Raw genomic sequence first — 72,089 nt, forward strand, 5'->3', positions numbered from 1 at the left:
ACAGACACCGAAACGGCCCGTCTGAAGTAAGCTCATTCTGGGACTGGCTTGTAGTGGCTATAATTCTGCACCGAGGCTGAATTTTTGGAAAGAGATTTCAGATACAGTACTAAGGACCACTAAGGACTATATTAAAGCCTACAAAAAGTAGCATGTCATGGGACCTTTAAGTTACACATCAATATCAAGAAAAACAGGCAACAGAAAATAAAAGACCATTAAGTTATCACTCATGCACAGATGCACAAGGGGAAAAGAAGTGAAACTTGTGACAACCTGGTGAAAGCAGGAGAAAGAGGAAAAAGCTGTAATAATAGATGAAATCATTATCAGAGGAATGACAGTGCATTAGTTCATAGAGCGGACATACCCATAAAACAACACTTATTGGAGAAAGAGTGCAAGAGATTAGTTAAAGGTCGACACTGAACACTGTTCTGTAAGAAACGCAACAAATAAACGCAGAGAAATGTTGCCCTGCAATAGAGGAGAGTGGGGTAAGATGTGCCAGTTTTGTTTTGCTCAACTGAAACAACTTTTTTTCTAAAATGAATATTTATGTGGCATCTTTAACACAGGGCCATATATGTCCAGTAGCAGCTTGCCCCAAACCATGATGTCGAAGGTTAAGTTGATCCATCTTGGGTTAACTGACCAATTTATTTTTTAAGTAATAAACAAAACATAATTGGCCAATTTGCAAAGCTCCATCCCTTTTGGTTCATCAGACAAGCTTTGAAGAATATCCCACAGGAATGAAAACGGAAATGGAGATTTTTGTAAACAAAGTAGTTTTCAGTAAATGTCCTCTTAAAATGTGCTGGAAAAAAAAACTGATTGAATATTATTCTTATGTGCAAATAATACTGTAAATATGATATTGTGGAGATGCCTGCACTAATACTAAACACAAATAATGATAAAGATATGGTTTATGGTTATGGTTGACAAGATATGGCCTTTTTAAATATATAGCAACATACAATTGTGCCTACTTAACAAGAGGTGGTTCTTCCACTGACACATCCATGAAACAAGTGAGACATAATAATAATAATACAAATGTCTTAGGTGAAGTTATTTATGGGGCACTTTTGTATCTATATTGACAAATCATTTATGAATTATGAATTGAAGGTGTTACATTCTGAACTTGCAATCCACATTGAAACTTTACAGTAGACTGTACACCAGATATCAAGCGAAGCCAGTGTTTTATGTTTGCTATATTATTCTAGTAAAGTGTATTAACAGTAGCCTATATTTAAAAGTTGCCCACTGTATGTATGTCATCTTGAATGTTCAGCTATTAAATTTTATTATTTTAAGTTTAGAGAATACAATTCAAATAAAGCATTCGGGGTGCTCTCATTGTGTGGTAGGGCAGGATGGGGTAAGATGGGTTAGTGGATAAGCTGTCACCTCCTCGTCTGTCTATCTATCTAGAGCCCTGAGCTGAGATTCACATTAGAAAAGTGACAGTTTTTTTGTTTTTTTTTCAGAGTATTTGCTACACCGCAGGTAGAATTCATTTTGTGATGAAGTATATTATAATAATTATGGGTTATGATAAAAATCAAGCTGGCATTTATGTGTATTCAATCAAAGTCAAAGGGTAATCTAATAATGTGGTCTAAGTTTAAATGTTAGAAAAAGAAATCAATTTTAAGACATCTTGCCATACCAAAAGTGGACGTTTCTGTATAATGACCCTTATATTTTAAATGTATATCAAGTTCAACTAATAGGCTAAGCTTTGCCTCTAATTACAGGAAATATTAGCCTTCAAATAACTTTAAAATAACTTTTAAAAAAATAAATTAAAGAAGACTTAGGAATGGGGTTAGTTTAATTTTTTTATTTTTAAAACAGTTAGTTTTAGCCAGAATACTGTACTACTGCTGTAGATGTCACTGTTTACCTCAGTGTTAGCACACGTCTGTCACATTTGACCATTTATAACACAGACAAGTGAAACACGTGTGATTTGAGCACATGAGATTTGCACATAAACTTCAAATAGTGCAGTATGAAACCAACAAAATCACTTCGCTGCTAGTTTACACTCAATTTTCCGTTGGCGAAACTTTGAATGGTGTTTTTTATTCAAACTTTGAATACATTTCTTACATTTTCCATTACAAAATCTAATTTAGCCGATTGTTTTGCTCTTCATCGTCTAGGTTAAGACGTTCTTTTGATATATCGCAAGCACAGGAATAAGATGCCGTAAAAACGCTCCCGTGATGGAACGTTTTCCAGAAAGATACCAAAAACCACATTTCTATTACGCCTCAGGGCTAAATCACTCCAGCGCCAGAGACTAGCTACAAAACTAATTGCTGTCACGACGAGCCATAAACAAGTGACCCCATCCTGTGAAAATTAGCAGGAAAACATCTCCGTTTAAATAAATCTCAACTGGACGTTTGTATGGTGATTGTGAAATCGATTGAGTGAGACCCAGGGCAGTAGACGACCGAGAGAAACTGGGGTGGGCGGGAGTGCGCAGAAGTCACACGATAAAAAGGCTTTGCTCTTGGGAAAAAAACTCTTGATTCTTTCCGCAGCCTTCCGTTCTCCATCGTGCGGTATGAAGCGTCTACCTGGATACTTACCATCATTACGCAAATTTAGGTGACTTTCTTTCCCTCCCGACTTGGATTCTACTTTATGATGATTTTGGATATGTACCTTTGGGATGAAGAAAACCCTTTCCCTGCCCGCCGAAGTAAGATAAAATAGGGTTTCGCTGACATTGGAGTTACTCCTCTCGTTCCATATGAAGAAGTCAAACGTAAGTGAACGGCTTTTGCTTTAACGCGAGTAATTTAGCGTGAATCACATGTGATTTGCATTTGTTTTTCGGTCCGTTGCGCTTGCAAAACTGCGCTGTCTGCAGAAGATAACTGGAGGAAATGTAAATGAACACAATAGCATGTTTATATTACAACACATTAAAGCGATAGTCTTCGTCTTGTCAGACTTTCTTGCATCGAATTTTAAGTCCGCATTTAATTGCCACAATCTATTTAGTAATTTCTACTCAATAGCCTATGAATTTTCAGAGTTTGAGCAAATGGTCGAAAGTGCAATTAAATGATCACCTTCAAATTGTTTGAAACATTTAAGGCAGGAAATAAGCTTAAGTTTTCGATTTCATTGGGATAAACTGTTTTACAATGGTGCGATCTTATCAAACGTTCGCCCTGAAAAAAATTAATCAGCTTTTTATTGACGTTCAGTTTGCTATATTATGTCCTCGACAATATGTGGTGTCCTCTTGACGATGTAGCTTATCTGAATAATATGACAATTAAAACATGACAAAATGAGCGATAGATATAAAGTCCTCGAAAACGGAGATAAGAGCAAAATAACAATGATCAAACGGAACGACCTTTAGACATAGGCCTACACAAGTGCTATACATTAACATATTTTGTGAAAACTAGATTTTCCTGATACGTTGATCGCTATCTTAGACATGTTGTACAACGAGAACTAAAGCCAGTGGAAATGGTTTTCATTGACTGGGGGATATTTAGTCGAAATGCATCATGTCTACCAGCATCAACGCTTTCCCTCCTTTCTTTGAAGTGAACTATGTCAAGCTTTGCGCTTGTCTTTTATTTAGCCTACTGTACATTATGAGCATTCACCTGAAAAACATTTGCCATGCTGTAAAGGATATTTCTACTCTCACATCAAGGCGTCTTAATCTATAGTGATGTATGAAGAGCTGACAGAAGTCATTCTCCTTGCTCCTTTGCCATGCTTTGAATTTGCATTACCTCTATCTGGGAGTAAGGCAGTTTTAAGATGATACATTGGCATGAAATGTTGGAACATTCACTTGCTTCAATAAAACACTTAGCCTACCATATACTTAATTTCAACTTCAGCAGTTTTCATCTGCACTCGTAAAAATAAAGTAAAAAAAAAAAAAATTATTGAAGAACGCTTAGCATCCATGGATCCTTTCCATTGCACAAAATGTTCATTATAGTGGAAAAAGGTTTAGATTATTAAAATCTTCTTCTTCAAAAAAAAAGGTTATTTCAAGGAACCTTCAAGGTTCTTTAAGGGAAACCAAAATGTTGGTTCTTTGGCATCGCTGCGAAACCCCCCTTTAGAAACTTTATTTTTAAGAGTGTTCCACTATATTTGAATATCATTGCTTTCTTGTTGCCATTATCACCTGTAACATTATTACACAAAATAAAGTTAATCATTGGCAAACATAATCACAGGGAAGCGCTCTCATACTGTACACGTGACAGTTTTGATTTCTGATCAAGATTGAGACATTTCATCTTGTGGTTATTCTATTAGAAAGAATTCGGTGTATGGGGAAAGTGTGTGCAGCTCCGTTTCAGTATACAGTATTCTGTGGCTGCAGTTAAAAACCTAACCTAGAATGTGGATAATCCTTGAACTCATTTTTTTTTCCATCACCCTTGACATACATCGGCCCCTTTGCCAAAACTTATGCACAATTATGTGCAACATCTAGCATGAAAGCAACATCTAGCATGAAAGCAAACACCTTCGATCATGTGTCAAGCCCAAAGGCAAAAGCAAGTGACAGTTTGCAATGTGACTATGAGGAAGTATGCCATGCATCGAAAACTAGCAATCTTGAAGGAGGTGAAGATTGGGAATTTTGCATTATTGAATTTCCTTCTCTTGAGTAACTAATACCAGATTTCTGTCTGGTATGTTCTTCACACGTCCACATGAAGCGCACATACACCAGTGCTTCTTCCTGGAAGACTCCATTGTAGAAAAATTTTGAAATGTGCAGGTATTTTGACTGTTGACATTCTTGAGTATGGACTGTATTATATGTACAAATGTGATTTGTGTGTTTAACCTCTGAAATTAGACATGGAAAAAGGTATATTAGCACCTCATTGCAAATGAAATGAGCTATTCAGTATTGTTGGCGTAACTTATGTTGTATAGCATAGCATACCAGTTTCCATTCATAATCTTTAAAACTGGTTTTAATGACAACAAATCTTTTAAGACACGGCTAGCACGAACCACAAGATTTTTTTTTAAGCAATGGCATATGCTTGTGTATAAGTCATAAGTACTTTTTTTTATTTAGTAATTTCAACTTTAAAAAAAAAGCACATTTAGTTTGCAAATCCCTGGAAGGTCCTGTTACTGTGCAAAAGTCTTAGTAATATGTTATAAGTAATAAGTCTACCATATGTTAGTTAATATGGGATGTTGCAGCATTACTGCAATAAATACATAGGTAATGTGTTCTGAAAATATATTTAAAAACACACAGATGGCCTGCATTATTTGCAGTGCTTTATAGGATGTGTTGTCCATCAATTCTCTCATAAATTGGCTCTCATATTATCGTTGTCTTTTCCCATAATTTAAATACTTTTACTTCAAATCAAATGTTGTAGATAACCATTTATTGAATAATTATTTTAAATGATTGTTGTAGTCTACTAAAGCCATAAGCCATTTTCCTCCCTAAAATCACTGTAACGTATATAGCATAATGTTGTTGTTTTTTTAAACTGCAGCAATAGCACTATAACATATGAAGACAATGTTTAATAAAGAGTTATTATTGATGGGCATTTTGGGGTATATGGTGGAAGGATCTTGGTAAGAACAGATTTTCTGGATTTTGCTGGAAATGTTTTTGTGATGCAGTGAAGTCATTTTGATTGGGCTGTAGATGAACGATACTGTGTTGTTGTGTCTACGTTTAAGAAAGTTTATGGACCGTAAATCTGATTTTGTCATATCAGATGATTCGACTGTAAACATCACTGATGAAGGGAAGGTTTTTATATAGTGTAAAGTAAGAAGCAGAAGTCTACTAGGCACTAAATTAACCACTAACCCAAACACACAATGAGCAGAGTCAGTGTTCAGACAAAAAAAAAAAATTGGCACATTAATAAGTTAATACATAAATATGTGGTTTAAAATAAGAAATTACCATTTGTGTTGTGGGTTGAACCAAAATTTAATGGAGCATTATCGCCAACATCATTAAAGCCATTCCATGAAGGCTGTTCACCTATTTACTTTGTTTCCATATCCTTTTAGTCCTTATATTTACCTGGCTTTGACACTGGTTAAGCCTAGTCCAAATAAAAAGGTTTTCAATAGCGGATGGCCATTTACAATAAAGGGTGAAACTTCATCCGTGTTTGGAAAGAGCTTAATTGTATAATGGACTCTTTAAAGTGAATTGAACCCAATGATAGAAATGAAATCACTGGACCGGCAAATAAATCTCTTGCTTTCATTGGCACACTTTGTAAACTGAATGTCAAGAAAATTAAACTCCGAGCATATAATATGATCCTCATCATTTTTTTTATTATTTCTGTATTATGTGTTCCATTTGTCTGTTGTTTTACAGCAGAAATTGGTATACCCCAAGTAGCTTTTCAATGCCATGCCAGCGTCATTTCATGGCTCAAATAAAAAGTAATTTCACGTTAATATCGTTGCATTTCTTTTCTCTTAGAACTGATTTTCTCAGTGTTCTCCTCAAAGCTTTGGGTGGGTTCCATTAGCATAACTACTTTTCTTGGTTAGTTCCTGAACAAGGCCTCCTCCCTCCAGGACAGGCTATTGCCCAGGCTATTGTTATTTTTGCTCCCACCCAGTCATAGAGTCCCTCTAAATTAGCTATCAAATAGGCAGATCACATTTCATTGGACTCCTGTGGCCTGCTGCCCTCTATTTAAACACTCATAAGGGGACAGTGTAATTGATGCTGCCCCAGCTAGTGTAAATCCACTATGTCTTTTCCAATTGTTTCATTTGGTTTAAGATGTTTAGCAGCACCCAATGACTTTGACTTAACTGACTAACCCCATTGACAAAACAATAAATACGAAGCACAGAAGTGTAGAGTCATGGGTGGTGAGGAAGAATTTGACATTCTTCTGTCTTGGCAACATGAGAAAGCACATATATTCTTTGGGACATGTGATAGCATCTTTAGCTAGTGTTTATTCAGTTAGCCAGAGGTTTGTAAAGTGCACCTGAATGGACACAGGCAGTCTGAGTGCAATTTGTTGAAGCAAATTTGATTTGTGTAGTTTTTGAGTGGATACTGGTCGCTGACTATTCAACAGAGGCTGAAACGATTATGCTAGTTTTCCGGCCACTGATGTTTGTCCTCTTGCTATCCTGGCCTGCGTAAGTTGATCACATGGTTTTACAAAGCTGTCTTCCGGACTCACTTCTGGTCACTTTTTTAATCAAAATTAAGAGACTGTATGTTCAAAATCTTTCATCTTTTTCCTTGTAGCATGAATTGTTAGCATTTGTGGCATTGCTAATATGCAGCTAGCTGATATCAGTCATTGGGATTCTGCTTGTTTTGAAGTGTTAGACTGATGTACACCATGAGATATATAAGTAATGACTGTGAAAAGATGAAAAGAAGGAAGATAGATGGTGACTAGACATTTTTCTGGGCACCATGTGTTACACAGGGCTCTGTTCTCACTAATAAGATTATGTAGTGAATGGTACATTGTTCAGAATGAGCTTGTACGTCTGGGGAGCTTGCAAAGTTAATAAACCCTTGCGATCAAAGTGTCTGGTCAGCATGACTCTGGTGATTATCTTATTCTCTAGCCGACAGAGTTACTATGACATGATGTTCAAAAGGAAGGGTTGAGTTGTTGCTCTCTTTTTTTGTCACTGCCCCGGTGTTTATATCAGCTCATGGTCAGCCATAATGAGATATTGTTCTCCTTTGTCCAGCTAAGTGAAAGTCACCTCTTTCATTTAATGTGTTGTAGCTAACACTTTCAAGATGTTTTTTTTTTTTTTTTATCATTCAGGGGTCTGTACTATATCCTATCAAAAGCCTGTTTATTTAGACCAAGAGTTTAAAAGAAATGCGCACTTGTGAGTCACATTGCAGTCACATTGCAGGATATGACTTATCTATTATGAGGGGGAAAATGCAATTGCAATATAGTGTCCGATTTCACAATGTGACTACATCTTGCAATTGTAACTTTATTGTAACTCAATTGTAACTTTAATGAAAAACAAAAATTCAATTGAGATATAAAGTCATGTTGTATACTTTTGCAATTATAAAGAAAAAAAGTTGCAAAAGAGTCACATTGTGAAATAACGTCACACAATTACAAGAAACAAAGTCGCAATTAATTTGTGAGATATAAAGTCACGTTGTTGGATATAAAGTAATTGAGGGGAAATTCACAATCCAAAGTCACATTGTGAGTTATAATATTACAATTATGAGAAACTAATTTGCAACTGGGATAAATAGAGTCACATTGTGAGAAATAGGCCTAATACTTTTATTTTGTCAATAAGCTACTTATAGAGTAGAATAACCCTATTTTGGATCAAATAATTTTTCTTTATATACAGAGCTCTTTGTAATGAATTTTGTTTTATCTTGGAATAATTTGTATCTGTTATATTTATATGTTGTTCAGTTGATCCTGTCAGCGGTTCACTTTGCTTGCACTATATTGATTTATGACAGTCAGCGTTGAATTTGATCACAAGTGAGTTTGAATGGTTCGCATTTAAATGGGAGACAGAGGAGGATTTGTTGTTGTGTCCAAAGTACTTGCTGAAATCGTAGTTCTTTCAATGAAGGCTCTTTAAAATCTTGGAGGAAGTCAAATATTGGATGATTTAACCAATAAAACATCTGGGCTTCCATATGTTGCTTCAGTCACCAAATTTCAACAAATCCTCCTCATCTGGTTCACGACACGCAAGAGCCCTTTACAGTCTCCGATGATGCCGTCTGAAAGACTTGCTACGGATAAACTGCTTGTTCGAGTGCGTACTAAGTTCCAGATGCTGTGTACTAGCTTTGTTTACTTGGTTTGCAGTCCAATAATTCAAAGCAAGACCTAAGCATTTACATATGGTTAGTCTTATTTATAGTTCGATGCAAATAAACATGCCCTATTTAACCAGGTAGAACATTTTAGGAGAGTTAGTTGGAAAGGAGATATATTTTTGTCTTTGAATAGAAACTTACGATTATTGCATCGTTTTTATCTTATAAATTTGTAGATTTGCTTAAAAAGCCCATGACCTGCCTAACAGTATCAATGTATGTCAATTTAATGTGAAATCATTGATGCCATGATGTAATCGGTGATGAAACAAGGTTCTTCCTTATGACTGTAGGTAGGACTTATTTACTTTTCATGTCAACAGCTGAGACCTTCCAAACATGCTCTTCAAGAAAAAACTGGTAGCATGGAATTGGAGATAGGCCTAGTTTAAACTTGTTATCTAGTGTTAGAGAGGTAGACTAGTTTATCAAAATGTTCTTATATTTAATATACTTTAATTTGCAATCAGGAAGGAATCCGGATATCTAATGAGAAAAAGTGTAGAGGTGGATTTTATTTTATTTTATTTTGAACAATGAAAAGTATACATTACGTACGTTTACGTAAAACACCAGCTAATTAAAATGTTAGTTTGCTAAAACTGTTACTAAATAAAATGCTAGTTTTCTTAAAAAAGGCTAAATAGAATGCTAGTTTGATTAAACATAAGCTAGTTTGTTAAAAAAAGACAATGAAATGCTAGTTTGATAAAACAATGGCTTAATAGAATGCTATTCTTTTGCTATAAATAAGACAAATATAATGCTAGTTTGTTAAAACAACAGCTAAATAGAATGCTAGTTTGTTAAATTAATGCCTAAATGGAATGTTAGTTTAATTAAACAACTACTAAATACAATGCTAGTTTTTTTGCTATAAAAAGACCAATAGAATGCTAGTTTGTTAAAACAATAGCTAAGTGGAATCCTAGTTTGCTAACAAAAGACAAATAGAATCTTTGTCTAAAGTTAACAATGGCTAAATACAATGTTAGTTTGATAAACCAAAGGCTAAATAGAATGCTAGTTCGCGAAATAAAAAAGACTAATTGCTAGTTTGCTATTAAAAAAATGGCTAAATTGAATGCTAGTTTGTTAAAACAATGGCTAAATGGAATGCTAGTTTGCTACAAAAAAAGTCAAATCGAATGTTTGCTAAAACAATGGCTAAATACAATGTTAGTTTGATAAACCAAAGGCTAAATAGAATGCTAGTTCGCGAAATAAAAAAGACTAATTGCTAGTTTGCAATTTAAAAAATGGCTAAATTGAATGCTAGTTTGTTAAAACAATGGCTAAATGGAATGCTAGTTTGCTACAAAAAAAGTCAAATCGAATGTTTGCTAAAACAATGGCTAAATACAATGTTAGTTTGATGAACCAAAGGCTAAATAGAATGCTAGTTTGCAAAAAAAAGAAAAGAAAAGACAAATAGAAGCTAGTTTGTTAAAAAAAGGCTAAATTGAATGATAGTTTGCTAAAAAAACAAAAATAGAATACTGCTTGCTTAAATAAAAGACTAATAAAATGTTACTTCGCTAAAACAACAGCTTAATGGAATGCTAGTTTGGCTAAATTGGTTAACATTATCCAATACCCTGCACAGCCTTAGTGATGTCAGTAAAAAAGGAAAGTTGTTTCAGAGGAAAATGATTGCATGTTAATGTAAAAATTAACTTTGGAATAGCATGACTCATTCACAATAAGACAAGAAACATGAATTAAGAAAGTAAATATGGTCATTTTTGATTCATCCACTTTACACAAGACCCCTGCATTGTGCTCTAGCTGTTTTTGAACTTTTTTTAAATGCAAATGCCTTCTGAGAAATGCATTCGATCAGGTCACGTGATCCCAAAACCAAACTCATTTTCTAAAATACGTAATTGCAGAGCATCAATTTTGTAATTGTGCAATTACATACATTACATAGCATCTCGCAGCCTGACAGCCTGTCCTCTAATGATTCGGCTCTTCACCTCTGTCGGCTCCCTCTCAGAGCAAAGCTGAAACTCTTTCTTTTACTGGCCCGTTTCTCCTGACAAGGCTCATGCATTGTTTGTCTGGGATCACACTTGTAATCAGGGTTAAGAGCAAATCTGCCTCTTGTTATGCAACAAGCTCAAATCGCAGGTCTGGAAAGAGTAGAGCAAAAGCTTTAAGCTCTAAGCCACCATGGGACAACCAGCTTTATAGCGGCGGAAGGGAAGGAGAGTTTGCTAGACAAAAACGTTCATTTATTCTAGTGAACCTGACCCGGATATTCTTAAAATAGCAGTGTAAACATTTTCCGTTTTGCCTAACACTCCTCTAAACAATGAGATTATAAATTAGGACACAGATCTGTATTATTAAAAGATTTCAGATATGATCTATTAGTCTCAGACTGATCTTTTAATTCTTGTTTTTTCAGATTTGGATATGCACCTGTGTCCATTTATTGCTGTACATTACAGTTGCTGCCTATTCCAGTGAAATAGGAAATCCCATTACAGATGACATCAGGAAAATTTCTTTGTTGGTAAGAGCTTGGACATTCTTATCTCTCCAGTGCCGTGTTTTTTCTTTTTTTCTTTTTTTTTGAGCTTATTTTTTGAAAGACAACAGCAAAGGCTGATTTATCGATGCTCAAGGGAAAAGAGCTGAAATTTATTTCATGTGTGTTGGAATGAAAGCTGCAGACATATGGTTCAAAGTATGATAATGGAGTCGTATACATGAAAAAAAAATGCTTTTCTGCAGACAGCCTCTTTAGAAACATCAAAAATCATTGGCCTGTTGAAAGTATTATTGAGTTTATCGCTATGTTAGAACTTGTGAGTTGTTTAATGGTATTCTTTTTCCTTTAGCAAAATATTTATGATGCCAAATCACTGGCGTGCCATTTGCTGAAAGGTTGATGACCTGAGATTAAAATTTTTATCTTTTAAAGTAAATATGTGACATATGTTGGTGGTTTTCATTTCTGTACTTAAGCCAAGGTTATAAAGCAAATTACAGTAATTCCTTGTTTATTTTGTGGTTACTTAATAGTAAATTTTCCGTTTTGCATCTTTATTGATGATCAAATGACCATGTGCAGTGTAGTCTTTGGCACTTAGAATTGGCTTTTTATGATTTATTTCTCTCCCATTAGAAACAGAATATTCCAAAAGACTACAAGATTACAGTACGTTATATACCTAAAGAAGTGGTGAGTTGTTGTTATTCAATCTTCATTGAATCATTCACAGCAATAAAAGCGAGCAGGCTGATAATGAAGTAATGTCTTTCATTTTTTTTTCAAGAGTGGTATGTGCTGGGTGAAGCTAAATGTATTTCACTTGGAGGTGAGCTTAAAAGGCCTGGCGCAGAAGTTTGGGAACATATCCTCCAATAAAGATAATATAGGCACTTTTGTCCAAATACTGCAAGAGATGCGGTATCACATTGGACATGGCTTGGTAAGTTACCTTAACCAAGTGATAACAATAAACAACTGTTTTTCATTCAGCAATTTTGTATATCGGTGAAATTTCTTGTATGTTTTATTATTTTGATATATTTGTCTTTTCAGCAATAGTTTCCCAAAAAAATTTGGTAGCACTTTATTTTACAGTTCTGTTCCCCATGTACATACTATGTGCTTATTATAGTAATTAAAATAACTGGGCAATAACTTGGTACTAACCCTGAACCAACCCCTAAACCTAACCTTAATTAGGTGTATAATCCATGTAGTTATATTACCCAGTACTTTCTGTACTATAAAATAAAATGCAACCAAAAAAAAAAAAAAAATTGGTAACCAATGACCAACTTTTGTAAAATGAATAATTTTGTGAATAATTTGTTTTATTGTTTATATTACTATTTAAATTTCTATTTCTAGAATTTATTTCTATATCTTTAAAACCAATTTTTTTTTTTTTTTTTTTTTTAAAACGTAAATCAACAATTTTTTTCTGTACCTTTAGGAGGATTCAATGCTAGAATTCGAGTGTCATTATCTAGAGGAGATGTGGCTTACGGCAAAGTATTTTGAATATGTGGAGGACTTTTTCAACACTGCCAATTCGTCGAGAGAGGCAGAGGATTGCGAGCCCCCGCCATGTCCCACGACGTCCACAAAAACAACAGTAACGACAACTACAACGGTGTCGACAACGTCAGTGCAACATAGTACAAATGGTGAGGCGCATGTTATAACCAGTCTTTAAGGCCTTTGTATGAAGGCATGGACACCATGTTGTCTGTGTCACTTTTTAATGAAGCTATTGAGAAACTGCAGAATGTCGTTTGTGGAAGACCGCCCATTTGCAACTGAGGTTTTAGATGTTAACACCCGCTTTTAAATCATATCTCTTGTGGCAGCTATGGTTGCAATTTTGTGCATGTTGCGTGCGTGCGTGGGTGTATGTGTGTGTGTTCCATGCCTTTTCAAACGAAGCCGCTGGACAAAACAAGAGAAGGCAACATGTTTTTGTCAGCCCTATTATGACAGAGTCTCAGCTGAGTTTCAAAACCAAGAGATGCTCCCTAGTGAACGGCATGAAAGGGAGAACAGAATCGAAGTCCAATTGTCACCATGTTGATTACAGAGCAATCTTCAGATCTTCCCAAGCGCAAGCTCTTTCTTTCTAAAAGCGGACAGATCAGATCTTTCATGGGGCGGAGAGAAAAGGAGATTGTGTCCGACTTTTTAAGCATCTAACAATGAACGGTTTCTATCTGAGACTTTTAATGCTTCTCTGTTTCTGGCTTTCTCTAGAGAAACGTAACGGTTTGCCTGATGACCCCGAAAAAGGTGAGATATCACATAAATGTCTTCAGTCATCACTATTGTACGCTTCCAAGGGATAGTTGATCCAGAAATGAAGAAAAAAAACATTTACTTATCCTCATGTTGTTCCAAACCTACATGACTTTCTCTCTTCCCTGGGACACAAGAAGAGATACATCTATTTTCCAAATGATAAAATTGAATAGGGAATAAGGCTGTTTTTATGTTTTGTGAGGGAATCCAGGAACAACATGGAGTTGAGTAAATGATGACAGAAATCGTATATAATTTTTTAAAGGGAAAACTTTGTAACTTTTGGCTCTCTAGCGGTTAAAAAAACAAAACTGCATTGCAACTGGCTTAAGAGATGTAAGCAGTTTAGATGGAAAGGATCTCAATCTGACTAGCTGAAGACATTACTGTAGCTATACCCATTAATAGACATGGTACTTCCTTGAAAATAAATTCCAGCACTGCGCTACAATAGCCCATAGTGAAATGATCCTTCACAATAGATAATGCTTTAAAATAAACTCTGTTAGAGAGCTATTATCTGTTCATTTCCAATCCCTCAGTTCTTGGCATCTCCAACCAGTGTTGGTTCTTGTTTTATTACGAGCTCTGTCGCATTCTTTTTTTGACAGCAGTCTCTCCTCCGTTCTTTAAAATGGTTCGAGATATAGCTGCTCCATGTAAACCTTTCTCACTTGTTGTGACAACTAACATATGCCACTCCCACACCATACATGCGGCACGTCGGTAAATTAAGGAATGAACTTGCGCTCCCGGGTGCGGTTCAGCGAAAAGAGGAGGCGTGTTCCGGCGCAAACGTTCCCTGATGCTATTTTGCAGGTTTAGAAAACAATTCCGCCACTGACCAGGAAAAACCTAGTCTAAAGTCAGTGGCGCGTTGCGCATGTTATTCAAATGCTATTTTGAGGGCGCATGCTTGGCCATAATGTAGCGTGTGCACAACGCGCATACACTTTGATTCTCTCATCTACACAGAAGCAGCAGTTTTCATTTTTGCAAATCATACATTATTACAAGGAAAAATATTAACACACGAGGGAAATCATTGTTGTGTCCATGGTTTGATTGGTTTATTTCACGTTACGCCCAAACCACACCTATGAATAATGAAGCTACTTCAGACCAACCCATTTTAGATTTGCGTCGGGCGTAAGAGTCATTTATCCCGCCAGTATAATAGCAACAGCGCCCAAGACCCGCCCACAAAGTTACTTGCGTTTCGCGTTTGATACTTGCATTTCAGATCGTTAAAATAGGGCCCATAATTGGCTTAGCATAGTAAAAAAACACGTTTTGGAAGAAGGATTAATGTTTAGACTCATTATTTAAATTTAGTTAATTTTTAACAAAAAAAGTCCATAGTGTAAGGCCTACCATTAAAACATTTTATTTTATTTTTCATTTTATTTTATTTTATTTTTGGTGATCTATTTCTTTAACATTTGTTTAAAGAAGACACTATCTATTGAGGAAACAAGGAATGACATGAGGTCAATGAGATGAGGTCAAATTTTATTTTATCTATCGAGGAAACAGATAACATGATGTTGAGTAAATCATGACAGAATTTCTATTTTATTGTTTATTGTTTATTTTATTTTATTTTTGATTTTATTTTGTTTGATCCATTCCTTTAAGATTTATTTGAAGAAAACTGTCCAACTATGTAAGTCAGGTCAATTACTAATAACATACAGATGTACTCTGTAAGGATCAAAGGTTATCTTGCTATCTGTCACTGTCTAAAGAAGTGCATATTTGTAAACCATAATAAAACCAGTCTAATTTGTCTCTAGGGGCATTCCTTCCGAAAGTTGTGGAGAGCAGTCTTATGTCGCTCCTCGCCATCCCGTTCATCGCAGTGGTGTTTTTGTTGGTGTGGAAGGTACGTGCGGTGGCATGTCCTGCTGAGCCTTCAAGATCACAGCATTTTCACTTTATGTTCTGATTGGGATTGTTTTTTGTCCGTTTGTGGTGCAGATTAAATCTAGAAGAAACGCCCCCGAAACTGAACGGAGTCCAGAAGAAGGTCCTGCCCTTTTCTCAGGAGAGGAAGCCAGTGTACCCCCATTAGATGTGGAGATATCTGAAAAGTAATGTTTGCAACAGTCAAATCTGCATAGTGTGCTGTTTTTTACACTTTCATTGACCCTTAAAATATTTGGATACTTAAGTTATACTTCAGATTGGGCACTGCCTAAATATAAATCACATTACATGTCACTATATAGTGTTTTATCCATTTATATATAAATAAACATTCTTACATTTATACATTTTAAGTGTGGCTTAAGTGGCAAACATTTTTGGAATTTAGTTTTGTACTCAATTGTGTGATTGATTTTTTTTTCCAGAAACAGATTAAATATTATCATGGCAGTGTAAATCCCGCCCCATCTTAACCAACGCAGGTGAATAATGATTTAATAAGTTCTTAAAATAGTATTAACTTAACCTACTTTAACACAATCTGTTACTGATGGATCAAATTTTACAGTCACTGCTTCAGACGGCACAGGAACAAACAATCACCACCTCCGAAAGATTCTCTTACTGAACTTCTAGCTGTGAAGGACACATACAGGCCTGAAACTGCTCTTTGAGAACTGATGCCCTATTATCAACCACTGCTGAACCCATTGGGGTAGATACGGTTGCTCCTTCTGAGAACTTCTGAGAGTCACACTTCATGCTCTTTAACACTTCCTTCTCCTCTCGGAGACCGCAAGGAGACTGTGCAGGAGGAATTAGATGAAAAACAGAACAAAAGCAACACGGCATTGGATTCAGCCGGAGATGTCAAATAGCCAAGCGCATTTTTTCGAGCGCAGGATCCGCAGTTCAGAAGGAGGGCAGCCATATTATTGCTTGAGAGCAGATGGCTATCGAAAAGGAGTTAAAGCAGAATCGACTACCTCCAGCTGCTCTGGTCCATCTCCTTCTTTCTTTCTTAATCCTTGTTCTCTCTCTTTCTTTTGGTCTGGGCGTCCAAATAGACGCCTTTTCAGTTTTTTTTTTGAGTGCTTGAATCAGTAAAGTCATTTTCAGATTGTATCATCTAATTTGTGAATTGTTTTTATTATCACTATAGACTGGTGGTGTGGACTTAATTTATTTATTTTCTGAATATGACATGACACCTGCATGGCATCAAATATCCAATGAGATGAACAATACACAATCATCTCTACCTTAAAAAATATCTCGCAATCCTTAATCGCTTGTGTACAGTAAACCCTACATTCATACTAGCTACAACCTTGTAAGTACCATTATAGCTCCTCATCTGATAGACGCTGTTACGTGAATGACTTTTTAATGCTATATATCATATATTAAAGTCTTTTCAGTACACCCGCGATTAATGCACTTAGTTCCGCATTACAGCTTTTTATAAAGTCTGTTGCAGTGTTTTTGAAGTCATTCTGGTGGCTGCTAATTTTATAGACGACTCCGCTTTTGTCAATGGTCATGAGAGTTTTATAGCTTGTAGATTTTGATTTAGAATAAAAATCAGATTTTCCTGCCATTCCAGAAGCAAATTTATTCAAATGCATCAGTCAGACTTAAGATCAAAACAAACTCAAGTAGCGTTACGTCAAACAAAACGGTACACCACAAACAACAACAAAAACAACTTATTCGAATACAGAAATTCATTGGTCCTTTGACGCTGTCGGAAGATCTCGCTAACAGTACAAACAAGTAACTATAATAGAAAAATGTATGCTTCTACTCAAATTTTTGTGCCTTTTCATAGCATGGCTCTCCCTGTAAAGATTATTTTTGGATAACCAGCCATATATTTATTACGGAAAAAAATTATGTAATAATGTTATTGCACTAGTCATATATATATAATTAAAAAAAAATCCTCGAGGACATTTCAGATGACTTTCCAAGAAAAGCATAACACAATCCGGTTCCGGCTTCGGTCTTCTGCTGAGTAGGAAATCAATTTATGCATGTTGACATCTGACGTCTTGGCGCTTAATCTGTACATACTGATTTATGATAGCTACAACTCATATAGACTAGTGCTAATGACTTTGAGACGAAACTCAGTGGAGATCAGATTTGATTTTATACCCTGCTTTCTCAAACTGGTTGTAATGATCTATATCCTGTGTTGTGGGGAATAACCTGTTGTCTGCCCAGTCTTTGTTTTTTTAGTTAGAGCACGACAGTTTTTAAGATACAGCATGTAATGTGAAGTTGACATTTGGTAAATAATATCTTGTACCGTTTAAGGTGGATGTTTACAGAGACTCGTATTAACATTGGCAGCGATGGAAACGTCTCTCATTGTAGTGTTCTAACAGTTTTCATGCAGTTATTCCGACAATCTGAGTCATTTTAAAGCTCTCGATGGGACATGTCAGTGAAAACTATTGACTTTTTCCATCAGAGATTTTCTGTAAACTGCTTTAGATCGTCTCAGTGTAGTTCAGGGCAGTGCTGGTAATGTTACAGCGTGAGGTCACAGATGATAAACATGCAAGATTCATTTTTATGCTTTGAGTTCTCAGTCTGTTTACAGGGTGATGACGCTTCTTTTGGCGTCTTTGTTGGTGCCCTGATAAGGAGTCGATAAGTAATAGTGACAGATATGCTGCACCAACTTCAAAAGTGGGAACATTCCTACATGTTTTATGATTTTTTTGTGTGCATATGGCATCGCGCCCAGTCTTAAGACCCCCTCAATCACAAACCATGAACCATATGAGCCAGCCCGTGAAATTCCCACCACTGCCCTGTTGGCGAAGTGTCGGAAAACACTGTTGCTCCGTTTTGTGATGCTGAGATCTGAGGAACGTACAAGGGAACCATTTTTTTTCTTTCAGATTTGGCACGTCCCAACTGCCGCAATTGGATCCTGCATCATATTTGTAAGACTGCAGAACACAGCTAGTCAGGAAGCCAGTCAGGGTGCCAAAAGTAAACAAGGAATTGTGGCCCAGTCATTGTCTGGGTGACAGTCTACTGTATTCTGTATTTTATATGAATATATGCAAATATATGTATGAGATGTGAATAAAGTACATTTATCCACCATTGCTGAGGCTTGGGTGGGCTTACTTCTCATTATGACTAATAAAACCATCATAATGACAGTTGTGCTGTCTGCTTTAATTTTGCTTTTTAATATTGTTGATAGTTTCCTGTTTTTTACTTTGTTTTAAAAATGTACGTAAAATTCATATGGCGAGACGGTTCACTAATTTTCTCACGCTCATGTTGTTCCAAACACATTACTTTCTTTCTGCAGAAGGAAGTATTCACTTAACTTCCTTGTCATCCATTGTAGGTCATGAAAGTTCATCAGAGAAGTGGCGGATAATTTTTTTGAGCCACATCTTTTCCACAAATTAATTGATCTTGAATCCTAAATTATTCAGTCAATTGGAGTAGAGTTTAACTATCTGACTCCGTGATCAGGTTGCAATGAATTGAGAAATGAGTAAAAAAAATTTAGCGCACAAAACAATTGTATGACTTCAAAAGACTTGCAATATAGATGTTGATTCATATTGACCACTTTTATGATGTTTTGATTGATCCAAAACTGATCCACATTTTCTTTACACTCTTGAAAAATTTGGTTCCCATTTTGTATATATCGTCAAAATTTCTTCTTTTGTGTCTCATGGAAGAAAAGAAAGAAAAACATGTAGGTTTGCAATGACATGAGGGTGAAATAACAGAATGTGGATTTCTGGCTGAACTCTTCCGTGTAAGAGTGTGTGAACTTTTTTTTTGATCTTTGATGTTTACTAGGAAATAACATGTCATTATCACACAGTAATCCGGTTTGGGATTCAAATTTCATTCAAATAAAACTTTCCTCTTTCCAGTTAAATTGAACAATACATTTGCTATGTAAGTATCGTGAGGCTTTTTACAAAAGGCATTCCAAAGAAGATTCATAAAATCTGCTGGCAATATTTTTAAATAGCGTTTTAAATTATTTTGTATTTCAGAGCCATTTAAAAGTCCTGTCACCATTCCACAAGAACAACTGTTTAAACACAGAAACTGAAGGAAAAGAAAATACCTAAAGAATTTTTTTATTTTTTTTAAAGCACTTGATGTGGCATATAAATGTTTTTAAAGTGACATCACCCAAAATTGAAAAATCTGTCATAATTTACTCACTCTCATGTCGGTCCAAACTTTGGATGAATCAAACTTGTGATTTTTTTTATTTTATGTAGCTTATTGTTTTGTCCATATAATAAAAGGCACTAATGTTGTTTTGGACCCCATTGACTTCAACTGTATGGACAAAAAATGTGGACACACTGGTTGAGAATGACACTTTGGCCAAACTATCCCTTTAAAAGACTTTCGTTAATCTTCGGAACACAAATTAAGATATTTTTGATGAAATCTGAGAGCTGTCTCACTCCTCCTTAGGCTTCTATGTTATGGAAACTTGCTGGGCCAGAAAAGTTAGTAAAGACAATGTTGACTACATTGTCAACACAGTATACAACCCAGAAGCACTGCGCTGTTACACTACGTGAACTCACCAGAGGCCCACATTGAAGAAAATGAATTGTTGAATAAAGTCGTTATTTTTGTTTGTTTTTTACGTACAAAAAGTATTACCGTCGCTTGATAAACTTATGGTTGAGCCACTGTAGTCACTTGGACTATTTTAAAAATTGTCTTTACTAACTTTTCTGGGCCAGCAAGTTTCAATAACATAGAAGCCTATGGAGGAGTGAGACAGCTCTCAGATTTCATCAAAAATATCTTCATTTGTGTTCCGAAGATTAACGAAAGTCTTACGGGGTTGGAACAACATGAGGGCGAGTAATTACTGACAGAATTTTCATTTTTGGATGAACTAACCCTTTAAGTGCTTTAACTCTAAATCCCAATTTATGGGCCCAATTACAAGCCTGTGGGGTGAAACTGCACTATACTTAAGATAAATGATCACATACCATCAGAGATTCATTGTAAAAGTTAGGCCCAAGCTAACAAGAAGGTCGAGGCAATGAAGCTGTTTTCAGTTTACCAGCCATCGCTTCCTATGGTTATCTGGATGGTGCCTAATATAAACCTGCTGCATGCAAATCCTCCAGCCCCTTTTACTGTTCCCTTGTTTACTTCCCTTGTTAATTTTGCTCACTCCTGAAGTTTATAACCTTAGCAGTAAGAAGGAACGAGCAGCGAGTGTTGTAGAGGGGTGTAAGTAAGAAATAGCATAAAAGTTTAAGTCATTCGATCTTGTTTATTTGTGCAAGTAAAGGATATATGGACAGTCATCTCTCCCTCCCATGCATGTGTGGGCAGCGGCGCCCCGCTGCGCAAATATGCAGGCGCTTCAGCACGCTACAATAAACTCTGCCGTCTCTTGAATCTTGAACCCAGATTGCAGAAAGCATAATATAAAAGATAAAAATGGAAGCGATTTTGCATAACAGTCTACGGCTCGGTCTCCTCTGCCCTGCTCGGCGGCCCCCTCGGCTCTCTCGCGCCGCATTAGCGTGGGTTGGTACGCTGGTTGAGAGCCCAGGCAGATGACACTATAAGCCTGTCCCCCTGAATGCCAGCCTCTCCTGTGACAGTACGTACATTAACAAAAAAAGAGCTTTTGAATGTGTGACAAAGGTCTTTATGAATTTAAATTGTGTGCGTTTTTTCTCTGCGGTGGGAATCGGCACAGGACCTTAGTCACAGGTCATGTGGTTTAGGGTTACTAAAAGCCTCTACCAATAGAGTTGTGTTGCGCGCTTTTTGCCCTTTTACAAAGCCCTTTCTGCAGCCGCGAGAGAAAGCACTCACCCCCAGGTGGGGAGCGGAGACGGACGAGTCAGGTCCCTGGAGGCCGTAACCGGAGGCTTATCAGAGCCCGACGTTGTTCTGTAATACTCCTGTGAAAGGCCTTCTCCGCCACCTCCCAATAGCCGCGTCTCTGGGCAGAAGGCTGTAATGGAGATCTCCGTGGCCCCTCGGTAAGCAACCAAGGAGCGAAAGGGGGGTCTGTCTCAGGATGAGGCGTCCCACTCCAAAGCAGAGCGGGGACGGCTGGAGAGATGACACGTAGGCGTGACAGAAGAGAGGAGAGGTCCAGTGAGTCAGAGGAGAAAGGCTCGGGTTCTCCTCAGGGGTCCCCAGCCACGAAGCATCACCTCACGGGGGCGCAGGTGGACACGCCCGGCATTCGAACGCCACCGCGTTTCTCACAGGCTCCCCAAGGAGTGCTTGTGTCATGGCTCAAAAGGATTGGATAAAGACCGGGAAGGTTTACACCAGTTCAATGACATTCAGATTTAAACCAAGGCCTCGCCAATTCAGCCGAGATGAGTAACCTGAGATTTGCTGATATGACTATGGCGAATATCCTACATGGTCGGATAAAGATAAATGCAGTGTTATCATGTAACTATGAGTCATGCCAACGGAGGAGCATTGCTCACTGCTTCTTGGCTGTTATGCAGATTGAAATCCTAAAAGTTGTTTAGGCTTGATTTTTGCCAACTGAGACAACCGGCGTCGTACCATAGCGGCCTGAAAGGCTTTGTGAAAACAAGTTCAAGGGAAACTAGAGTGCCTAAAGAAGTGTAACTGATTTGAGAGTTCAAGCTGACTCATTTATCACACAGAAGCTTTTAAAATGTGGTTATCTGTCCTTCTACGCTAGAATAATATAATGCAATTCGTAATTCAATTCAATTATCATTAATGGGTCAGCTTTATTTACAATGTATAATGTAAAATGCATTTTTAGTTTATTTGGTTCCTTAAAAGTCAGCCACTTCAGAGAGATTAATTCATTTCAAAATTCATTATATAACCCCACACACCGTTTTGATTCCCAGGAGAAAAAAGGGTGTGTAAAAGGAGGTGTTTCATTTTATCAACAATGAGCACTGTTGGGTGTTTATATTGTTTGCTGCTCTTTGAAATGCTGATTCTTTTCACACTATTTCATTTAATTATTTCAAAAGAGTAACTTGATAACATTGAGGGTTTAGCTGCCCGTCTAAAACATAGGCTATTCCTGGTAAGGCATTTCCCCCTGGAGATTTTCGTAAAATGAAATGAAAGGCATCTATTTCATACATATATGATGTCATATGGGATATAGCGAGTGCAATCTTGTATTTGAACAATAGGGACCAAATTAATGTCAATATTTCAAATTGTGGATCATTATTTTTGATTATCTCAAATGCATAAATGTTTATATCAATTCTAATGTAGTTTATGCAACAGTTCATTCTGGTTCTCAAATCTGATTGTCTGAAAGCCTTTTTTTTTCAGCCATGCAATATTCTATCAGGATTACCACAGGAACCGTTTCACGGTTTGTATCACTCTGCTTTCAGTAACTATTTCAGCGAGTGTCATGGCAGATGAGCAACCTCACCATCATTTTACAAATACTCATATTTTTGTGTCACAGAATGTAGGTGAGAATAAACAGCGCCTATTTGACCATTTGTTTAAAGTGCCCCTATTATGCTATTTTAAAGTTTCCTAATGTTGTTTTGGAGTCTCCTACAACAGGTTTACATGCATCAAAAGTAAAAAAAAAAAAACTGTTTAATATCCTCATAATATACATTTGCACATCAACACATTTTCAATGATTCTCAAACGACTCGTCAAATGAATCAATCTCTCTCAATCCTGCCTTTTTTCCCGCGAGCTACTCTGCTCTGATTGGCCAGACAGCTCAGTCTGTTGTGATTGGTTTACCGCGTACAGCGCGCGCGTCGAAAACAAAAACGCCCATTGCCATATAACGTCAGCTGAGCTGTCCCGTAGTAGTAACGAACAATGACGTCGATTTTACACTGGAAGAACTAACAGTTAACTTAGTTATTCAACCCGAACCTCCATCGCAAGGACGACTCGAGCAGGACGTTTCTCAGTGATACATTAGTCAGTTTGAGGTACATTATGAGATGTCGCAACTGTAATTCCTCGCCATCAGCATTAACAAGTGCATGTCCATCAACAAACCGATTATTTTACTTGTAACGTTACTCATTTATTTACCGAGTATTTTTGAAATATATTGCAGTGAACACGTGGAAACTGTATCAATAACAGTGCATACATGCAATGTATAACGTTACATTAGCCGAGCTCTAGCGTGAATGACTGGTGTAACATAAACGTTGGTAAAACAAATATTGCTCCATGCTTAATCTTTCCTCAAAGTAGTGAGAATGATAGACACTCTGCATTAATAAACACAGTTATAGGTAATAGTGGCCCACATACTGATTAGCAGAAGTATTTAAGACAGTGATAAAGTGAGTTAGCCAGTTAACAGGAGACCTACACAATATAAAACTCAAAACTGTAAGTATTTTGAACATCTTTCAAGAGCAAGCGGTTTGCGAATCCTGCATTGAACTCTGAGATTTGAGAAGCCGTCGTCAGTGAAATACAGGGAACACAGCAAAAGTTTAAGATTATACTGCTGTGATACCATGGTAAAGATGAATTTTAACCACTGATTCTTCACATTCTCGTCCTTGGGCAGTGAAAAAAAAAAAAAAAAAAAAAAAAACTGGCTTTACCTTCACATTATTATAGAGCACAGTGTCTTCTCGACATGATGCTATCCAGTATCCACAGGAATCAGGAATAACGTTTCAAGTCAATATCACGTGTTGCATTCCTATGCATTCGTCCTCATTAATCATTTACTCATTATCTGGGTTACAGTTTTCTCTGACGGTGAACCATTATTTATAATTATTAGCAGGTCTTATGTGTATCCGTTTAATGTCAACATATGCTATTAATTATCATGGGTTACTGCCAGTAACTTACATAACTTAGTAACTTTTTGGCACATAGTTTAAGGAAAAGATGTTGAAAGTTCACCTAAACATTTTCATCATTAACTCTTGGTCGGCCGCCAAAATACAGTAGGCCCATTACAACAGAGTGTGTCCACAGTGAATGTGACACCATAGAGAGTATGATAAATGAAGCATATCACTAGAGGTTACGCGTTTAATTAAATATGGAGAAACCTTGTGAACCCGACTATTTTTGACTGTCAAAATGCCGGTGGACACAGCTACAGTCAGTAAGTTGTTCAAAATCTTTCTTTTTAGTAAACTCTGTGTACACAAACAATGTTCTCAATGCTCGAGTTCATGTGAAGAGCCCCTGGTGATAATTCGAGCAAAGTTTCATGTTGTGTCGAGCCTTCTTAGTGTTTTAAAAATAGCGATTTTTGATGCTATCATAGAAGTGCCCCATGCACTCCCATTCAAAAGGCATTTTGGACCGGTCAAAATACGGTCAAACTTAAAAGTGCCGTTTCCATTCTAATTATGCTTTTAAATGAAAGTTTGCCTAGGGTAGATTAACAAAAAGACTGCATTTTGGCGAGAGTTACCCTTTAAAGTTTATCTAAACACAGAACCCCTGCCAGACTGTCAAAATGAAGAATCACTAGTATTAAAACTGGAACATTTATCTCATATATGAGGAAGCAACAGTTGAGTAATAAAAAAATTAAATTTAAAAAAGCCTCACAAAAAAGGACATTAATGTCATGGTTTCACTCAGATGCTTCCTTTTTCAACCTTATCTTAGGGATATAAACACCTAATGTGCAACTGGGTCAAGGCTTATGTTATCACTGCTATGGACCTTGGGAGACACATGTTATATCCTTCATCACGGGGGATGTTAATGCTAATTTTGTGCGAATTCCATTCACGTGGTATTGCAGTTGGTTTCACAAGAAACATCTGATACATTCTCTACTAAAAACGTTATGGTCATGTGCAATGTATGAGGTCTTTGTCAAAAGTTCCACATAAACTACACGTTAAAAAAAATCGGTATAATTTAATTGAACATCAAGGCTAAAGTGACTAGTTCCTCTTGTAAAGAAAAATCATTAAACAAGCTTTAAAAAAAAGAAGAAGAAAAAAAGCAGTTCACATGTGCTTTAAATCTGTTAAATTGTTTTTGGGGTGTGGATTTGGCCAAATCAGCTAATGCCAGCACAAATTTGTGATATATATACTGTACATAACCCCAGATAAACACAATTTGTAATTAAATTTAATAACAGAGCAACTTATTGCTGCACATTCCCGTGCCCAATCTTTTATGATAAAAAAAAGTGGAAAACAGCTCTGCGCAACTTATTTGTTTGAAACTGTATTACTTCTTTTTCTTGGCAATGAAAACTTTGACAAAGTCATACATAGCACTCTTGATTGGCATTTTGTGGGTTTGTTAAATTTCTACCGCACCCTAACGCATGCACTTGCAAGTATCATATCTTTTCATATTTTCTTAATGCATGTCTGACAGATAGTTTAAACTATTTGACATAAGCAGAATGCATTGCAACACATATGCAGGTATAATTAAATAATCTTTCTTATGAGCATATATATATATATTTCTAAGCACTGACAGATCCAGTAAAACAACTTCCCTGCAAAAGCATGAATGTCCAAGCATACCTCCTAGAATGTTCAAGACATTGGCTGCTTGAGTTGTACTGGGAATGTTGTGCAGCTGTAATGGCAAATTTCTTGTTTGTTTTTTTAGAGCTACAGGAAAAGGCTGTGGTTTCCTGTGATTATCATACCTGGATATAAGGATATCAAATCAAATGTGAATTGATCATAAAGAAATCAAAGCATTTCTATGCATTATTAGACATCATTTTTAATTTAATTTAATTATATTTTTATATTTATTTGTAGCATTTTTAGCACCATGAAAAAAAGAGGCTTTGACATTTTTGATGATAATCCTTTTTGTATTCCACAGGGGAAAAAGTCATCAGTTTGTAGCATCATGAGGGTGAATAGTATCAGAGCAAATGTAACATTTTATTATCAAAGATAACTCAGTCAAGAAGTTGCATTCAAATGTGTGAGGGGACACAGTTTAAATGGCAGTGCATTTGTGATTTTTCAAATAGGGTTTTCATTGGAATCGCAGTGACCGCACAAGATGCACAAGCTGCCTTTTATCCAAATTTAAAGAAATTAGGCTTTTATAAGAGAAACACAAAACCAAATAAATTCTGATTGTTAAATGCTCCCCATGGATGGAATAGTTCCCACTTTCTCTTTGATGAACATGACTCATGTATCATATGCTCTAGGCGGTCTTATGTAATTAAATTACTGAAGCATTTATTTATTTTTATATATATTTTATTTGCACTACTGCTTATTTGTAGTGCTAAGGCATTTGATTACATATATGTGTCTAATAGGGTCAGTTTCAGTGCAAAAAGAATAACTGTCAAATGGAATTCCCTCCCTTTCAGCACTTCGGTAATAAACCATAAAATATGATAGGTTCAGTAAACTTTGTCATAAATGTAATGATGTAACAGCTTTGCACCAGCTGCACTGCATGCCTGATAAACTCTTTTAATTGTATGCAAACGATCTTCAAAGATTTTGTGGCCGGCAAGCAATAACACCTTTACGGCCCTTCATGCAGACTCGAGTGTCTTTTTGATCTTCAAGCTAATGATCCGACCTGACAGAAAATTGACTTTGTTTCCTTTGTTAGCATTTTTGAAAGGGCGGTGATAAGTCTGAAATGTAGCACATCAACATGTGGGAGCTGAAGCCTCAGGCCAGTCACCCTCCAGGATTTTAACTAGCTTGAACTCAACATGCATCCACATAACAGATGTATTTTCTGTTAGATATTAAGCAATGTTTACCCACATTACAGCAGCGGCACTGGAAAGCCCGTAAGTCAATCACTAGTAAGATCCGATGTAGAATTTTGGCCTTTAATGTAGAATGATGAAATAAACAAAAACAATCACATAAGGACATTGAACTCCCTCTCTGATGGATCTGTATTGCTGTAGAAGTGCTCACAAAAGCAAACAACTGAACTAAAATCTGAGTAATGACCTTCTGAAATTCTATTACTATATTAGCCCTAATCTTCATGATCTTGTGGAGTAAAATATAAGGCGTTATATGTTTCCAATTTAATTTCTCCTGAGGAAATAAACTTTTTAATTATATCTCCAATTTAGGAGAAACATCTGCAATGAAACTGATTCTTCAAGCTGCGTGCGAACTCCTGAGATCATGGGGTGAAAGATTCTGGAAACTCAAGAGGTAAGTGTCGTGATCAATAAGAAACGAGTTACAGTGATGAAATCAATACCTTACGTATTTAAATAACACTTTCATAATCCAAATGTGAAGATATTCTGGTTAACATCAGAATATTATTTTGCATGTAAACCCAGTCAGGCTGACATATGATGCAATCATGGGAATGACTAACACACGGACACACATACACAGTGATTACGTTTTATGTATTTGATCAAATTTGATTTGTCATTTTGTATTAAAAGGGATTAAAAATCAAACAATTGTTGGAGTGAACGAGTGCTATGATGTATGTTTGACATAAAAAATGTATAGAAACAAAGTAAATATGATGACCACAAGAAATCATGCAAAAAATTGAAACTGATGTCCATGTTTTCTATTAGGTAGTGGGTAGGTAGTAAGAATGCCACTCTTTGTACTTGACTTTTTACTAATTGACATAGTTAATAGAGAAGTAGTACATTTAATATGTACCAGATACGACCATTAAATCAAAGTTTGTGACGAATAACGAAAAAAAAAAAAAAGAACCCCCCCCCAGCATGTTACGACACTCCCCAGTCTACTTTATTCTGAACTTCTTCAGCAAACCCCTCGCCGATTACTGATCTTCAAAGAACACATTTAGAATTATGTGATTGTTTTAACTGTCATTATTAACTTAGCATGACAGGAATAATACTATCTGCAAACTAGGAGTATTACTGTGTAAATAATAAGACTAGACTGTCAAAACCTCTTCCGCCTGCCAGACAATAGTTGAGTAAATTGAAATGTCAACGAGAGAACATTCATAAATGCCTTCTCTCCAGACATTTTGGTGCCTGCTTGTCTGTGGAATGAAATCACATGAAGCCGATATCAAGTGCACATCATTCGTGGAAAACCAATTTATTTATTTTTGCCCAGCCACCAAGCGGAAGCAGTCTTATGTGGAGTACAATACATTCTGAAGATGAATTAATTATTATTTTTAACCTGTGCAGGACAGAATATTGTATTTTTTCAGCATTTAAAGGGACAGCTTGAAAGAATGTTTATGTCTTATAATATGGGATGTGTGGTGACCAATTTTCACTTTTTACAGTTCCTGAAAAAATGCCCTATTAAAGTTTTAGAGCAACAGCTGTAAATAATGTTAGCTTAACAACCAGATGGCTTTAAAGTTAGTTTACCCTCCATATGTGTTGTCAACCATGTTAAAATAGTGGGACATAAAAGGAATCAGTGGATTTAAATGTACACATGTTAGCCGGTTGACCGTGACTTATCTATTAGCACTTCCACTATAAGAAAGTACATCAATAGTAGCTATAGCAACAAACTTTTGTGCTGTTTTCAAAACTGTTTATTTTGGTGCTCATATGTCTCTGCCTGTAAAAAATAAATGAGAACTTAAAGGGATAGTTAATCCATTAATGAAAATTCCAACATCATTTACTCACCATCATCATTTAGTCATTTAGGACTTTCTTTCTTCCTTGCAGTACAAAAAAGATGTTTAGCAGAATGTTCATGCTGCTCTTTTTCACACATAATTTTTCCAAGTGTGTTCCAAGTAGGAAAGTCACAAAGGTTTCTTACCACCCCTTCCCTCTTGTTCTTGCACTTTCTTTTCCTTCTCACTGAGGATTATTCAGCGTCTGAGATTAAAGCAGGTCACTTTGACTTCCTATCACCCAAGTGTCTGCAGGACCTTTTTAACATCCTCAAACAGACAAGGGCTGTCGAATGGCTTCTCACCCCTGACCCCTTTGATGATGCCTGACAGCATCTTATTTTAGAGATAGCAAGCTCATGTTAAACTGCTGCTGTCTTATCCACAGGCTTCAGGAATGCATAGGCATAGAGCTTGTATTTTCCTGGCAACTGTACCCTGTCTGAAATGTGAGTCTTCATCAGGAATAAATTCACTTTAATGCATTTGGTAGATGTTTTTTTCCAAAGTGACTTACAGTACATTGTATTCAAGCCATATATTATTATACTATTATCAATGCATTCCCTGGGAATCTTTCCATTTTTAGCATCATGCTCCACTGCTTGAGTTACAGGAATTCTAGGTTGGGGCAAGTTGTCACCTACTGTATGTTTTGAAAGTTGTAAGATTATACAATAAAATAACAATATATGTTTTCCAAAACAGTGGTTTGATATATCACTAATTTACTAATCAGATTTCAGAATGAGCATGGCTCAGAAACAGATCTGTTTTGCTTGTGTTCTGTGTATTAACAGATTGTTAAACTAACAATATATTATAAAGCGGAAACACACGCTGGCCATTTAGAGTTTTTATTACCCACCCATGCAAACAAAATAGTGACAAAACAGATGTTCGGGAGGATGTGCTACAGCTATAGATGCACCCAAACATGTTTGAACCTTAAGCCCCTTGTTAGATTAAATTTGATTAAATCAAAACAATCCTAAATGGATTAGCATTAGCAATAGGACTAACACTTATAGAAGCTTCTGAATTGGCTTATAAAGGTGCTCATTTGCTTGCACCGGTTGAATTTAAGAGGTGCCTCCTCAAGAGTATCTTAGTTATTTCAGAGTTTCACAAGTTATAAGATTGTATGAACATGAAGTGTGTCCTTGTTCGTTGAAGACACACCCACCCCCAAACTTGTTTACCCCACATGACCTTTTTTTCCCCAACCCAGTCTGTCCTTGTGAAAAATGTTCCCAGATTCTTTGGGAAATTAGGTCCTCATGGAGAAATAATACTTTGCAGAGTTCGACAAGGCCCTCACATCTGTGCTCTTTCGCACTAAGAACGTGCAAGAGGTCATTTAGTCGATGTGCTAACCAATTTGTATGGTTTGACGCAGTCCCTTATGTGCATACTTGTCAGCAACAATAAGATACTCATTGTAAGATATACTCAATCAAAAAACAGGCTGATGACTTGTTAATTGGATTTAAAAAAATCCAGTTCTGGAATAAAAGCCTCTTCTTGTTTGAAATTAAGGAATGAATTTGAAACTTATTTCATGCTTGCATGTTTAGAGCAAGTCATAGGAATCTCCCTGTTCTTTTGCTACGCGAGTCATATAATCTGTTGGTGTATTTTTTGTGAAATACACAAATCAGCATAAAACAATGATATATAAACAATAAATAGAAAGTAATACACAATGTAATGGTTATACAATTGAAAGTGAACCATGGGTATTAAGACTTGTATGGCTTAATATAAAGTAAATTATGTCTCTTACTGAAATATGTTGTAGAAAGATTTAATTTATTTAAAAAATCCACATCATTTTATACATATTTTGGACAATGTGGGGCACCCTTTTTTTAGGTGTGCAGTGCATTCTGCGTTGATGACGTCAAATAGTTGCACTTGCACTCAGTGAGCTACTGGCTTATATTGTTGATATTTTTACTGCAACACAACTAGGAAAATAAAATACTGATACGATGCTACATTGTACGGAGCCCCTAAAGGGACATGGTGGTGGGAAAAAATTTAGGATGGAAGAAAAGAAAAAATTCCCCAAGAAACGTTTTTTCCCCCCAAAAAATTGCGTTCCCTTGCAAAAACTGCGGTGAGCTCAGACACTTTAATGTTTAATGTCCCACTGGCAGTGTTTCAAACAGCTCTGTACGTTAACAATGGAGTGTTTCATAGTGTTTGAACTTGGACTCAAATATAAAGAAATGCGGTCAGTGAGTACTTAATTTAAGGAGTTCAGTAAAGTTGGCATTATATTCACAGATAAAACTCAAATGACACCTATTTACAATCATAGTAACATAGACAACGAGCTACAACCCAATTTTCCTCAAAACGACCTAAGCAGAAGGCAAGTCCGAATAAGGGACCGTCTGCAAATTGCAAAACCCAAAACCCTTTTGCACATTTTATATTATGAAGAATATTCAGTAACTTCACTGTAACACACTTTACTGTCACCAAATTCACACATCACTGCTCCCCTGCTGGTTATACTTCAACACGTTCATAATATGTGTAGGATCTGAGGGCGAACCAAACACAAATTAATCTTCCAGGTGATTCGTTCAAACATAATTCCACACAGAACTCAACCCTCCAGACCCCAAATCAACAGTCTAAACTAGGGCCATAAATGGAGTGGGCTCTACCCAGTCTGAGCTAACCAACGAAAAACCCCAGCTAAGAACGTTGAGCCCAAGAGATGAGCCCAACTAAAGGAAGAACGTTAGATAGTTTGGAAAAGACTGAATGGGGTTACACTTTATTTGAAGGTGTCGTTGTTACAGTGTAATTATATATTTAAGTACTGAGTAATATTAAGCAACTACATGTACTTACTATAGGGTTAGGGTAGGATTAGGATTTGGTTGAGGGTTAGTTGCATGTAATTATGTATAATTTACTGTTATTACTATGGTAAGTACATGAAACATATGTAACAAGGACACTGTAAAATAAAGTGTTACCCTGAATGGTTCAGAGATGGCACAGCTCGGGGCCCGACCAAGATTCCGGCAGAGGTTGTTTGTTCCCATGACAGATATACAAAATAGATCTTCTTCTTCAGGTCCTCTGAACACCCCCAGGGTTGAAATCTCTAAAAACTTAGAAAGACTGAGACTTTACATATCAAAATACAATAATTCATCCCAAAACAATTCTTGACTGACTTATAATCAAACATCGCTCAACTACATAATTGTATGTCTATGACCTATGTTTCTATTATGCTTAGATCACATATAAGTCATGTAATTGTTATAACTATTAGATTTTTTAATGAAAGTGTGTCTTGTTTCCTATCAGTACGATCATATGTTCTTAATTCAGAAGATGTCTTGATTGAAATCTGTTTAAAATGTTTCGTATTCTTATAATAGGAATCATGTCTAAACTGTACCCTCTGTACTCTCTGCTAGAGCTGGAGAGTAAAGAGATCTCATTTGAGTTTAAAATCTTAGGACACAAACAAAGCATACTTAGAGCAGCCATGGAGTAGCTTTACAGACGAAGGAGTAGCCATGAAGACGAGTAGACCAAATCAAGATCAGAAGAACACTGGTTAAACAGCTTAATTCAAGGCATTCAAGTCTCGCTTTTATTTCTCTTACTTAGTTTATTTTATTTTCCGTTGAGAGTCTCCATTGTTAACATTGTAACACTGTTAACATCTCCAACCGCTCCATTGTTAACGTACAGAGCTCCCTGAAACACTGCAGCAGGACATTAAACAGGAAGTATTTGTCGGAGCTCACAACATGTTTTGCAAGGGAACGCAAAAGTTTTGCGATGGAATGCTAAGTTTCTCCGGGGAACGCAAAAGTTTTGTGAGGGAATGCAAAAGATTTGAAAAATAGTTTTGCCACCACCATGTCCCTTTAGGGGCTCCGTGACATTGTGCAGTTTATGGTTGTAATTTTCAGTCGAAGGGCAACAAGAGAAGCAATGCAAGTCTTCACTACTTTCCTAGCTATAAGAAGAGGAGAAAAGAATGATAGGATGCCTGTGGATGAATAAAAATTCCTTAAGACCCGCGTCTTGGTTCTCTCCACTTTAAGCCAGATGGCTTTTAATAGACGACAGCTACTGAAAGAGCTTACGGGAGGCGATGGATATAAGCGTAGGCTTAAACCAAATGCCGTACCTGCCGTGGAGACTGACGAGGGCAGCCCATAACACATCTGGATTGAGGCAGATTGTTTCAAAGCTTGTGTATGCTGTGATGCATGAGATATCTGTGATAGCTTAAAAAGCATCTTCTTAGCATGTTTCACTGTGTGTAATGCATTCAGGTGACATATCAGACGATTTTTACACGTCAATCATACAATAGTAGTTCGATCCATTAGCAATAGCCACAGAGACGTTGAACATCTTCAATGTTTTCATCCTCACTAATTTTGCGCTCTGGCTCAAATTGAAAAGGCTGAACGGGTTTTAAAGGGGTGGTATAATGCGCTTTTCACAAGATGTAAAATAAATCTCTGATGTCCCCAGAGTGGGTATGTGAAGTTTTAGCTCAAAATACCCCACAGATATTTTTTATATAGCATGTTAAAGTTGTCACTTTTTAAAGGTGAGCAAAAATGCCTTGTTTTGTGTCTGTCCCTTTAAATGCAAATGAGCTGCTGCTCCCAGCACAGGGTGCGGAGCTTCAAGAGCTCTTGTCCATATGGTGCGTTCAAGTCATCTCGTATAGATAGTATTTACTTGTTGAATGCACATGAACGCCACCACAATGTCGTAAATACCAGTGGGGAGCTCTGGGTTTTCTTTAAGCCCCGATCTTTATGAGTTGTGGACGTGTCACTGAGAAACATGGCGGAATACCACAATACTTAAAGGTATTTATTTAGCAGTGATATTGTCAGGCTTTTCTATTTACAGCACAGTAAGCCAATTGCCTGCACAGAATACGATAGCATTATAATATAACAATGCAACATGTAACAATAAAGTTGGCAGTGGCTTCATAAATTAATTAAAAACATAAAAAAAATAAAAAAAGTACACCTGATGCACATTTCTTTGTTCTTTATTTTCTAGTTTAAGAACCTTACTGTATTTTTGTGTAATTAATTAAGAGAGAGTACTCATCTTACTCCGACGAAAGTGACTTGAACGCACCTGCCCCCGTAAACACGACTTCCCACCTCGTACGTACGAACTTCCCATGAGGACTTGAACGCACCATTAGCAGCTTCGATTACCTCACACAGACATGAACTGAAAATTTCAAAAACCTTTAGCCTTTTATGTTCAAACCGGAGTCAGAAAGATGGAGAGACTCAAGAAGAAGTGACAACATGTAGACAACATTTCTGAATGGTTAGTTGATGAATTTATGTAGCTTATGTGTTGTTATCTTCTAGTCATTGATTAGCATATTCTCTCTATATAATCTATAAATTGTGTTCATGGGGTGGGGTTTATGTAAATATTGGGGTTGGTGATGTCACTAACCCGGGAGGAATGTTGTGTAGTTCCTACCAGCTGTTTGTTGTAGTCCTTAGAAAGCAATTTCTTTAAAAGAAAATATCTCCCTTTGCTTTAAACTTTGAGCGTCGTAACTCTGCAGATGTTGTTTATGCTCAAACAGCAACATTACACACTAACTCAAGTTAGAAAAGTGAAATCATATTCAACCACCCCTTTAAAAGGAATTTTATGCCTTACTAGATAACCGTTTCCCCAAAGTATACAGAGGAAAAGTATCAAAGGCATCAGGGCTAAAGTGGAGAGAACAGAGACGTGGGTCTTTAGGAAGTTTTATTATTTTATTGCGATTTTCCTGTTTCCCGATTTTTCCCTGTTTTCCATCACCTCATTTGTTTCTTATCTAAACAGCATAAAAAAAAAACTCCAAACTGGTTCCAATAGAGGGTACTTAGGTGGGATCCAATTCTTTCATAAATTAATTTATGGTACAGCTTCTCCCGAGATAATCAACACGTAGACCTCCCTCCTTATCAAAGGTATTCAAAGAACTCAACCTACCCGCCCGGACACCAGAAAACCCATAACTCTGGACATTCTGTCTAAGTGTATCTCCACCCTTCACTTAGGCTATCTCTCTACACCATCACACTCAACGCAATGTTCATCTTTGCTTTCTCAGGTGCTCTGAACTCACCATCACCTCCAATGTCAGCCTAAAAGTCCTACAATTTCAGATCTATCAGTTTTAGATGGCGAAACAATTTCTTATTTCATTAAAGAAAGCAAAACAGATCAAATCAAAAAAGGTAATTTCATTTATATCTTCAATCTCCTGTCACCTGTTCAGCTTTTCCAGGTTCTCTTATCTTATCTTTTCTTCAGAAACTCACAAGCCAAATCCAAATCCGACCCACTTTTTGTGGATGACGCCAGCCACTTTGTCACTTGTTTTTGGTTCCAAAAACACTCAAATCAATTCTGATTCAATCTGGCATTTCACCTGACATTTTTTGCAGCCCCTCATTTCGTATAGGGGCAGCAACCACTATGGCCCAAAAAGGTCTCTCTCAGCAGCAGATTCAAGCGCTCAGTCGATGATCATCAAAAGCTTTTACGAGCTATATCAGGTCCAATTGCTTTCATATCATTTAACTGACGGACAGGGCTCGCCCATCCGATGTTGCAAGCTCCCGTCGGACGGCGTGTGTGAGCCCTCCTGGTCGAGTGGTTGGAATCATGTACACTCCCGTTCGACCTGGCAGGCAGGACTTACCTGTCCGATGCCATGAGCTGCAGGCGTCGGTGGCTATGTGGGCATCCCGGTCCGGAGACCAGACCTGAAAAAACGGGGTTGTCTTATATTCAGGGTCTAGACTTTTACGTCAGTAATACACCATCAACAATAGATGGCACTAAATATGCGTAAAATGAGTGTGCCAAGAAATACGGTGTCGGAGTGTATTGTTAGAAGATCGCGAGCACAAAAAGACAGTTTATTTTTATGTGATTGTTGGTACATTTTACCAGTATTTACCATACTTTCAATACAAAAAATTAAATATGAAAAATATGCAGTATGAAAATTATTTTCAAATAAAAGCATTGAAAAAAAGGGGGGGTCGTCATCTTATAATCAGTGTGATCTTATCTATAGACACCACTACCACTATAATATTATTCCTATGACAGTAATAGCCATATATTGTAAAACAAATGCACTAAAAAATAAATAAAACTTTCATAATTAGTTTTGTCCTAATTTCTATACCTGTGAGCTTTTATAACTGCAGTCAAGCTTTTATTTGGCAGAAAAAAAAAGTTTACAAATGTGTATTACATTGTCTAGTGAAATGCTGTAACTGAAAATAATGTGTTTAATGCGCTACATTCCCAAATCCACGCTAAACAGCACATACACAGATGGAGTTCACTGCATTAATTCACTGTGAACCGGTATTGAGAATCAAACCCAGCTGATCATGTGCTGATAGAGCAAACTGACAGTCTTTTGATAAGGACAAAAAGCCTTATCGTGCTTTCGGTTTTAGTTGGTTTGCAGTGGCGGTTCTAGACCACAGTAACTGGGGAGGGCCAGGCAGGGGCCACTTGTGCTTTTAGGGGGCAAACCTTTAACATTCATCTTAACCTATTTTCAGTATTATTTCAAGTAATGTATGACTGCAATCTCTAGAAAAAGCTAATAAATTATTTTAGCTAAGCTAATAAAACAATTTCAATTCAAATGAATGTTTCATTATGTTTAATTGTAGTGTGATAGATGCTAAAAATGTGTTATTATTGATCATTATAAGCACATCTAGGCACTTTTTTACACCTGGGGTGGGCGATTTGGCAATAATATCATATCACGATTTTTTTTTTTTTTCAGGAAAATCACGATTTTATCACGATTCTTTTTTCATGTTGGTTTTACTATTTTTCAAGTGACTGAGCATTACAGCCAAACTAATTTCCTTATTTTAAAAACAAAGCCTTATAGGTAACAAAATATAAAATAAAAAAGAATGGCAGGCATTTAGGCCAAAGGCGAAGATAAAAATCTTTGTCATTATTTTCTTTGTTATTAAAAATTAAGAACAGAGATACATATTACACATACACAACTTAATATACAAATGAAATAAACTGCTTTATTTTTTCAGCTATAGGTGTATTTAACAGTTAAAGTAATTAAATTAACAAATATGAAAATAAAACACAACAGACTTAAAGTTCTCAGTCAAGAGCAGTGATTGATATCCTCTGTGTGTTTTGTTTTTTTATTAACATTAAAGGGAAAGTTCTCCGGGCTTCTCCCCCAAAAAAGTCATATTTACTCCAAGCTGTTTTAAACCCGAATAAGTGTCTTTCTTCTGTTGAAAATAAACTTTATTTGAAAGAATGTGAGTAAACACAACAGTTGATGTACCCCTGTGTCTTCCATAGTATTTTTTTTTCTACTATGTATGGAAGTCAATGGGGACCAGCAACTGTTTGGTTTTGGGTGAACTATCTCTTTAAGAACTGCACGCGACGCGTCTAATATACACGCATATGACAAGCAGATTTTAATTAATTTTCTCTGTTTGCTTTCACTTTAGACATAACCAACTTTGTTTATGTAAACAATGTCTGTATTTGACAGTATTAGCGCAATATAAGACTCAAAAGATAACTTAGTCCAGTAACAGGCTTTTAGTGCATGTGCGCGTCGAGTGTACGCGCTCAGTAAAGCGCATATTTGAACAGCGCATCAGCAGCGAATGACATGTTTAACCGGCAAGGCTTTAAAGCACATGCAAATATTGAACTTTTGTGAACTGCAGTGTCACGTTCCTCTGCGTTAACATTTGATGTGAATATACGTCGTGCTGCAGTGTAGCCTATAGATGAAGGCGCCGCAACTGAATAAATGCGCAGTTGTTTGGTGTGATTTTACGATTCCAAATTTAGGGGGGCCAGAGGGGGGGCCAAGCTTGTTGACACGGGGCTTTTATTATAAAAGCATACATCTAGCTTACACATTTACCCAAATTATCATACGCCTGTTTAACCGAAGTTAATTTGGGTGGGTTTCTCAATTTCAATGTAACTTCTCTCTTTTACGGCCGTGACGAGAGCGTTGCTCTCCTTGGCTGTGAACCGCTCCTGGCGCGCGCCTGGCAAATCCGCCGTTACAATAGCAATCCGCTGTGGAAAAAGCGCGTCTGCTCTTAAAGGGAATGTGAGATGACGCTCTGATTGGTTTATTTCACGTCACGCCCAAACCACACCTATGAATAATGAAGCTACTTCAGACCAACCCATTTTAGATTTGCGCCTGGCGCAAGAGTCATTTCTCCCGCCGGGAAAATAGAAACAGCGCCGAGACCCGCCCACAAAGTTACTTGCGCTTTGCGCTTGACACTTGCGTTTGAGATCGTTAAAATAGGGCCCTTTATGTTATTATGAGAAGTTTAAATATATTTTCGGGCCACCACAGTCTAGTTGAATGGGAAGCGTTTGTGGCGGTCAATGTTGAAATTGTGGCTGGCCGTCAAATGAATCAATGAGAAACACTGAGTATTTATATATTAGGGATGAACGATGAAACGTGGTTTCATGATAAACCACGATAAAATGTCCTGATGGTTAGTATTATTTAAAATTAAATTATCATTAAAACAGTTTGATTATCGTGATTTTGAAAACTCGCGGTAAATCCTGTCCAGTCAGCATTAGTCTGACGCAGGCGCGCCATATTATGTTTTTTGTTCGAGAAGACATGGCGGAATGCAGTGACAGCGCTCGGGAGATTTTTCAACCTTCTAAGAAAAGAGAAAGACTCATGACATAACCCGGAGTATTCATCAAATTATGTGTTGCATTTCTGTGCTGTTTGTATCTCAGATTCATAAAAAAAGTGATTACACTCCAGGGAATTATTAATAAAAAATTTACAAAAATCAGTTAACATGCTATATATGAAGACTTCAGATGCAAAAGCCTCTAAGTGCAATCTGACATTTTCTTCTAAAATGAGCATTTTTATCAAGCTTGTATGTTTAAGTTCAGTCATTTCACTTTAATGACAATTAATTGGTCATTTTCATTGCCATTAAAGTGAAATAACTGAACATAAACATACAAGCTTGATAAAAATGCTCATTTTAGAAGAAAATTTCAGATGGCACTTAGAGGCTTTTGCATCTGAACTCTTCATATAGCAAGTACCGGTCTGTGAAATCACTTAAGTCTTAAGGGTCATATGGGATTTTGACTTTCTGCTTAAACAAAAGAGAGGCTTGCATAGAAAATTAGGGGAAAGCTGTCATTTTTCCAGTGTTAAAATACTTTTTCTTATGGCTTAAAATGCAGAAAACTAAAAGAAAACCATTTCTATGCTGACTCCCTTCGAAAGCTGTGTAAAATATTGTCTGAGGTGTAAGCCAAAAGTTTTTTTGAGCACTCAGATCTACACAGCATGTTGGCTCAACCAATGGTGTGAGTTTTGGGCAGGGCTATTTGTTTGACCGGCCAATGGCAGACAAGGGAAGTGCTCAGGGAAACCTGTTTGACAACAGTCAGTGTTTTTGTGTTTTTGTGTATCTGTTACACATTTCAGCTTTCATCTTTATTTTCCAACTTGTATTGCTTTTGTTAGTTCACAATGAGCTTATCTTAATTTCATAAAACTGGGTGGCTTAGTCTAGTCTGTTTTTCATAACCTTTCGGAGGTAGTTGAACCAGACTGATATATCTTCAAGATTACACCGTCTATCGCATGGCAGGATTTCCCTGGAAGCACAGAGAAATCAGGGAGTTATTTTCAAGTGAAAAAAAGATAGAGGTACTGACCCGTGGTTAATCGTAACTCCATCTGATCGTGTGTGGGAGCTGTCTGAGGTCAGGGTCAACTTCAACACTTCAGCACCTCGGCTTCAGTAGCCAATGAGCGGCTTCCTGTTGCCAATTTGCTCGTATCCAGCTGTTGTACAGCTGAGAAGTCAAACCTAGCAGGAGAGCACTATGAACCAAGACTGTCTGCATATACCCTGGGAATTCCCACAATTGTTCTAGCTGAGGTCTCTGTATCACTGTTTACATGAGAGGACCAGTGACCACTGCATCTTAAAATAGCCACTTCCAGATCAAATGCAGGAAATCGCCATTGTGGCTCCTTGGCAAGTGGTGGTAACTATAGTGAGACAATGGCTTTTAAGATTAAGCCACTTCATGTCATTTGTCACTTGGTTTTTGGTGTCTTAAAGGAATGGTTGACAATTCGAAGCAAAATCATACATTATTAACATCTACAGTGTCATCATGTTATTTTCTGTTCGGATGGTGGTGTTTGGGAGCGCAATCGTGTGAGACGCTTCTGGGAGGGAATTGAACCAAATCATTCTGATGACAGACTTTGGCTCAGGTATTTCAGAATGATCAAACTAATATTTGAGATGCTGTGCGATGAGATCGATTCACTGGTTAGTCCAGTTATCACATCTACTGTTGAGGCAGTCACGTGAGTTTTTTGTTGCACATTGAGGGATTTATTCTTTCAATTCTGTTTCCATCGTAGTTATGCGCGTGCCTTCTTATCGAGAAAAAAATAAAAATAAAAAATCATCTTCCTCAATTGAGCACATACGTTTTTAATTAGCATTTTTAGAATTTATGCACATGTTGGCATTTCCATGCAGCGTTTTTATGTGATATCCCAAAATTCACATAAAAATAGGTGGATGGAAACATAGATAATGTTGAAAACAGTTGTGCACTTAAATACTTTTGCAGCTTAACCGTGATAGATTTTTGTATTCTTTGATTAAAAAAATAAAATAAAAAAAAGTTTCAAAGAACTGCATTTATTTGAAATAGTAACGTTATTGATATTTTTACTGTCACTTTTCAAATGTATTCATACTTGCTGAATAAAGTATTCTTTAAAAAACATTAATGATTGCCAAACTTTTGAATGGTAGTGTTTATACAGTGATGTATTTTGAATTCAAAATGGCAATAAGTTTGCAGCAGCGAAATATTGTATGTACAATAATGGTATGACTTGAATCATAAATGTCACATTACAAAATAAAATTGTTTGACGAGAGAACTTCAAAAATATCATTTGTGTTTCATAAGCTAAAGTAAAAACAATAGCACTTGAATTTATAAAGACATGAGGCAGAGTAAATAATGACTGAATATTCATTCAGTGATGAACTATTCCTTTCGAAGGTCACCAGATAAAAACCACTTGAACAACGGCATTCATTTATTCTGTTTGGTAAGGTGCTAATGCAGAGTGACAAGTAAAGACAAGACACATACAGACCCTTTCCCACAAATTAGAATAACATGGAAAGGTTTATTTATTTCCATTATTCCATTCAGCTTCCAGCTCATAAAACCCACGAAAACAGGATTTCAAAAAAATTAGAATATTACATGAAATCACACAATAATACCATGGTCATTGAACCAGGTTTTGGTTATTTTGGCAGTGTGGGCAGGTGCAAATCCTGCTGGAAAATGAAGTCAGCATCTCCATAAAGTTTGTCTGCTGAAGGAAGCATGAAGTGCTCTGAAAATGTCCTGGTAGACGGCTGCGTTGAGTGGACAGCACAGTGGACCAACACCAGCCGATGACATGGCTCCCCAAACCAACACAGACTGTGGAAACTTCACACTGGACTTCAAGCATCTTGGATTGTGTGCCTCTCCATTCTTCCTCCAGACTCTGGGACCTTGGTTTCCAAATGAGATGCAAAATTTGCTCTCATCAGAAAAGAGGACTTTGGTCCACTGTGCTTTATTAAATCCAGAGTCAACGCAGCCGTCTACCAGGACATTTTCAGAGCACTTCATGCTTCCTTCATTTTCCAGCTGGATTTGCACCTGCCCACACTGCCAAAAGAACCAAAACCTGGTTCAATGACCATGGTATTACTGTGTAATTACTGTGTGATTTCATGTAACATTCAAATTTTTTTAAATCCTGTTTTCGTGGGTTTTATGAACTGGAAGCCAAAATTATGTACAAATAAACAACTAAATACTTGAAATCGTTTAAGTTGTGGGCCCTGAATCTATAATCTATGGAAGTTTAATGTTTTGAATGGAATTATGGAAATGAAACTTTTCCATGATATTCAAATTTTTTGGAAAGGGTCTGTATTTAAAAAAAATTTTTTTTTAGCAACATTAAAGATGATTTTTTACCTTAAAGGTATAGCGGAGGATGTTTTACTTCCTGGTGGGTAGTCTAAACTATTGGTCCTCCTAATTGTCAATCATTCTGGTGAATCAATCAAACTTTTCAAAAAGTGGAGAGGGCGGGTCTTATCTAAAATTTGGAAAGATCCTCCGCTATACCTTTAAAATAATGTTTCCAAAATCATTTCAGTGGTTCATCAAGTCGTAACAGGGTGAAAGGCACTTCTGCATTCGCTTAGCGGCCCTATATCTGCTATAAACTACAAATTTGACGTACTTTACGGCAAGCGTCACAATAGTCATTATTTAGTTTTTCTTCGTTTCTGATGTCGCAATACATCATACTTTCATAAAATTATGCAACATACTCTACCTTGTCTGTGGACATCATTCATTCCAAAGCCAGTGCTGGATAAACAAATAGCGTCCGTGCGACAGTAGGCCGCATGCGGTAGGCTAAATTATTTACGAAAGCGGTAATGGACAAATTCCGCTTCCAACCTGTAGGGGGACCGAAGAGAAAAAGTTATTTGGTGTTGCTTTAAGTTAGTGGTGTTTGTGATAGAAAGCTTACCTGCATCTGTCAGGATACAGGCACGGAGACAGAGGTAAGTGAATCCAAACACAGCTTTATTCAAGCAAACAAGAGTGCAAGGTGAGTATTCAATGAGTTCAGGTGCAGATACGGTGAAGGTCACTCGGTGCGGGGCAGACAGCAGGTAAGCATGTTAACTTCAGGTCTGTTGATATCAAGTCATCACTGTTCATTAATACTTGTCTTTTCTCTTTTATATGCAGTTGATAGCAAGCAAGCTTGGAGGAAACATCGGAAGCCCGGGAGAACACAGGATCACAGGTAACATGGATCGAACAGGATTTCTGGAGACATCAGAACAATGACCCAGAGGTTAGTGATTCATAGGTAAGTATACATTACGTCTCGGAATCTTGATGCATCAGATGCTCAGGAGACAACGGATTATGGTCTGTTCCTGTTGGAGGCTTGACAAGGAACTGAGGTCGTGGTGAGTGTTTTATGAGTTGGCTGATGACTGTGTTGATTGGGAACAGGTGCGGGTGATTATTAATCCGGAGAGATGGATTGCAGGTGCGCCAAAGAGGATTCTGGGAATTGTAGTGAATGACAGAGCCAGGGAGAACTAGGGAAACCGTGACAGCATCAGCCAGTTTAGTGTTACAAAACTCCCATTTTGATTTCACTGGCATATAATAATAGTAAATAAACAAACACATAATTTACAAATAAATACATTTAATAATAAAAAAATAATTATTACAAATATTGTTATTGCTCAGGCTTGACACTTCTGCTGTTGGTAAGAAGGTGTCTTGTACTGTACATAACCACTTAAAGTCCCCATGTGATGAAAATCAAGCTCTTAATGTTGATTTATATGTCTATGTGGTGTTTTTAATGTGCTTTAAGACAAACCATGTACAAATGTATTTTCTCCTTAAAACTGCACTGAGCCAGTCTCAAAAACACAGTTTGAAATCACTGGTGTTTCTGACGTCACAAGCTACATTGTCAAAGTGTGATCGTCAACGAGTGGATCTCTGCGCTGGTGTGAGTGAGTGGAGGCAGGGCTAATTTGCATATTCATAGTACCGCGTATACTAAATGAGGCAAGGGTGTAGAGTTACATTCAAGCTATTTTAAGGCATGAAGGAAAACGTTTTTTTTTTTTTTTTTAAGGGATACAATTATTGACGACAGGGGGACTTAAAAAAAAATAAAGAAAAGCAAACACTTATCCCTAATCCTGTACAATAAGAGATAAGAGAAAATAATCAAGCACTGGATTATGTGCCTCATTACCATGGCTTACATCGAAATACTGCTACTCGAGGACAATTGCGTACATTGCATCTGCTATTAAAAGAGCTTTACAACTTATTGGCAGACGAATACAGACTTCCTTTGTTCAAAGATATTTTTTAAATTAACAAATGTACTGTATTTCTATATAAATATTATTTATATAAATGTATTTCCTCTTAAAAACAACCTCTCTTTCGTAAAATAAAACCATTTAATTGCTAACAGAAATTAAATAATATTTAGGTCTCACAGATCAGATTCAAGACACATTTGTCTTTATTAAAAATGTACATATGGAAACCACTTTAGATAATGATTTACATCCACCATGTCTTGACTCACGTACACCCATTCCATAGGGAAGAGCAAGAGTCACTGTTACAAAACGTAACCTCACTTCCATGATGCATTGATTTCACATGTTGTTTTTTTTCTCACTTATTTGTTATCTTCAATAGCTAATGGAAAAACAAATGAGTTTAAACACTTGTCCTTAATGATCTCATAATACATCTGTTAAACTACACAATTTAATAACTAAATGGAATGATTAAAGCCACAATATGTAACTTTTTTGCTTTAAAAATAGCAAAAATCACTATATCTATGTTATATATTTTTTTTAGTTGTTTACTTACATTATCCCGACTGTTTCCAACAACTTTCAAACCAGGAGAAATTTGTAATTTAATGCGAGAAACGTCCCGTTTCTTTATTTCCGTTTTGTCGCCATCAATGGCGTCATATCCGCGTTGTCCCTGGTTTCCGCTCGTACTGCCATGGCAACCAGAGCTATGAACCAGAGCCCTCTGATAGTAACCAAAGCGACTGACGGTAGTTCGCAATGTCTATTTGCACGCTGTTGTTGTTTCGTTCAAACATTATGGTCCATGGCAAGCAGACTTTGGATACAAAAGGAGAACTAAAACGAGAATCAATATCAGCGCGGTGTTTTCGAGATGCCTAGAGCTCCCATAGACAGTATATAAACGAGAGCTCCACGTCCGAGACTTCGACCACTTCTACACTACTTTATTAAACAGGTGAGCACATTTACATAAAACGAATCAATGTTATATAGCTCAACATGATGAAATGTTAGAATATGATCTGTATGTTATTCTAATGTTGATCTAGCTTACTGCTAGTCTCATACAGACAAACTAACACATACATTTCAACACATTCAAATGCAGTTTAGTGTGACAGTGTAATGTTAGACCAAGTGAAACAACGCTGCGTTACCTCACAAGTTTAATTTGTCTAATAAACTGACCTGTGACTGTGAGTAGTAATTCTGCACTCGCGTGTAACGTTAGTTCGGTAGAATGAAATGTCCATATTCCTTATGCGGGACTCGCGTCGCGTGTGGAGCTGATAGCTGTCTCTTAGCAATCCCGAACTGCTTCATATCACAGTCATGATAAAAGCATCGATGTATTCAGTAATCCATAAACATTATTAGATCCATAGATTAGATCGGTCGGCTTGACGTTGAAGACAAGATCCATAATTCTTAGCAAATGTTGCGTCATCAAACTACGCCTTTGTTATTGTAAATAGGTTAGCGACCCCTAGTGGCGAAAAATTCCATACTGTACGTTTAAATATAATGAATTTAAATATTACACTATGTGCCTGGGGGGCCTGATAAACGCATGTTTGCCAGCATACTTTCTATTTGAAAAAGAGAGAGAAATAAACGCTATTCAACCATATCTAATTATTCTGAATACAAAGGCATTGACTCATTTAAGCTGACGCATGTGTGAAGTATTTCATTTAACTCTGATTCATAGGCTCACATTGTTCAACTGACATTTGTGAGATGACCAAGTTGCAATAATCACATTATAAACAGTAAAACAATAAAAGCAAGTTGTGACTAAATGGGTTATGTCGTCAGACTGGTGTTGTGAGAATTTTTTTTTGTGAAGGATCACTCTTAACTTTGAGGACACTTAATGCCCCTGGGGTAGGTGGTTCTTTACTACAAGGTGACAAGCTGACAAACCATGTTCACAAAATGTCTTTCATTCTGTAACAACAACTAATCTTATATTGACAAGTGACATGATCCAACCATTCACCGTAAATCTGCTTCGCTAAAAAAGTATTTTCATTCCCATTTTATTTTCCAAGAAATGTTTCCATTGACAACCTCGATTGTACATCGATTGTGCAATACGACGGCTATCACAGCATCCCTATATATAAGACCCATTCAGTATTAGCAGCAGCTTTATCGCGTTGCTCAGGAGATAATCACCCTCCTCCATGCCCAGCTCCTCTTGTCTAGTCAGGACTCAGTCTTCTGATCCTCTTCAAATAAGACTTATCAAATTTGTGAATTATGTTGTTCTGTCTCTGTCTGTCTCTCTCTCTCTGTCGGTCTCTCTCTCTGTCTGTCTGTCTCTCTCTCTCTCTGTCTCTCTCTGTCTGTCTCTCTCTGTCTGTCTCTCTCTGTCTGTCTCTCTCTGGCTCTCTCTCTCTGGCTCTCTCTGGCTCTCTCTCTCTCTCTGTCTCTCTCTCTCTGTGTCTCTCTCTCTCTCTCTGGCTCTCTCTCTCTGGCTCTCTCTCTCTCTGTCTCTCTCTCTCTGTGTCTCTCTCTCTCTCTCTCTCTGGCTCTCTCTCTCTGGCTCTCTCTCTCTGGCTCTCTCTCTCTGGCTCTCTCTCTCTCTCTCTGTCTCTCTCTCTCTGTGTCTCTCTCTCTCTCTCTCTCTCTCTCTCTCTCTCTCTCTATCTCTCTCTCTCATCACAGGGGGCCTTTAAGTGGTTATGTACAGTATGCCTTTTAAATCACAAGACACCTTCTTACCAACAGCAAAAGCGTCAAGCCTTAGCGGAATTTTTTTTAAAGAGGGTTTAAATAGAATGGGCCGAAAAACAGAAAATATCCAGTAAAGCTGCAGTTCTGTGGGGACGAAAATGCCTTGTTGATGCCTGAGGTCAGAGGAGAATGGCCAGACTGGTTTAAACAGATAGAAATGCAACAGTAACTCAAATAACCACTCGTTACAACCGAGGTGTGCAAACTAATATTTCTAAACTCGTTGAACTATGAAGCAGATGGGCTACAGCAGCAGAAGACACACCTAAGCCACTCCTGTCAGCCAAGAACAGGAAACTGAGGCTACGATTTTTATGGGCTCACAAAAATTGGTCAATAGAAGTTTGAAAAACTTTGCCTGGTCTGATGAGTCTCAATTTCTGACATTCCGATTTTGGTGTAAACAACATGAAAGCATGGATCCATCCTGCCTTGCATCAACGGTTCAGGCTGCTGGTGGTGTAATTGTGTGGGGGTATTTTCTTGGCACACTTTGTTAGTAGCAATTGAGCATTGCTTAAACACCACAACCTATCTGAGTACTGTTGCTGACCATGTCCATCCTGATGGCTACTTTCGGCAGGATAACATGCATGCCACAAAGCACAAACTGGTTTCTTGAACATGACAATGAGTTTACTGTACTCTAATGGCCTCCACAGTCACCAGGTCTCAATCCAATAGAGCACCTTTGGCATGTGGTGGAACGGGAGATTTGCATCATGGATGTGCAGCTTATGTCTGCAGCAACTGCGTGATGTTATCGTGTCAATATGGACCAAAATCTCTGAGGAATGTTGTCAGCACTTTGTTGAATCTATGCCACGAAGAATTAAGGCAGTTGTGAAGGGAAAAGGGGGTCCAAACCGGTACTAGTACTTTAGCTGGTAAAGTGTATATGTGACCCTGGACCACAAAACCATGGGTCAATTCTTTGAAATTGAGATTTATACATTATCTGAAAGCTGAATAAATAAACTTTTCATTGATGTATGGTTTGTTAGGATAGGACAATATTTGGCCGAGATACAACTATTTGAAAATCTGGAATCTGAGGGTGCAGCAAAAAAAAAAAAAAAAAATCGAAACATTGAGAAAATCGCCTTTAAAATTGTCCATTTAAAATAAATAAATGTTTTATATCTTTACGGTATGAAATGTACAAAATATATTAATGGAACATGATCTTTTCTTAATATCCTAATGATTTTTGGCATAGAAGAAAAATCGATAATTTTGACCCATACAATGTATTTTTGGATATTGCCACAAATATACCCGTGCTACTTGTGACTGGTTTTATGATCCAGGGTCACATATAGATCATTGGTAAAACTGTAGTTTGGGGTCCAATACTCACTGTTAACTAGTTGCCTATTAGCATGCATATTGCAAGGATACTGGCTGTTTATTAGTACATATTAATGCCTTATTCCCTATTCTACATCCCTTAAACCTACTCAAAACCTAAACTTAACAACTACCTTACTAACTAGTAATTAGGAGTTTGAGGCAAAAGTTGTAGTTAATAGATAGTTAATAGTGAGAATTGGACCCTAATATAAAGTGTGACCAGATCATTTTTTTATTCTTTTAATATTAAAGAAAAGTTAGAAAGAAAAGTTATAGATTTTTTTAAAAGTGCAGAAAATTAGGTCAACTGTGAAGGTTTTATAAAATTACAAATGCTTAACAATACTCATCAAGGACTTAGTCTGACCATCTTCCATAGTTTATCATCTCCAACAGCTACTTTTCGTTCCTCCTCCATAGGGCATGAACCAGTTCATGAATTCTAAAACCAGAGACATGGCCATTTAAAATGTATTCAGGCATTTCCACTACAAAAGAGTCATTGAGCCTTTAATCCAATAATATAAATTGTGCTCTCACATGGACTAAAAGCATAATCATATTAAACATCTTGTGTGATCAAATGTCAATGTGATGACAATCTTGTTTTTTAAACTGGGAGCTCTGTAGACAATTTAAAGCTCAAGTTCCTGTGGTTTAGTCTCCTCTGCCTGCCAGAATCTGTGCATAATTACGTTTGCGACGGATCTCACGGTTTTTCAACAAATCCTAGTTATGGGCCTTCCACTCTTAGCATAAGCCTATTTCCACAAAAATCTGGCAGCTTGGATTAATGGGTTACACAAAGATTTGTTAATCACCCAGATCAATATCATGCCAAATTGTTCAACAAATGCAACAAAGTACCACTTGTTTGCTGCACACTTCATTGCGCACATATCACGTTACAGTGAGCACTATTGCAACACAAGCTCAATGCTGAAACCTGAGGCCTAGACAACAAGTAAAATGACAGTTACAGCCTTTGGGTAGCACACGAGTCAAAGGCGTGGGGGAAGTAATTTTGGACCATGTGGATTTTGCAAATCGAAAAAATTGATCAGGTCTCTGCGTTGGCTTGTTTGCAGCTGCCAGAATGCATAAAAAAGTGGAATTTATGAGACATTCCTGATGTAAGTTGTTTTTATTGGAAAACCGTACGTCCCACCACCACTCATAAGTCAAAACATTAGTCCAAGTAAAAAAGCAAATACTATAAATCAAGATGTAAGAAATGGGATTTGGTGTAAAAGCACAGCATGAGTAAACATGAGGAAAAGGTCCTAAAACATCATTAGGACTCAAGCTGAGCCGAAGGAAACTTGAAATATGACATCACATACAGCTGAATGAGACTTGAGTGAGATGATTTAGTGGGAAATAAACCTCTTAGAGAGGTGAACTCCTAACACTAAATATTTTAAAGTTAACATGATACAACCATGTAAATCTGTCCTTATAGACTATCAAACTTACAATAAAATAAAAAAAGATTTAGATGCACAAGTTGCCAAAAGAAAGATCAAACAGGTGTAGTTATCGAGTTTCTCGCTCAAGTTTTATGGGTGATCTCAATTGGCAAAACAGCTGATAATACTGTGAACTACATGAGTCCACTACTTAATCGGATAAAGGCAACAGTTATGCTACTTTAAGTACCTTTATTTAATGCAACAAAATAACACCTAAGAATTTTCATATGTGCCCCATATATGTTAATACCGCTACCGTTGCAGAATGTATGGAAATGCACTTACAGGCTTTAAGGAGTTTGCCTTGACAAATCAGTGAGCTCTCAGGTAGCTTTTTTTTCCTGTGAAGATCTTCAAAAAGGTCAAAGGCCTGCCTTCAAAGTAAACAGTAAAACGACGACAGGATTTCAGTGAGAGCGCATGGTTGTTTCAGCTACACAGGAAACAATATGCCCAACTTGACTGAACACCACATGTATTTGAAGTTTATCTGCAGCACATTAAATACTGAAGTAACACAGCGGCGTATAATCTTAGCTTTAAAAAAATGAGATTTATTCTTGTCAGAAACAAAGCTAAAAGAACCAGCAAAAATGTTGGCTACACAGTGATGTTCGCCATACAGTTCACCCAAAAATTATTATTCTGTCAACAATTTTTTCCAAACCTTTATGAATTTCTTTCTTCTATGGAATACAAAAGACGGCATTTTCAAGAACTGTACTGTTCGTTCATGTCAGTGCAATTGCAATGAATGGAGACTGGAGTTTCAAAGAAGCAACATTATAGTTTCATGGTCCAATGACTACATATGTACCATATGTGAAGTCTTTTGAAGTCATATGATAACTGTATGAGGAACAGACCAACATTTTAGCAATTCATGGAAAATCTTCTCTTCCAGTGAGCTGTAAACTGCTTTGAGTGTATCGTTGGATCAGCGAATCAAACAAATCACTCTAGATTGAATGCTAAATTGAAAAGATCAGATTCAAAATTATGGGTCAATCTGACATCACTAGTTCTCTTATGAACTTACCTAGGTGAGCTTAAGTCAGGATTTTCATTGAATAATTTTCATTTAAATTTAAACCAAATAATTTAAATTTGTTTTTGTTAGTCGAACAAAGCTATTGCACAGCTCAGAAGTCATATGATGCTTTTGCATCATTTATAACATTAGGAGGTATAAAACAAGAAAGTAAGTCATACAAGTTTGAAATCACATGAGGTTAAGCAAAGGATGACAAGTTTAATTTTGGGGGAATTAATCCTTTAAATGAAGGTTTTAAGTTTTTTCTGCTTAATGCTTGATTTTAATGTTATGGCTTAGTCTTTGTGGGGAGAACAAGAAACAGAGCTAAAAGCAGCAGAAAACATTAAAAAGTAAAGCAAAAAGTCCAAATAAAAAGCAAAGTCTGGCTCTGCATGACCAATCTGTGAAATCAGTAAGAGCCCAAAGAGAATGCAAGCCATATTGAAAAATCCCAGAAGCCTTCAAAAAGAGGGCTGGCGAAGGGAGGTGACCCTAATTCAGAATTAGATTATGTCAAAGGATATAATTAAACACTGACACCATTCAGCGTCGAGACTAAAATAACAACAACGACACATCAACAAACAGCACCTGAGAATTGGAGGAAATCGGTGATGTCATGCAAAGAAGGGGAGGGGTTTGCTGATCTAAAACCCAACAGCCAAGTGACGGACCACTCAGAGGCCCTGCTTTAAAATGGGCTGGCTAATATACCAACATTTTATTTGTGATTATGAGTAATACTTGCCAGTGATCAAGTTAAATCAATACACAAAAGTGACAAAAACTAATCCAGTGAAATATAGACAATCATAAATAAACAATATGGTAAAATAAGATTTTTTTTTTTTTTGCAGGGTTTCTTTAAAAAAGTACCTAATTTTGTGCTTTTTCAGCGCATGTTGTGAATACACACCTGGTTTTCCTTTTTCAGCCAAACAGCTTTACATAATTAAAGCTGTGGGAAAAGGACCCATATTACCGCACCTCATATTAAAGAAACAAAAGCGCCACAAGACATGCATAAACAAGGGCTCAATTTGTGGTGGGAAAACATAGAAGTCTCGTTCTAGCGCTTTAAATAGTTATATATAAAAATAGTGGGGTGGTTGATAAACAAGGTTAATCGCTGCTTAATATGCGTTCAATCTCCTCCAGTCTCTTCAAGGCAGCCGCCCTTTTCTTTTCTATATCTTTAATCTCTTTTGTGGATTTGCTGTTAGTCCTCTTGTCAGGCTGGCCTGCATCCAAATTCTTTGATTGGCCGTGGCCCTGGCCGCTGACGCTTTCTATCGGGGAGGATTTCCTCATATTCTTCTCTTTCCTGGCCCCCTCCCCTGCTCCTGAAGCAACTCCCTGCCCTTCCTCCTCCTCCTCCTCCTCCTTTTTGTCATGTTGATGTTGCTCTTGCTCTTTGTCTGCCACACTACTGCCCTCTGTCTGCACAATCGGCTGCCCCGCGGCACTCATGGCGGCCATTTTGTTTCGTACAATGGCGAGGTGCCGTCGAATGTAATCTTCGTGTGGGGCCATAGCGAGTGTCTCTACCAGACAGCGTTCGGCACGCTGGAGCTCCCGTTCTTCGAAGTACACCACGCAGAGGTTGTGCTTGGCCTGCACGTTGCTGGGGTCCATGTGTAAGATGCGTTCGAAACAGGCCTTTGCACCACGTGTATCCTTGCGGTGGTTCATGAGGATGTCTCCCTTGAGGATCAAGCCTTTGACGTGCTCCGGGTGGTACCGCAGCAGCTCCTCAAGCACTGGGAGAGCATCCAGTTCACGTTGTGACTGAGAGTAGAGCAGAGCCAAGTTAAACAAAGCACTGCGGAAGCCGGGTTGCAGTCGAATGGCCTCCCGCATCCAGCGCTCGGCCTCTTCATTCTCGTTAGCATCCATCGCCAGCATGCCCAGGTTGAAGTAGCCATTAGCATCATCCGGCTCCTCTTTCACATAGATGAGAAAGCGACGGTTTGCCTCTGGACGAAATTTTGCCTCACCTAAAAAGAAGAAAATTAAGACATAGGATTGGTGCAAATGTTACAGATAGATTAAATCCAAAATAAAACCAAACGGTTAGTCTAATCGCTAAACTTTTAAGTAGAGTTCTGTTTTGTTACTTATATTGTGTAGAAAAAAAGTGTAAAAGGACAAGAAACTAGGGATGTCAAATGTACTAGTATTTCAGTTCCAAGTTGAGACCAAAATAGTTGGAAGAAAACAACAACAACACAAAATTGCCCTGCAAAACAATATGACCTATGCAATTCTGTTCACTGCTTTGTGCTTAATACACTAAAGGAGGCTGTACTGTACCAACTACCTCAGGGAGACTAAATGCCGCTGGGTGGAACAAACTGTAATTAGCACTACTGTCATGTCAAAATAAAATTAAAATAAACCTGGCATTGTGGATTTTCTGCTTTTTCCAGTTACACTTTAGTTTAGGGTCAATTTCTCACTATTAGTTGCTTATTACTAGTTGCTTATTAGCATGCATATTATTAGGATATTGGCTATTTATTAGTACTTATAAAGCACATATGAATGCCTTATTCTGCATGACCTTATTCTACATCCCTTAATCCTACCCCACACCTAAACTTAATAACCATACTTACTAAAAAGCAGTAATTAGGGGTTTGAGGCAAAATTCATAGTTAATTGTTAGTTAATTGTGAGAACTGGACCCTAAACTAAAGTGTGACCATTTTTCCAATTTCCTATTCTGTATTGAACCATGACCCCAAAACCAAGGCATGTACCGAACCGTGACTTCTATGTACCGTTACACCCCTAATATATATTATATGTGCATAATTATTATCACAATGATGATTATTAAGTTAAACAAATTATAATTTAATAAAAATGAATATTTAATGCAATAAATTATCAATATACTGTATTTATAATAATCATATCTTTAAAAAGAATGATTAATTATTAATAAATTATTATAAATTATAAGTCATGTCTTAAGTGACTGTGAACAGGTGGGACAAAAAGGAGTGTTCAATAGCATATTTGGTTTTGCCATGTTATCATAAATGGTATTGAGAATCATGACGATTTACTAGTATCAAGTGATAAGTTAAAAAAATATATATATATTGTAATAAAACAACCCAAAAAACAAATGTGAAGAGTAATGTTACCAGATGTCCCTGATTCTGCAAATCTTGTGAGCAACTAAAGTCAATTATATTCAAATATCGCATTCCCAAAATATAAGTTATTTAGATTAAGTTAAACCACATTAACTAGGTTTATGCATTTATGCAAGTCATGCCATGGTCATCATTTTTAATAAAGTCTTATTAAATCAGTGTCCTGTCACTGCTATCTGTGGTATTTTGGCTCTGTTTTTTGACAAGATCTACCATGTGCACCATCCTATGTTGCAACAATAAGGTCAGAATGAGGGTAAGGAGTGTCGGTCAGCTTTTTATCACCCCGTGAAGACTGTTCAGAATAACTACTGTAGGCCAAAAGTGGGGAAACCGTGGAAAGCAGGTTTGATTTAAAACAAACCTGCTTTTATTTGAAAACCAATATGGATGGGCATAACTACAAAACCAAATGAAAGAATAACAGTTGTGTCAAGCAGGCCTGTGAATTGATCGCAACATGCTTCCTCAGTCACATGATTAAACAGTCTGAACAAGAGGCCTAAAACCATATGCAAATAGAGCCGTTGTATTCGTCGTATTTACATTGCTGCAGCGTAGGTGTGCTAATCTTAGAAAAATAACAAACTAATGCCTCGCTCGAACTGCACAAATCCATCAGTCTTTTACTGCTATTCAAAGTTAAGAGTGAAAAAATGGCATAAAACTCAAAGTTAGGGTCAATGAGTCAAATTCAATTTAAACTTATAGCTGCTGGATCAAACGCTAACATTTTCAGGCATGAGAACATGACCGAATTAGGTGAGAGGTTGCTGCCTTCCCTTGAGGTGGCACGCAAAGAATCCATAGGTTAATAACTTGGCTTGTCTAACCTCATGTGAATCAAAAACTGTCGCTTTCACAGTGATTATTATTGAGCACCTTAACGTTTCTTGTAATGGACCCAATGTTTTTAAAGCTCAGGTCTGATAAATAAAAAATGAGGGAGGGTATTTTGCAGCCTTATTTCTTCATAACCTAGTGAGTTTTCTAAACATCCTGACGCAAACGCAGTTTCAAAAGGTGGGTCTCATAGCCAAAGATGCATAGCCTAGTCAAATTCAAAGGCATCATAGCATGTAGGGATGCACGATATATCGGCCACCATTTCGGACGTTATTCACGTTATTTAAATGTTATTCACCACGATGGTTTTGAATTTCTTGAAATATTATTATGCACAGCGCAAGTCTGTCATATCTACATAAAATTATAATGAGAACATTAGAATTGTGTGCTTGGGACATGGCTTTTAATGGTGAAACTTTTGTTTTTGTAATCAGGCTCTCAAAAATTATTTTAAAAAATGGATTAAGATTTATCGGCCAAAATATATCGGTTATCGGCTTACAAGTATAAAGAATAAAAAATTATTCATATCGGTGCAAATTTTACAGAGAAGGCAAATCAAAGACTTCAACTCAGTAGAAAAAAATTCATCCAGGATGAAGGATGAAACAAGATAAATGTAACTTATTGTTTTCTGAAAAGTATAGATGAAAAACAGCTCAGTTTTCTTTTGTCGTAATATTTGTGTGTATGAATTGTTATGCTTTTTTGCATATAGCACTGCTAGCTTATCAACATGTGAGTCACAAAGTCCTGAAAAGTATCAATAAAAATAGCTTTCCAAATTAGTTGCTTATGATGGTTGGGGTGCTTAGAAAGAAGCTCACCATGTGATGGGACAGAGCTAATTTCATTGGTTTAAATGGCGTTTGTCCACACACCTGACTCTTGCATGAGAAGTGCGGAGTTGAATAGTGCCAGTTTGTGCCGTGGATTCAGGTCCAATGCGCGATTAAAGTTTCTCAGAGCCTCTGAGGGGTCCTTCATCTCGATATTGACAATAGCCAGATTGTACCAGAGGTCTGCATTGGTATGGTCCAGCTCCAGTGCTCGTAGGTAGGCGTCCTTCGCCTCACTGGGCTTGTTCATTTTCAGAAGAAGCTCCCCTCTGAGTTTTAAGAGAAACAAAAAGACATTTTTGGAATACCTCTCACAGGACACCTCAAAAATCTAATACACATGTACAACAAGAAAGATCAGTTTCTTTAAGCAATATTTTCTTAGCAAATAGTTTGAGTAATACAAAGGTTTAGGTTTTGATTTTTTCTTGGGTTAGCTTTGTTAGTTCGTGAGAACCAAGGCAATCCAGTAAATCCACTTTCAATAGCTTATCTGATGAACATTTCGTTTACAGGATGAGACATGTAGAGAGAAATCACAAAGTGTGAAGGCTAAGTACATTTTCACTTTATGCAAAATGTAACAAAAACAGTAAACTCCGATACTCTTTTACTATGGCATGCAACTTCAGCTCATATCTATGACAAATATTTTCTTAGGGATAGCAAAAAAATCCAGGATGGGTGTGAAATTGAAACAGATGCTCAATTCTTTTACAAGATCATATCTCTTGAACATCATCCAGTGTACACATGGGCTAAAAGAAATTCTCATTAAAGCCAAAATACTGTCTGAACTACAACACATTTAGTTTCATTTGGCCCTGTCAGTAAGTTAGCAAGTTTACAAACACATTTTTGACCCTGTCAGCATGAACGGAGACTTGCCGACTGATGTAGGCTTGCTTGAAGTCCGGTCTCATGCTGATGGCCTGTCTATAGAGTTGGTCGGCTTCCTCCAGGCGAGAGTCATTCGCCCGAATTAGGTTAGCCAGGTTAATGTAGACGTTCAGATGGTTGGGGGCCACACGGGTTGCATACTTCTTCCCTGGAATGATCTGCCAATGTGTTTTGGAAAGATCAGCCAAGGTTGTAAGCATTTGCATATACATACATTTGACTCAAAATATAACACTAATATATTCAGTATGTTCCTTCTACATTCCCACATGAAATATAGACCCATGTGAAGTTAAAGGCCATACGATTGGTTTCAAGAAAATTGGTCAATACATATGGATGGAGCATTTTTAAATAGCCAATATGCTTTAGGTACATCACAGCTATGAACCATAATTTGCTATTTGCTAATCTGCTGCAAATGATATTGAGGGGCATTCTCTTTCCAGAGAGCATCTGATTGGACAAAAATATGTGCAGGTCAGGATGAGTCATAAATATGTTCAGTCCATTTTCCTAGTACAAAAACACAGTACATTTTGAATGCGTAGTGTTCAAAGGTTTGAGGTCAGTAAGGTTGTTTTTTTCCCCAGTAAGATCCATAACTTTATTCAGGAATAGGGTAACCACCGGGACAATCCCAAAATAGGGAGCTTTGTCCCATGTCCTGCAAGACGTAAGCAATGTCCCGCATTTTATTTGTCTGTATTATTATTTTTAAGAATACTAAAACGTGATTGCCGTTTAAAAATCCATTTGTACACCTGTCATGTTCTAGCTAGAGCCTACTTTTTACCTACTAGCCTGTTATTTAGTTTGCATTTAGTTGACTGAATAGGTCCTATAGAGTAAAAGACATTGTATCACTCGAACCTGGGCAAATTGAGTGATAGTCACAGAGCCGGTCACAATTAACAGTTATCATCCAATGTGATGGCACATAGACTTTCAACATTGATAAAATTTAGGAGTACATGGGCATATAGATGAATGCAAATACACATGGACTAAAAGCCACAAACTATTAGTTATTCAGGGTTTTTTATTTTTTGCCTTCTATTTGTAGAAAAGAGAGAAAGGTGGAACGAGATCACAAGACTGTAAGTCATTTCTGAACTGCAATGAAAACTACTAATAAACACACAAGACTAATTAGAAGATTATTATGGATGGGCGATATATCTAGCTAGGCAGTCGACAAATAACATAGTCATGCTTTTTTAAATCAACATTTTATACAAATTTATAGGTAATTTCTGTGCCACTGAGCAGAATTGCTAAAAAATATTGAAAAGTAAAAGTATTTTATCGTTCATATCAAAAGTTTGTTGACAATCTAAATATAACAAAATCTCTCCTTTCTTTCCTCATATGGGAATTTCATACCTGTGGCATAAGGGATTTTGCGATTAGATATGCCTCCTCTGCCTCTCTGGACCTGTTTAGGTTCTTGTAGGTTCTCCCAACGTTCATGTGGGCCCCAATATCATCTTAGAAGAGGACACAATGTTTAGTTTCAGTCATAAATCAAGAAAATAGCACAGACTAAACGTCAAAGAAAGAGTACATAGTGGAATGTGAATTATATGGCTAGAGTGCAACAAATTATAACAGTTACAGGCAGCTGACCAGTTTAATACACATTTGGGACAAGAAATCGGCAGGAAAGACTGGGAGGAGGAAAAGCACCTCCTGTGAAAGCTCTCCCTTTACAAGCTTTTATAGCCATGTTGCCCGCGTAACCTCGAACAACAGAGAGCTAACCATTAGCGTTGGTAGGTTTCGATGTGTAAAACTGATAATGTTTTAGAGAATTTTTAGAGAAACATCTGATCACACCGAAGTGGTACAGAATTTTTGTTATGAAAAGCAAACTGACGCGTATAGATAGCCTGCCCAGGATTTCCTTATCCATTAATGTGCTTACAGAGTTAATCTTGGAAAAACACATCTTGGGTGGTGGATCTCTGAAGGCATGTTAGCTCAATAAACCAACATAACTTAAACAATTAAAGTCAATAGTTTAATGACTTTGGCAGCCACAGTCGTCTTTCTCACAGGTAGCCTGATAACGACACAGCAGAGCAGACACAAAACCTAAATCCACATCTTCTCACATCAAATCCTTAAATCCACATATTCTCAAGACACTAAAGTGCGAAAGTAGTTTTATAGGCCAATGTTTTCATACAGTCCCATGAAATACTACATAAACTACTTCTTGTTAGCTTATACACAATTTGAAATTGTCCTTACCAAAACATCTCCAAACTTATAATAATAAGGCAGAATTTCCCACACCTCCCTAAAACAACATATCCGATGGAGTTTTGTTTAAAATAGGCTCAATGTTAACTTCCTCTGCCAAATTTTTTGAAAGAACTGTTGGAAATATTATGAATTGAAGTCTTCTTAGTATTTTGTGTCTGTGGAAAAAAAATTGGTGCAAAATCCTTCCCAAAGACAAACTGTCACTTATCATTAGCACTTTTGTCTAAAATGACTCCTTAAAGGGGTGGTTGATTATGATTTCACTTTTCTAACTTTATTTAGTGTGTAATGTTGCTGTTTGAGCATAAACAACATCTGCAAAGTTACAACGCTCAAAGTTCAAAGCAAAGGGAGATATTTTCTTTTAAAGAAATTGCTTTTTAAGGACTACAACAAATGGCTGGTAGGGACTACACAACATTCCTCCCGGGTTAGTGACATCACTAACCCTAAAATTGACATAAACCCCGCCCCCGGAATGCGATTTATAGATTATCAAGACAGAATATGCTAATCAATGACTAGAAGATAACTATACATAAGCTACATAAATTCATCAACTAACCATTCAGAAATGTTGTCTACATGTTGTAACTTCTTCTTGAGTCTCTCCATCTTTGTCTGACTCCGGTTTGAACATAAAAGGCTAAACGTTTTTTTCATGATCTTAAATTAAAATGCAACAACCTGCTCTTCCTCTAAAACGACTTACTTTTCTGCTGATGTCATTAATTACTCACCCTCATGTCGTTCCAAACCCATAAAACTTGCATTCATCTTCAAAACACAAATGAAGATCTTTTTGATGAAATCTGAGTTTTCTGTCCATCCAATGACAACAACTGAAACTTTGACGCTTCAAAAAGTTCATAAAGAGATCGTAAAACTAATCCATATGAATTGAGTGGTTTAGTCAAAAATGTTCTGAAGAGACTCGATTGCTTTATATGATGAACAGATTTAATTTAGTCTTTTATTCCACATATGAACATTGATCTACGAACATGAACAGAAGCTCAACCAAACCTGCTTGACACGTAAGAACAAACCTCTTGCGGAAGCTCAAACGTGCTGCTTAACACACAAGAATGAACCTCATTGGTTCTTGAGGAAGCTCAAATGGGCTGCATAAAAGGAGAATGAACCTCATTGGTTCTTGAGGAAGCTCAAACGTGCTGCGTGATACGAGAATGAACCTCATTGGTTCTTGGAGGTCAAGCAAACATGCTTGAGCTTCCACTTAACTGATAACTGATGTGTGAGTTGATTAATGTTTATATGTGAATAAAAGTCTAAATTAAATATGTTCATCATGTAAAGCGATCGAGTCTCTTCAGAAAATTTGTGACTAAACCGCTCAATTCATATAGATTAATTTTACGATCTCTTTGTGAACTTTTTGAAGAGTCAAAGTTTCAGTTGCGTAGCTGTCTATGGAGAGAGACAGAAAGCTCTCAGATTTCATCCAAAAAGATCTTCATTTGTGTTCCGAAGATGAACGAAAGTCTTTCAGGTTTGGAATGACATGAGGGTGAGTAATTAATGAAAGAAAAAAAAATTCATATTGAATATCCTGTTTCACGCAGAATTACGTGAGTGAAATGATCATGTTTATTTTAAAGATGCTTAGGTAACCTTGAAATGATTACCTGGTTGAGTCTATTACCTGGCTGCACTCTTGTGGCCTGAAGAAAGTATCTCAACGCTCTCTCATAACTGTTCTGATTCTCCAAAGCATGTCCGACATTGTTCCAGAGTTTGGCATTGTTCCTGTTCACCTGGAGGAAAACAATTTTTAAAATGAAAATGAAACATTATTTCATTGTACTCTTGTTAACGTCTGGAATCGTCCTTTGAATAAATCCAGCTCACTGCCTTATATCAAAGTAATGATCTCAAAATACAAGCATATAATATGTATGCGCCTGTGGCCAGATGTGCATCTATAAATGAATAATGTGTCCTTGGATGTGTTCATACTTTCAGTGCAGATGTAAAAAGCGTGTATTCGGACTCCCAGTCCCAGTTTCTGTTGAAAGTCTTCATGGCATGTGTTGTTAGAAGAACTCCCACGAGCAACCAAGACATTTTCTTTAGGCCCCTGGATAACATCACAAAAGCGAGAGAATTCGTCTTTGAACAAGTCACTTAAAAGGAATAAAGTATAAGGATTTGTTCAGAGGACCTTTACCCTCTTTGGGACAGGAGTTTGAATCCATGGGCCACCAAAACACAAAATCCCATGCTGGGCACATACAGGACCCTTTCGGCAACAACAAAGCCCACAGGGAAAAACAGGTTGGATGCAGGGATGAAAGGAAGGACGATCAGAGACAATGCCTAAAGGAGACAAAAAGTATAAAAATATTTGTATTAAAGGAATAGATCAATTGCATACACATTTCTTGCTTTCAAAGGAAGTGAATTAATAAGTTAATTAAAAAGGAAAATAGTCCTGTGCCATTTTCCACACTTTCACAACAGTGAATAGACTATCTACAAGCACAGCTCATTTCATAGAATTAAAAACAAAAATTTGAGTGGGGTGAAAAAACAAGACTATCAAGCCTTTAAGCACAGTCCATATCCCCATTCAAGAAAGTGTTCATTGACCATTCAACAATGAAATGGCCTGTTTTGTCCTCTCTCTTTGAAATCTAATGAAAGGAAGTAGAATTGCCAGTTGCTCTGGCATCCAGTCAGGGATTTGTCTAAGTGGCAACCCTGAGTGGGCACAAAAATGGCCCAGTAAACCAAGAAATTCCATAAGCAAAAAAATCTTGGATTTAAATGTTCTCATTGTTTGGTTCAGACAAGCTTGTGCAGGTCTGAATGCTAATCACTCTGGTTTCATAAAGCTTTGTCTGAAACCAAGACCATAAATTTGATTAATCTGGAACTAAACCCAATTATACATGATTGACCTGTAGAACAAGTGCAAGAAATCTACCGAGCTATGTAATCACGATGGTCCAATTTCTCTGAATGGTGATAATGTTCAAACAGATATGATTGATTAAACAAAAATGAGAACATGTAATTACAGTGCTCCTCAAACATGGTCCTTCTCATAAAAACCACAAGCAAACACGCCTGTCTTGCACAATGCATGCCAGGCCACAAGATGTAAGATTGGGATTATAGGTTTTATTTACGAAAAGCACCTTATGACAAGGTGATGGATCAGGATTTTTTGAAGCACTGAACCGCTGCAGGGGCACAGCCCTTGGACACCCTGTTTTGAAGAACAAACTAATTGTGTTTTGTCTAGCTACGGCTAATCTCCCCCTTTTTATCAGCAGAAGAGTCGCTTTTCAAAGCATGCTCAAATGTATTAGTTTTATCGTGAAGTAAACCACTGGGTGTCATATAGAGAAGTCTTTTTTAAATCGCACCATCCCAAAAAACAGGGGAGTTTATCTTGCATTGTGCGGTCTTGAAAGTGAATTGCAGAAATTGGTTTTGGCAGCAGCTTCAGAGTACGTCAAGAACCAAACCGTCAGGCGTTCCTTACGTAGGGGTGGATTTAACAGAGCAGAAAGCAGCAATACAGGGAACATCATATTTATCCAATTTGCTTGATGCTTCAGAGGCCAAAATCAATCATGATGAAAGAAGTTTCTGCACAAACAAAAGCTTTGTCTGTGGTTTTCATAAGCTGCGGCGCTGTGTGCTGTTTGGTTGCTTTGGAACATGCAAAAGTAAAAAAAAAAACCTTCACAGTCAAATTATCCAAACTTTCACAACAAAAGTGTTTCCTGTTTGCTCAGAGTGAGTGTCGAGGGTCTGCGCACAGGGAATCATTAAAATAACTAACCATGGCCAAATAAAACAGATTCGGACCAATATCCTCATGCAACCTGTTCTGTGTCTCCTAACCACAGCGTCTTTGCGCATTGTCCGCTAATGATTTGTGCCCCCCCCACCCCCACACCCACACCCCGGTCTCAAAGGGCGGCCTCTGCCAACAGAGCGAGGAAGTTCAAACTCTGTTGACAGCGCGCAGAGACACGGATGAAAGATTCTTGCCACTGTTACACAACAAACGAGTGGAGAGCTGAACACACAAGACAAGGGAATTTCAACTGTGACATTGTGAACTCTTGTGAGCGTGGAATCAGTCAGTGATTGAACATATGTAGACATCAGAGCTGCAGTGCCAGACTACAAGACGATAACATCTTTTATGGCGAATGGAAAAAACACGGCTCTTTCAGGATGTAAATTGAGAAGAAGAAAATGTTGTGTGAGAATAAACATTTAAAAACATGAACTAGTTAAGTTCAGGGAGGGGGAAATCTGTGTGTTCAGACAGATGACATTAATCATTCACTGAGAGTTGAGACAGTTTCCAGGAGTGGTAAAAAAAATGGTCCAGAACATACTGCACTATGGATGTGAAACAGTGTGAACAATTTTTAAGTGCAGCTTTTAGACTTAAACTCAATGATTAATACCCTGCCCCATAAATGTACCATTTTGGGTTATAATTACCATCTGTTTATAATGAAAGGTTGTGACGCACATGCATTTCTAGACATCAAGTGCCTTCTTTAACTTCTATCTAGTTAAAACAGTCAATCGCCTTTTCGATTGAGGCATGAGCTACTTTTAGTTTCAACCAAATTGCGCATAAGCTGAACCAGCCTGAAAAAATACATCTCTTTAGAGTGATTTGAGCTTAAACAGCAAAAATTATGTTGTCAGATTATATTACTGATTTGATGTGATTGAAACGTAATCCTAACAAAAAGGATCTAAAATTTATTTACTCGCCAAGCACCAAATGAGAGTAAAAACGTGGTTAATCTGTGACCAGTTTTGGAGATTCAAGTGTATAGAAGCTGTTCTGCCAATTGCCAACATGGAAAACAGCTGTGTAACGTTGGCCAGATGGCCTTTGAGTGGAGCGACTTGCATGAAAGGATTTTAAGGGATACCCAGCAAATTTCCAATAATTTGTAATCACCATCATCATGTTCGAATCCTGTCATTAGTGTGATGCCATTGAAGCAGATACGTCTCACATCACTAGTTCTTTGATTTTGATTCTTTGAATAATGATTGTTTTAACTTACATGATACTATGATGCATATTTAATTCAGTATTAGGTTTACTTGGATTCTGGGAAACCAGTTCATGTGCATGGGTCATCCAGTATGGATGAAAACACCCCTAAATTGCTTCTGACAGACTGCAAATAAGGCCAGTATTATTTCAAAATGTTTTTAAATAAAGAATTTCCTGTGTGTTTTTCTTAAGCGTTTATATAGACAACCGTTAAAAAAACCTCGAAAGAATCAGCATCTTCTCATTCAGTTTGTGGTTACAGACATGCATCTTCACTTAACAAAAAGTTAAAAATAGATTGTCTTGTTCTTTCAAACCACACAATCAAATTTTCCATAAGCCCCACCCACAAACGTACCATCATGACGATCTTGGCAGAACTGTGGCCGTACCAAAGGCTGTGAAAAGCCAGGAAGCTCAGCAGACCATAGAAAACCAATGTGGCAAGGTTGCGGGGGTCCAGTAGGGACTCCACAAGAGGAATAGTGCCCATCGTCCAGTCACAACACAGCTCAGAGGGGTTGAGCAGCAGCCAGGCGTTTACTGGCAGGAGGTAGTTGAAGGTCAGCTGCCTGGTCGGGGTGGAGCTGACAGCAGCTGGATTATCAAACCTGATGATGGATGGGAAAGAATTAATGAGTTTCTCCTCTCCATTAAGACATACTGCACCAAGAGACACTATTCATTCGGAAAAGGTTGCATTGATAAGAGGAATACAGATAAGAAAAGGCTGGTTTTGTGTTTCACCAAATCAGTTAGCTAAAACATTTTCTACTGGCTTAACTTATTTTCATATGTTTACTGGAGATTAGTGCAACAACCTTTATGTTTCATACTAATGCTAAAAAGTGTAAGGCAATATTAATACAATATTTATAACATTTTACAGCATATTTTTTCAATATTTTTTACTTTCCTTTCAGATATCCAGAATGGCTGGTGAAATACTCTAATAATTGTTTATTACTGTGCAAGTTCAAGAGCTTGTGCTAGTACTGTGCATGTGAACCATTAACCAATATCATAAATACAATTTCATGGGTCTAAGTTCAATAGATCACAACTGTGCCACATTGTCTGAAGATCTGAACGCCTGAATAGATCTTACCATTTTAAATTCTACACTATTCAGTAGAGCTGCACGATTAATCGTTAAAAGATCATCTCATCTCTAAATGACAACTAAATTCATCTATGTCTATGAGACGTTTAACAAGTACGATCACCCTGGAATATTCAAATTTGTGTTTGCGCTGCCTCTGACCCAGCGAGAGTAGCTGTCATGTATAGGTATTAAACAGTTTCACAAACAGTCTTATTTGAGTCATTATTTCTGTGTTACAATAATTCAATTATTACAGAAGTACTGGGATTTTACAGAAGTATTGGGAAAAGTTTATAAACACTGTTCTCTATGCTAGCGATCAAATTACAGTAAATCACCTTTTGAAAGTAGTTTGATGCTACTTTGATGCTGAACAAATAAAGATTGTATCAATTACACGTTACACCAGTAGGTGGCGAGTCTGGCAGCAAGTGACTTAGACAATAGGCGTTAGGGCTGCACAAATATATCAAAATTATCGAAATATCGCAAATGCATTTATCGCAATATGCAAATCGCAACGGCTTGCAATAACTGGGGTCATGATCAAAAGACAGAGAAAATCACTCACTGCTCTTGGCTGAATAACTTTTGTAGCTTTAATAAGAATCAGTATTTAATTCATACAGTGAAAACTAAGCAGCGTTTTATTTTTACATTTGATTATTCAGTTTCTGTTGTTAACTAAACCTAATGTAGGATAACCTGAAACCCTAAACCCCATGGCTTACAATGATGTTAAAATAACATTTACTTCTTATGCTACAGTAAAGCTTTCAGAAGTTGAAGGGATGTTTTCTTGTCACAAAAAGAACGTGAAACACGTATATGTAAGTTATATCATTTAAAATATAATTTAAGTTAATTTTATACACTTTAATCATTATCGTATCGCATATCGCATTATTTAATGAGTTATCGCATATCGCATTTTTCTTCAATATCGTGCAGCCCAAATAGGCGTTCGACTTGCGCAGACCAATCGGTGTATGACATCGAAGTATCGCGAGAGAGATTTGAAAGCATACGAGGCTTCATACACCAATCGTCTGCGCAGCGCCGCATAAAGACGAAACACACCTAGGCTGCGTCCAAAAGCTTAAAAATGCTGACTTCGGAGGACGCATTCCAAGGTAGGAAGGCATCAATGCACATCCGAATCCAATGTCAGCTTCACTTCCTGTCTCCCACTTCCTGATACCTTGATCTGATCGATTTTTGAAGGTAGCATAGATCCTTTGCTGCCTTAGATATCCCACAATCCTGTGCTTTCCATTCTGTGGCAGTTGAGCTAAAAAATTAAGATGGCGTCTGAAAGTTGTTGTTCGTGGTCAGTTTGTGTATAAATGTATGCTTTTGACCAATGTTTTCCACTTCTGATGTAATTTCTAGCGAGAAATTACTATTGTAGTAGTATTAAATATTTTCTTAGTAATAACCAAAGCTCGCTCTATTTGGCTGTATATCAATAAACCAATACGCTGCCATAGAAGTCTGTCCGAAATCAGTTTCGTGAGGTACCTTCGTGCACAAATGGTGCCTACAGTTTTCAGACGCTGCCCAAATGTATTTGTCATTGAATTACTTATTCATTTCAAAATGCTGATTCATCCAGTAATGAAGCAAGTGAAGTCTTTATGAGTGAGTCACTGAATCATTCACTCAAACCGATTAAAAAAATTCCAATTGATAAAATATTTTTTAAATAGACAGCAGTATTGAAATGAAAATGCTTTTTATAGTCCAGTTCAATTTCTGAATTCAGGAATTCAAATTTTTAAAACAAACATGATAGCTAAACAGCCTTGTTTTAAAGATTAAAAAAAAAGTTTTGAAAGTCTTGAAAATAGAAATCGCAATTTTGGAATTGAAAGAAATCCCATTATTAAATTCTGCAACATACTTCCCTTAGAATAGATCGTCAGATCATGATACTGCAAGATAAACATTTCCAAGCAAATAAAACCTTTTTTCTTGAGTGCATTCATTTAGAGATTTTTTTGTTGAATTCAGCCCATGGTGATTATTCTACAATGCATTGTTCCATATGCATGTAAAACCACAGAGAGATTTAAAAGGGTTCAAGCCACACTGAAAAACAGCCAGACTGAATGATAGGCATCAGGCGGCTAAAAAAAAAGTTACCAGAACAACGATGCTGCCAAGCTGGCAACACTGATCTGTGGCAACAGGCCATTAACTCTGGCTCAAGACTCACAAAACAGATTAAATAAAGTGTTGATGTTCTTTGAATCACAAGCATTCAAAGATGGTGGCCTTTACCGCATTAAACAGCAACACTCTCTGGTTAATAATGACTATGAACACCCTATAACAGGAAATGAAAGCATCCTGATTGAATTAAAAACAGTTTTTATTTATTTGGAAGCACATTTAACATACACATATCAGTATACAATGTCGATGGGATTTGAACCAATGACCTTGCCGTTGATGGTGCCATGCGCTACCAGTCAAGCTACAGTAAAAAAACACACAGAAAAATAAGAGGTGCAGAACATTGACATGGGCTTTCAGTATTCACTAAAAAACACTTGCTACGTTATTGTTCCTCCTTTTAAGCTTGAAGCTAGTATTTTCCAAAGGCAAACTGTTTCCACTGTTTGAAATGGACAAACCGAAGTTTATCACTTGGCTTTCATAGAAGGGTGTGTTTTGGGAGAGGCTTGAAGGGTTGGGAGAGCCAACTTCAAGTATTAAAAACCAAATAAAATCCTTTGCACAACCCTGTCATAAATCCAATCTCTTGGAAGAAGAATGCTTTTGTTTTGGCAGGGGCATTCCAATATAATCACAATATTTCCAAATACAACACAGGGACAAAATAAACTTCGAAAGTATGTTAATCCAGTGTATTATGTCTCTAGAGAGCTGTGCGATAACACTAATTCAGACGGTCGGAGACAGTCGATGGATTATGTCTTGAGATTAGCGATAGCTTCCGTGACAAATCCAAAAGGATTTTAAACTAAGATCCCAATCAACTTCCCCGGGGATGATGATCAGAGGACGGGAGTAGGCATTTTACACAGAGCTCTTGGATTCAGCGAGATGCTTCTTTTGTTTAAGGGTGGGCAGAGTGATCACTATCTAAGGACTCCTATAGGGGTGGTTCCAGATCAGATGATATATAGATCATGTTCAGTTCAGGGCCAGGCTGTTGATGGTTATAAAAGCATCATAACTTCCCTCATCATTTCAAAAGCTTTATATATACACTATTAAGAATGATTTTCCCATAATATGATACCATGTTTACATTCATTAGTCACATCGTTCCCTTGCTATTTGATGCTGATGCTATTTTTGCTTGGCCAATGAAACCATAACCATTTCCTTTTTAAAACCAAATGTTCAGTAATAAATCTTTTTATTCAGGCAATAAGCCACTTGGGATTGTGCATTACTCCATGCTTGATATGACAAGTTTCCAGTGACAAACCAGTTGTCCACGCTGGATACAATACTGCTGAGCATTGTAGGGCTGCATTATTAATTGAAATAAAACCGAAATTGCAATATGGCTTAGTGCGATTATCAAATCAAAGGCTGTGATTTAATCAAATAAATATATGCGCTGCATGTTTAATAGGGGCCAAACACCGAAGATTCCTTCTTAAGGAAGGTCTTAATAGATTCCTTGGGTCATGCAGAGAACATAGATACCAATTTTGCCATAGTCAGCCAAACTTCCTGTCCACCATTTTTATTTTCTTTAAAAACCTACTTTTTCTAACTCCTCCTAGACCGTCAGATCATCTTCAGACTGTGCCAACAAAAAGTTATAGATTTTGTTTCGATAGACAAATCCGTTTTCGTATACCGCAGCAACAAAGTTGAGGCATGATGCCAAAATGACTCTGAGCCTTAATGCTTTGGCTAATTGACACCAAACTTAGCATGTGTCATAGTCACCCCACTCTGACCCCACCACATCAATTTGGTCACAGCACCACCTATTGGTCGAAAGTGATGAATCATTAAATCATTACTAGTGACAGCATTTAGTGCCTAAAATCATCTTAAAATGTATTTAAATGCTCGTTGTTGCAGTTGGTCTGATGCTCCCAGCCATGCTGGTATGACTTATCTTGTTTGTGCTTGTCCCCAATAATTGCTGCTTGCAGCTATATTTATTATAATTTTAATTATAATAATTATAATTAAGCAATAAATGTTTTCTTTTGAACTTTCTATTCATCAAAGACTGAAAAATGTCTCACGGTTTTCACAAAAATATTAAGCAGCTGAACTGTTTTCAATATTGATAATAATAATAAATGTCTCTTGAACAGCCAATCAGCATATTAGAATGATTTCTGAAGGATCATTTGACACTGAAGACTGGAGAAATGATGCTGAAAATTCAGCCTCACTTTCAATGTAAAGTAATTGTACATAACTGAGGTTTCACTGGTCTCACCTGGTGAACACTGGCAACTGGGACTGAATGACCTGCACCCTGACGATGACCAGCAAAAGTGTGCTGATGATCAGGACAATGAGCTTCAGAAGGGTCTGGAGGACAGCGTAGGGAAAACCATCTTTTCCTCTCACCACCTGAAGTAGGGTGTCAATCAGCATGGGCAGAGTAAACTGTATTTAAAAAATAAAAAAAAGGAGAAAATGATTGATATGATTAAGAAAAAAATATATAAATAAATATATTTAGAACAAATTATATAGAAATACATATTTAATTAATATATGCTATGCATATATTTATTTATTTTAACCATCAAATACATTTAAAAATTTTACATTTTAATTAACATATATACACAACCATTCAAAAGTTTGGGGTCGGTAAGATTTTTCATCTCGTCTCATACTCAAGGCACTTATTTGTAAATTAATACTGTAAAATACAGTAAATTATTGCAACTTAAAATAGCTTTTCTTGGTCAACATGAAACATTTCTTATGAAACAGTTTTGCTACTTAATATTTCTGTGGATTTTCTCTTTTTTTTTAGGATTCTTTGATGAATAAAAAGTTTAAAAGAACATGATTTATTTGAAATAGTAATATTTAGTTACATTATAAAGGGTCCTGTCAATTTTGATAATGTTTTAGTAAAAGTATTAATTTCTATTAAAAGAATAAATTAAATACATAAAATATAGTTTGTAATTAATTCAATCTAAAATAATGAACATACATTAAACATACAAGTATTTAATTACATAATTTTATATTTTCAATTATTTAACTAGTAATAATTATATAACTTTCTATAATTCTTATATATTGCTTAGGGCTTTTTCCATTTTTGTTGACAAAATTGTAAAGAAGACAGTAAACGATGACAAGAAGAGACACAATACATGCTGTATTCAAATCCACACCTCCCATTTGACCACAACAGCTTAATCTGTCTGCTAGAAGGTTAAACACAAGACCACAGTCCCACCCTCCCACCCCAAAAAAAGCTATTTCACAGCGATAAATGCTACGTTAGAGGCCGCTGCAACGAAACTTTCACACGCCACATTGGCTTTGCTCCGGATACATTAGCTCAACATTACATTTAATACATTAACGTTTTAAACGCTGCACCTCTAACAACTTAGGCCGATTAGAGTATTTACTTAAGCTACATGTATTTCAGCAAAACATCAAAGTCAATGGGCTACTCATGCATATGGGTTGAATTAGAGGAGTAACTGAGGGCTGCGTACAGGGTGAACGGAGCAAAGATTTGTCCAAGGCAAAGAGCCACAGACCTCAAGTTCTTGTCAGAAACAACAGCTGCTTACATTCATTCAGTTGCTAGCTCACATAAGACGGCTATGCCACAGTCCATTATGTAAAAATGTAATTGCATAATGCAAAGCGAATGGAAGGCTGTCAAAAGAGCAAAGACCCCGGGGGAACATCCGAACGCTAATGGACAGAATGAATGTAATGTCGCTGAGTGGCTTTCACTTGATATTCAAACACAGATGCTAATCGGCTGCTAGCTGGTAACAATAGATATACAATTAAAATGAAACATTTGAAAAGACTCTTTGAAGGGACACTGCATCCTTAATGTGTGTGACATGCAATGTGTACAGCATCTAACTCAGCGTCAGTGCGTCAAAACATTTTGATTTTTGAAATCCTGTAGCTTGTTTTAAACAGAATAGGCAACAGGGTGTTTTCACATCTGGTAAGACTTGTGGTTAACAAAACTATGAGACTTTGCTGTTTTGTTTCACTGCTATTAGAAATGAGAGATGTTGCCCTGAAGTTATTTACTCAACTGTCACTTACAAAATAGTTATATCATGAATAGTTTTTCCGGGCAGAAGGTACTGAATGTCGTATCAGATAAGAAACCTGTATAAGCTGTTGGTTATCACTTGGCTGATGCCTCAGTGTTGATTTTCACACTCTTCTTCGAAAGACTCAACGCAGAAATGCCCTCTGGGTTTTTAAACGTATTTCATATTCATACCAAATTAACTAGTGACTGTCAAAACGCCAATGAAGTAGATGCGAGAGATGGATTTAGAGCCTTAGACCCAATATTTTTTACACTATTACAAAACCGCACAGGAAATTGCTCCCACTGATACAGCAAACCGTTTTATTTGCTTTACATTTAATTTTTGAATTTCTTCCACCACAACAATATGCATTTAGCAGCTTAGATTTGTTTCAAGGTTTTTTTGGTATTAAACTGTCAAGATAGTGACACCAACAGACAAAAGTGTACAAATATTTCTGTAGTCATCGTGTGAGGCTGCGTCCCATGAGGACGCGTTAAGTCTTTCCATCTGGGTAGCGGTTTCACTCTCCCTCTGTCTTTCTGCCAACAAAATAGGGCTTTTAATATAATATCAAAAAGAGAAGGATGTTTTATGACTTCCTTTAAAAGTCAAATAGTTGTCTTTTTTTTTTAACTTTCTAACAAATAAGCTTTTGA

General features: G+C 37.0%; 2 protein-coding genes across 2 annotated transcripts in view; one reads left to right on the forward strand and one right to left on the reverse strand.

The window, feature by feature from the left end:
- Positions 1–2,386: 2,386 nt before the first annotated feature.
- Positions 2,387–18,811, forward strand: kitlga (kit ligand a). The gene is made up of 10 exons (XM_082159434.1): positions 2,387–2,797; positions 11,316–11,423; positions 12,039–12,095; positions 12,190–12,345; positions 12,859–13,072; positions 13,653–13,688; positions 15,494–15,582; positions 15,678–15,790; positions 16,052–16,108; positions 16,195–18,811. The coding sequence occupies exons 1-9, from the start codon at positions 2,783–2,785 to the stop codon at positions 16,080–16,082; spliced, it is 819 nt and encodes a 272-aa protein (XP_082015560.1). The 5' UTR covers positions 2,387–2,782; the 3' UTR covers positions 16,083–16,108; positions 16,195–18,811.
- A 30,763-nt stretch (positions 18,812–49,574) lies between these two features.
- The window catches only part of tmtc3 (transmembrane O-mannosyltransferase targeting cadherins 3), a 34,272-nt gene continuing 11,757 nt past the window's right edge, over positions 49,575–72,089 (reverse strand). Inside the window, exons 6-14 of the mRNA XM_082159423.1 lie at positions 69,600–69,772; positions 64,409–64,661; positions 61,171–61,319; positions 60,960–61,080; positions 60,646–60,757; positions 58,095–58,198; positions 56,697–56,866; positions 55,851–56,077; positions 49,575–52,950 (exon numbers count right to left, since the gene is read on the reverse strand). Coding sequence (XP_082015549.1) covers positions 52,076–52,950; positions 55,851–56,077; positions 56,697–56,866; positions 58,095–58,198; positions 60,646–60,757; positions 60,960–61,080; positions 61,171–61,319; positions 64,409–64,661; positions 69,600–69,772 — 2,184 coding nt within the window. The 3' untranslated portion in view covers positions 49,575–52,075. The remainder of the gene's footprint in view (positions 52,951–55,850; positions 56,078–56,696; positions 56,867–58,094; positions 58,199–60,645; positions 60,758–60,959; positions 61,081–61,170; positions 61,320–64,408; positions 64,662–69,599; positions 69,773–72,089) is intronic.

Source organism: Leuciscus leuciscus (assembly GCF_965113295.1).
Source record: "Leuciscus leuciscus genome assembly, chromosome: 25".
In the NCBI taxonomy this organism is placed as follows: Eukaryota; Metazoa; Chordata; class Actinopteri; order Cypriniformes; family Leuciscidae; genus Leuciscus; species Leuciscus leuciscus.

What these genes read in the sequence shown, in the direction of transcription:
- kitlga (XM_082159434.1), top strand. An exon ending in TGTTTTTGTTGGTGTGGAAG is followed by an intron (nt 15,583 to 15,677) that starts GTACGTGCGGTG and finishes TTTGTGGTGCAG; the next exon opens with ATTAAATCTAGAAGAAACGC. An exon ending in GATGTGGAGATATCTGAAAA is followed by an intron (nt 15,791 to 16,051) that starts GTAATGTTTGCA and finishes TTTTTTTTCCAG; the next exon opens with AAACAGATTAAATATTATCA.